The sequence below is a fragment of the Sus scrofa genome, chromosome 7, assembly GCF_000003025.6.
Source record: "Sus scrofa isolate TJ Tabasco breed Duroc chromosome 7, Sscrofa11.1, whole genome shotgun sequence".
Taxonomy (NCBI): Eukaryota; Metazoa; Chordata; class Mammalia; order Artiodactyla; family Suidae; genus Sus; species Sus scrofa.
In genome coordinates, this window is record NC_010449.5 from 21,140,155 (window position 1) to 21,201,102 (window position 60,948).

The 60,948-nt window shown below is 39.6% G+C and overlaps 2 protein-coding genes and 10 non-coding genes across 23 annotated transcripts in view; 4 read left to right on the forward strand and 8 right to left on the reverse strand.

Annotated features, from left to right (window-relative positions):
* ZNF322 (zinc finger protein 322) overlaps nucleotides 1-3,250 on the reverse strand; it is a 15,365-nt gene extending 12,115 nt beyond the window's left edge. Inside the window, exons 1-2 of one of the 3 annotated variants that reach the window (XM_021099812.1) lie at nucleotides 3,078-3,250; nucleotides 2,003-2,090 (exon numbers count right to left, since the gene is read on the reverse strand). The gene's annotated coding sequence lies outside the window, so the exon portion shown is untranslated. Of the gene's footprint in view, nucleotides 1-2,002; nucleotides 2,091-2,935 lie in introns of all 3 variants that reach the window. The other 2 variants (XM_021099813.1, XM_021099814.1) reach the window with 2 other exon arrangements.
* TRNAM-CAU lies at nucleotides 18,083-18,155 on the forward strand. Its single transcript has one exon. It is a non-coding gene; the product is annotated as a tRNA-Met (tRNA).
* Nucleotides 22,387-22,459, reverse strand: TRNAV-AAC. The gene has a single exon. It is a non-coding gene; the product is annotated as a tRNA-Val (tRNA).
* TRNAM-CAU lies at nucleotides 24,702-24,774 on the reverse strand. The gene has a single exon. It is a non-coding gene; the product is annotated as a tRNA-Met (tRNA).
* TRNAA-AGC lies at nucleotides 26,263-26,335 on the reverse strand. The gene has a single exon. It is a non-coding gene; the product is annotated as a tRNA-Ala (tRNA).
* TRNAM-CAU lies at nucleotides 29,150-29,222 on the reverse strand. Its single transcript has one exon. It is a non-coding gene; the product is annotated as a tRNA-Met (tRNA).
* TRNAA-AGC lies at nucleotides 30,674-30,746 on the reverse strand. Its single transcript has one exon. It is a non-coding gene; the product is annotated as a tRNA-Ala (tRNA).
* On the reverse strand, nucleotides 31,189-31,261 carry TRNAV-AAC. Its single transcript has one exon. It is a non-coding gene; the product is annotated as a tRNA-Val (tRNA).
* On the reverse strand, nucleotides 36,082-42,801 carry TMEM225B (transmembrane protein 225B). Of its 10 annotated transcripts, none has more exons than XR_002346121.1 (6): nucleotides 42,401-42,801; nucleotides 39,378-39,535; nucleotides 38,577-38,790; nucleotides 38,071-38,180; nucleotides 37,676-37,813; nucleotides 36,082-37,232 (listed from the first exon to the last, which is right to left on the reverse strand). XR_002346121.1 is itself a non-coding variant. In XM_005656221.2 (6 exons), the coding sequence occupies exons 2-6, from the start codon at nucleotides 39,420-39,422 to the stop codon at nucleotides 37,090-37,092; spliced, it is 684 nt and encodes a 227-aa protein (XP_005656278.2). In that variant the 5' UTR covers nucleotides 39,423-39,535; nucleotides 42,543-42,798; the 3' UTR covers nucleotides 36,082-37,089. The 10 variants fall into 10 exon arrangements, 7 of the variants coding, with proteins under 7 accessions (XP_005656278.2, XP_020955493.1, XP_020955491.1 ...); XR_002346120.1 differs by having other exon boundaries at nucleotides 38,071-38,153; nucleotides 42,401-42,800; XR_298748.3 differs by having other exon boundaries at nucleotides 38,071-38,153; nucleotides 42,543-42,799.
* Nucleotides 42,810-42,903, forward strand: TRNAI-UAU. Its single transcript has 2 exons — nucleotides 42,810-42,847; nucleotides 42,868-42,903. It is a non-coding gene; the product is annotated as a tRNA-Ile (tRNA).
* Nucleotides 50,295-50,376, forward strand: TRNAS-GCU. The gene has a single exon. It is a non-coding gene; the product is annotated as a tRNA-Ser (tRNA).
* Nucleotides 60,416-60,487, forward strand: TRNAP-CGG. Its single transcript has one exon. It is a non-coding gene; the product is annotated as a tRNA-Pro (tRNA).

The following is a 60,948-nucleotide window of genomic DNA, read 5'->3' on the forward strand; positions in this document are numbered from 1 at the left end:
GAGCTCTTTTGTAGCTGTGAGAACTTGGGTAAGTTACTTCCTTTAGCATCAACTTCCCTTTTAATAAAATAGGTAAGTTACTTGTCTTACAGAGTTGCTATGAGCGCTAAGACACTTCAATAAAGGACTTGGCTCAATGCCTGGGTCTCAAGAGACGCTCAATAAATGATAGGTTCTATTATTTTCTTAATTTCATCTTTACATTCACAAAAACTCTAATATTTGAGCCCATCCTCTGTGTCTGCCTCTTATGCAAAGCCTTGTTCAAAATCCGTTTAAAATAATTAACTAAATAATATAATAACTCAAACAGTTAATGATTAATAGGAAGATTATGCAAAAACTAGAAAAACATTTATGGAGAAATGTTAGGAGGAAAAGGAAGAATTCAGAATCACAACTAAGTAAAGATATGCAGCCATATAAACAAATACCCACTCTAAGATGGTAGGTTTATGGGAGTTTCATCTCTTAAAATATGTATTATTGCTAAGGTAAAAAGGAGAGCGGAATGGAAATAAAAGACTGAGCATGGTCAGAGCTTGGTAAATGAATTAGAATGTTCCCTAATTTTATCAGCCCAGGGTATCATATTTGTCCTAAATAGCCAATAAACTGTAGGGCACCAAGAAGAAAAACGAAAAATAAGGAAATCATTTTCTTATTCATATCTTGGTCTTTTAGATGTCAGTACCTAGAAAATAAAATACAGTCTGGTTGGCAAAACTTAAAGTAAATCATGACCCTTCCCTAGTTCAAAATACTGTAACTGATTCCTACCACACTAAGAATAAAATCTCACGTCTTCACTGCTCTACATAACATGGTACCTCCACCCAGCTTCAGCCTCAGAGAACACATCAGACCCTTTACACTTGCTCCTTCCGCCTAGATTGCGCTTCCCCCAAATAGCTTGTTCCTTGATTTGATTCAAGTCCTAACTGAAAACTATTTCCTAAAAAGATGTATACCCTGACTACTTTATCGAAAATAGCTATACCCCCCCCAGCCTGTTTTCCCTCCCGAGCACTTATCACCCCACTTTGTGGTATATATTTATATCTGTTAATTTGTTTCTTTCTCAGGGTTAGCACTTTGTCTTTTGTTCATTGCAATATTCCAAGGGTCTGGGATATATTTGTTGAGTGAAGGAAAAATATGAGTGAATATCAGAACGAAAAAGAGCCATCCTCATCCTCTGGGCCCCAGCAACAATATAACAGGCTAAACAAGTAGCCCTGACTGGTCTATCTGGCAAACTCAAATATATCCTTCAAAGATCCTTCTCTAAGAGGTTTTTCTTATGTCATCCTAGGAAAAGACTATTCCCCTCTTCCATGGCTAGGGTCAGAATGTACAGAATAGGCAGGCAGGCAGGCAATGTTAAGTCCAAGCAGACAGGCTGAGCATAGAACTTCAAAGTCCAAGGCTTTCCTTACAGTTAAGGGATGTCTGGGACAAGCAGATAAAGTCAATAAAGCATTAGCTAAAGAACAGATAATGCTTACTGTATCAGGCCCTAGGTTAGGAATTATCTCCTTTATCTTTCCTTGATTACATGGATAATCTCATTTAATCTTCCCAAGAACACTGTGAAATAGGTATTAATACCATGTTTGTACCTTACAGAAAACCTGAGGCTGAGGGCAGTTAAATAACCAAGCAAGAACTCAGCAGCAGGGCCAGTATTTAAATCTCTATCTTCTGACTCCAAGGCCTGCCTAAGTTAATTGAGCATACTGCCTTTTGGGGGCTGAAAATCAATCACAAATTAATTACTAAAAGCCTACTGTGAATGAGCATGCTGGAAAGCAGTAGAAAACACACTTAAATTGGCAGGAGAGAACTCAGTTTTATCACTCTGTTATCTCAAGAACTAAGAAAGGGTCATTCCCTTTTTCAGTGTATCTTTTCCCATTCCTTCTTGTCCTCTCCCAGCCTCCTCTCCCTCATTAAAAATCCACCATTTATATAGAAACATACAGCTTGATATACTACTTACCGTAACAACAGAGACTTAAGACTGTTTCCTTTTGGCTCCAAAAGGTCTCTAGACCATAACTAAGCCCAACACTCAAGTCTTCCCTCTCCTAGAGAAAAAAAAATCAATAACGTAGAAAATAATTTTTGTTATTTTCTAAAAACGAAATTTATCATTTTTCTGGAGCTAGACATCAAAAAATTGGTCCCATTTATACTCCCCGCTCTAATCAATATCCTTCGACCATAACTTACTTTTTTCTACCTTTGCTTACATTGTTTTTCTTGCAAGAAGTACCTGACACTAGCAGCCATCGATCCCTTCGCAAACAGCTCCCAACATCCAGAACCCTTCTGAGTAAGGACTAACTTTAATTTCATAGTAAAGCCCTGAGTCCTGTTCTACTTGTTCTAATTTTTCTTCTCCGTAAAGTGTATTACCGCAACTTCTGAGGTCAATGACCCTTGTTCTACCACTATAAACCTCAACATGCAGTTGATAAGTGCATAAGATACAAAATTATATATAACGCCGTTTCCAAAAATGGTCATTCGAGTAATCAAACCAGATTCCCTGCATACAGATTCGACTGCAACATGACCAATTTGCATTAAAGATGCGGGTGGGCGGTGGGTGGGGAACTCCATTCAACGTCCATAGGGGCTTTTTCCCCCAAAATAAAAGACACAGATCGCTTAGAAAACTGTCTGGCAGTGTTTACTATTATTATCTTCAGGAACGATAGTACTAAGCTTCTCTTCTTTCAACTTTTCATTGACCACCTTTCAGTCCGCCGTCAGGGGGTTCCCAGACCCCACAGGGTCGCGAGCAACGGGGGCTGCTCCTACGAGGCAGAGGCCTGGGGGGGGGGGGTGTCTCCGGTCCCGCTGGACTCCTGCCCCATCCCTGGCTCCGCAGGCCATGCCCCTCCCAGGCCCCGCGGGCCGCGCTTACCCCAGCAGCAGCGGCACCGCCCCTCCGCCTGGAACGGCACTTCCGGTTACTCTCCGGACACTCGGATTTGGGCTTCCCGGCGGCCGCAAACTGCGGGCAGTGAATCTAAGGGCCCACCTTCGGGAAAAGAAGGAAAGCAAACCTGTGAGGCCAACGAGAGCCAGAAGCAGCTCCCTTTGCGCGGCTCGGCGAGAGCAGTTGGGGCCAGGCCATCCAGTGGGCGCTTTCAGGGCCGACAAGGCGAGCTACCCTTGTCCTTTCAGCCTGGCCGGGAAGCTGCAGGCGCAGCCCCGCCCCCGCGAATCACATGATCATCCCTGGTTCAGCAACTAGGGCTCTCCACCCCCGGCCTCTGGGCCAATAGGGGCCGAGCCTCTGGAACAGGGGCGGGGCCCCGGGGCGCCTGCGCTCCCGGGCCCTTACTGTTTCCGGGCGGAGCGGGCCAGGACTTTACTTAGGGGTTCTTTCTGACGCGGCGAATGTCCGCGATTGACGAGAGGTCCTCGCTGCCAACTTGTCTAAGGAGAAGCAAAGCTGTTTAATATTAGTTGCCGACTTCTGTTTCCTCAAGGCTGCTGAATGAGGTTTCGAAGCAGGAGTAGCGTCAAAAGAGATGGATGTCGCCGACCCTGAGGAAAACACCCCGAAGGATCTGGAAGAAATAGAGGATCCCAAAGCACAGTGGAAGCGCACTGTCACCGAAGATGTGGCCAGAGAGATGGATGAAATGCTTTAAAAGGGGGGTGGTGTTGTCTTTGTGTGGGTGGAGAAAACTGCGGAGGAGGATAGGACTGCTCTGATAGTAAGAGGTTTCTCAGCCATTTCTGATTGTGTTTCTGGGCTAGAATCATCTTAAGTAATATCCTGAGTTTGGGTTGTAGCAGAAATGAGGTTTCCTTCAGAATGAAGTAAATATATAAACATATGTATGTATATATAAAAATACCTCCTACTGTTCAATCTTTCAATGAAAAAAGAAGTTTCCTAAAAGCCCTCAGACATCAAAAGGAAAGGATGAGTATGAGAAATGTAGAGGGCTGAAGCCTGGATAATGTGACCAAGGTCTTGGATTGGGAAGAAAAAACTTGAGGTTAGGGAATGGTGAGGGTCTTAACAGTTATATAGTTAATTCATATGGGTTAATGAGTTAAATCACGATTAACTAATCATGTTCCTAATTCTGGAATTCTTTCCCAGAGGATCTGCACCTTAGTTTTATGTTTGTTTTTAATGAAAATTTCCAAGTAGGCCCAAAATATTCTATCCAGAGCCATTTTAATACTTGGAATAATTTTAATACTTTAGAGTATATGTTCCAGACATTGTTCTCTGCATTTTCCATATATTATCTAACTTATAACAAATTCTATGAGATGTTTATTATTTTTATCTTAGGAGAAAACTGGTGCAGGAAGAGATTAACTTACTCAAAATCACACATTTATTAACTAGTGAATCTGAAATTTTGAACAGTCCCACCAGAGCTCATGCTTGCTATCATTGTACAAATATGGCTACATCAAGAGTGGTGACTGTATTGTAGAAATGTACTGAAACAAGAATTAAGTGAACTGAGTTCTGATCCCTGCACTGCATATAAGAAAGTATCAGTAAGTGTTGAACTGTTCAGCTTTTTCCTTAAAGATACACTGACCTGAGCAAAGTGTTCATTAGATTCATTGTGGTATTCACTCAACAAATGTTTATTGAGTGCTTCCAATTCACCTGACATCATGCTGAGTATTAGGAATTTAAGGCAGGAAAGACGCAATCCTATTCCTCTATTGGTTCACAACCTGCTGTGGAGACAGCAGGTATCATAAATGGTGTGGTAGAGGTGAAAGTTGCATTAGGTAGTGTGGAAGCAGAGAAAAGGAGCATTTGTTTGAGAGTGGGTCAGACATGACTCTGTAGAACATGGGGCATGAGGTGAAGCTTGAAGGAATAGAAGTAAGTAGTTGAAGATGGGACTGGAATAGAAGATTGGAACTAAGTCAGATATTTTAATGTGATTTCAACTAATGGACTTTATATTGTAGGAACTGAGAATTCATTCATGGAATAGCTCAATTACCCCCAAACTTAAAATCTTCAGAAGTACGATTTTTAGTTGTAGGTATAGAGAGAAGCAAAACAGGAAGCCTGGAGACTTATAATAAGGAGCAGTCAGGAGATCAAGAACATGAACAAAAATGGGTCATGGCAACCAAGGGAATAGAGCTAAAGGCTATTGAGAGCAATGTCAAATATTATGAAGAGATCAGAAGAGATGGTAAAGAATACTGGATAAGGTTTACGTGATATTCATTGTGTTCTAGGCACTGTTACAAGCACTTTATGGTATTAGCTCAATCATCCAACAACCCTGTGTGCTTTAATCCTCACAATAACACCATATTATAGATGAGGAAGATAAGTGATTAGGCAAGACGATGCAGCTGATAAGAGGCAGGATGGGGGTTGGAAGCCTGTAGTCTGGCTTCTGAATCTGTTCTTATTACCACTACCCTATCCTGCCTCTCTAAATAGAGGCTTTGTGGAGTTTAGGAATCAAGAGATTTTCATCTTTAGTAAGGGCAGCTACTGTGAAGTGGGTGGAAAGGTAAATAGGGGATGAAGACAGTGTCCTATATTCTTTAAGAAGCTTGGCTATGAAGATGAAGAAAGACAGACTATGTCTAACATAGAACACAGGACTTAAAATGAGCAGGGCCTTCAGGGTGGGGGAGATTTTAACATGTTGCCAAAGGGAAAAAAGTTAATAGGATGAGGAATCAGGAAAGGGATGTTTGATGTAGAGAGGCCACTTAGAAGATAGGAGAGGCTGGGGTCTGCAATACAGAGAGGAGTTAGCCTTGAATGGGAGAAGGAATCTGAAATTCGAGCAGGGAAATATATCTGCATGGCTTTGGTCTTGTTCAGAAAGCCTTACTTTTAGAATTTGAAGGGAAGAACCCCAATGAGCTGAATTCATCGGGCTCTCATCTGTTCTATTAGTCATTCACCAGAACCCTGCTTCAGAGGAGTTATCTTCTTCTCACAAGAAATATCTTCTGATTTTACCCAAATATTAAAGCCAGTAATATATTTTTAGAAAATAAATCACCATGTTAATTTCAACAATTCCAATAGAATAGCATTGCTGTTTTTCACCTTCTGATTTCCCAGGCTACCTCACATTTTCCCACAGAAGTATACCAAGCAATAGGAGAATGAACAAGTGCCTCAGAGTGGCTTGTCACAGTTGTAAAATTAATTTGGGCCCTTCATTTTGTCTTTAAAATTCATGCAATTTGCATTCTACCCTATGATCTAGTTGGGCACTGGAAACAGAACATTTTTTTAAATGGTCATAGTAAATCAGAGTTAAAAATGAGATAGATATTTGCCTGGTTCAGAGGTGGCAAATCTATAGGGCAAATTACTGGTTTCCTCCATATCCATGGCACTAACACCAATCAGATGTGACTTTCCTTTCCACTTTACAAAAACTTAATCTCAGGTACCTTCTCAATACAATATCCACTGTCAGTCATCCAGAATGGGTTTTGCTTTGCTATGTCTGTGTATCAGAAAAGTTTAATTCGATAGGATATGAGCTAGAGGAAGGATCTGTGCAAAGTGCCATAAGAACGTTAAAGGAAGTGAGTTATCCTGGCTGGAGGGATCAGAGGAGACTTTACAATAGGCAGTCTACAGCTATTATGATGGCTTTGTTCCACAAAATCTTCAGGGACCCAGGTTTCTTCCAGTTCATTGTCCAGTCTTCCTTGGGATGTTGCCTTTATCTGGTAGGTAGAATTCTACCCATCACATTCAAATTTTACATAGATGGAGGAAGAGACAAGAAAAGGCAAAGGACAGGTGCCAGCTCTTGGTAAAGGAAGGTTCTAAGAAGCTGCTACACAGTCATTCCACCTGGCATCTCATTGGTTAGACCTTAATCACATTGCCGCATGAAGTAAGCACGTCCTTATCCTATGGAAGAAGATAAATATGGATATTACCTGGAAATCTGGGATGGGAGAAAGGGAGAAGGGATATTCTTTTGTTAAATACCAGATGAAATCAAGTGGCCTGTTTCTTTATTTTCTGCATTAGTCTTGTAGCTATTATTCCCCCTCCTACAATAATATGCATGTTCATCTTCTTCCATAGGAATAGAACCCATTTTTTTTCTTTTTGGAAAGCATATGGACAGCAGAATAAAAATGAACTCCCTTTCAGCTATGGAGGATAATGAGGGAGCAATATCCACTGAATAAGGATAAGAGAGGTAAGAAAACCTGGAGAGACCCCAGTTTAAAAGAAGTAAAAAATAAAGTTGGTAGTATGGAGGGCCCGGTAGGTAGAGAGAGAAAGTGAATTATGTGAAGAAAGCAGAACTTCCTTTTGGAAATCTGATGAAGACCCACTGGAGATTTGGCCATCTCTGAAATTGCCTTTTAAAAGAGCTCCAATGGAGGGAGTTAGCTCAAGTCTGGAGGGGAGAAATAGCAGAGGGATATTCTGAGTATGTCTTATTTTATCCTACCATTCCTTCCTTGCCGGAATATGTTTCTCTCCCAAGGAGAACTCAAGGAACTGAGTTTCTGTCTTGGCCCTCAACCTAATGGCACCCTTTTGCTGAAATGGACTTATATCTCCCCTTACTGGGTAAAAATTATGTTCTTAGACAAACGCATTTAGCAGTATCTGTGTCATCTGTTTTGAGCATGATCTTTGACTTTTCCCTAGTATAAAGAGTAATAAGCAGGATCCTGTGACAGCTATAGAGAGAGTGGTTACTTTGTTGAAGGCTAGGTTTATTATTAAGTGGATATTACTGCCTCAAAGCTATGTACATAGATGCTTTGATTGCCCTAGTTTTCCAAAGAAATTCTCCACCCTTATTTTCTCCCCCTATACTTTAGGAGGCCTATCCTAAGTTTCAAATACAGTCTTCTGCCTCAAATGTCTTCAGATTGTTTTTCTGCCTTAAAATTTGTTCAAGGAATTGTCACGTTTTTTGCCCTGAGTTTTAAGTAAAACAAACAAACAACAGAGATGAGTACTTTACATCAGCCTTCAGGTAGCTCCCAGAAAGTAGACCTATATAATAATGTGAGAACACGGACTACTTTCTTTGGAACTGGGAACCAGGTTCCCACACTGGGGACACACACTTCTGTCTTTCAGACTGTGGCTGCGCCAGAGAGGGAGTGAGGCAAGAACATGTAAAACTGTCACAAAGATTCCTACCACTTTTCAGTTGACTTTTTCTTGATTCAGTTTTCATTGATTTCTGTAAACTTTTGGCTTCTAGTATCCCAACAAAGTTAGCTTTCACATTTTCTGCTTGTTTTAATTTGTTTTTGTTTTTTTTTGTTTTTTTTGTTTTTTTTTTTTTTTGTCGTCAAGGGATAGGAACTTAGATCTGGCTGCTCTGCTATCTAGCCTCGAATGTTTTTTATAGAACATCTCGAACTCTTGAAAGAAATTTTGCAATATTATTAATTCAGCAAACATATGATTATATTTGAAGAATCCTTCCCTATTGGTGGGCTGAGAAACAATATCTTTAAGTTAATGACAAGAATTTTAATGCTTTTATTGATGTTGATATGGTTTGTTGATGTGTTCAAGACAATGAAAACTTCACAACAAACTTAGAAGAAACTTTGGAATTTGGGGGAGAAAAGGAGAAAGAAAAATCAGGGAAAACATAGTAGAGAAATAACTTGTGGCTCAATAGATTGTTTTATAAACTAATAAATGGCTCTTCTTTTTGGGGAACAAGTATATATTTTCAATATCAGCCTAACCAATAACCTAAGTAAGTACATAGCCTGAACATAATTGGAGCAAACAGTTTTAATTTACTCATTCAGTTAATATTTATCAGACACTAACTGAGGAGCTATGCATGTGAGGAACATCATGCCCCAAAGTTGCTTTGTACAAAAGAAGCTACAGTTCTCAAGGCAGATATGATTGTAGACCCTATGTATTCCCTGATGGTGGCCTCACAGAATGAGCTTGGAAGTGTTCCTTCCTCTCAACACCCTTCCAAACTTGGAAGAGTTTCAGAAGAATAGGTTTTTGTTAACTCTTCTCTGAATGTTTGATAGACTTTGTCTGTGAAGTTATCAAGGCTCTGGACTTTTGTTTGCTGGAAATTTTTTAATCATAATTTCATTTTCAGTATTTGTGATTGGCCCATTCATATTCTCTATTTCTTCCTGGTTCAGTCATGGTAGGTTGTACCTTGGTAAGAATCTGTCCATTTCTTCTAGTTTTTCCATTCTATTGACGTATCATTGCTTATGGTGGTCTTTTACGATCCTTTGTATTTCTGTGGTGCCAGTAGTAACTTCTTTTTTATTTTTAATTTTATTAATTTGAACCCTCTCCCTTTTTTTCCTGATGAGTCTGGCAAAGGGATTATAAATTTTGTTGATCTTTTCAAAGAACCAACTTTTGATTTCATTAATCTTCTCTGTTGTTTTCTTTGTATTTCATTTATTTCTGCTCTGATATTTTTTATTTATTTCCATATATTGATTTTGGACTTTGTCTGCTCTTCTCTAGATGTTTTAGGTATAAGGTTTGTTTGTTTATTTGGTATTTTTTCTTTTTCCTGAGATTAGGTTTTATCGCTATAAACGTCCCTTTCAGAACTTTTTCATTGACTTCTATTTGCATGTAATACCTTCTTCCATCTTTTCACTTTCAGTTTGTATGTGTCCTTAGGTCTGAAGTATATTTCTCGTAAACAGCATATGTATAGGTCTTATCTGTGTATCCACTCAGCCAGCCTGTGTCTTTTGGATGGATCATTCAATCCATTTACATTCAGTGTAATTATGGATAAGTATGTACTTATTTCCATTTTCTTAAATGTTTTGGATTTTTTTTCTTCCCTTTCTCTTTTGTTCTCTTCTCTTGTAATTTGCTTAAATCTTTAGTGTTGTATTTGGTTTGCTTTTTCCTTTTTATGTTTGTGTACAAGGTGGTTTTTGTTCTGTGGTTCTCATTCAATTCTCATACAATCATCTCTATATTTACAAAATTGTTTTTAGTTCCTGGTCTCTTAGTTTCAAATGTATTTCAGTGTTCTCCATTTGTCCTTTCCTCTTCTCATGCTTGCTACTTTTGATATATTTGTCAATGGGTGATTTCCTTCTTTTATATTATCTTCACTTTTACCAGTGATCGTTTTCATTTGTAATAGTCTTGTTTCTAATTGTGGTATTTCCTTTTTTGCTTAGAGAAGATTCTTTAGTAGTTGTTGTAGAGCTAGTTTGGAGGTGCTGAATTCTCTTAGCTGTTACTTGTCTGAAAAGCTTTTGATCTCTCCATCAAATCTGAATGAGAGACTTGCTGGGTAGAGTATTCTTGGTTCTAGGTTCCTCCCCTTCATCATCTTAATATATCTTTCCACTCCCTTCTACCTTGCAGAGTTTCTTCTGAAAAATCAGCTGTTATCCTTATGGGGTTTCCCTTGGATGTTATTTGTTGCTTTTTCCTTGTGGCTTTTAATATATTTTCTTTATATTTTATTTTTGTCAGTTTGTTTGGTATGTGTCTCTCTGTGTTTCTCCTTGGTTTTATCTTGTATAGGATTCTCTGTGCTTCTTCAACTTGAGTGAAGTTTTTGGCTATAACCTCTTCAAATATTCTCTCTGGTCCTTTCTCTCACTCTGCTCCTTCTGGAAACCCTATGGTGAGAATGTTGGTATGTTTAATGATATCCCAGAGGCCTCTTAGACTCCCCTCAGTTTTTTTTTTCATTCTTTTTTCTTTATTCTTTTATGTGGCAGTGATTTCCACCACTTTACAATAAGCTGCTCACTTATTCATTCTTCTGCCTCTATTATCCTGCTATTGATTCCTTCTAATGTGTTTTTCATTTCAGATATTACGTTATTCATCTTAGTTTGCTTGTTCTTTAAGTGTTCCAGCTCTTTGTTAAACATTTCTTCTAACTTCTCAATCTGCATCTTCATTCTATTTCCAATATCTTGTGTTTTTGTCTTTTTTCTTTGTCTGAAAGCTATTTCTTTGTCATCTCAGTTATCCAACTTCTATGTTTATGGTCCCCTTTACAGCAGATGTGTAGATGAAGTAGCAGGTGCTTAGTCTTGGAGTTCTCAGGGTTGGTGGCAGCTCATATGAACCCAGAGTATGCAATGGGAGCAGTTGTCTCTTGGGGTCTGTGAGGGAGGTGGCAATAGTTCACAGTTCACAGGATTGCTCTTGTAGTAAGGAGGGCAGCAGCAGCTTTTACAGCTTCTCCCACTACCAGGCAGTTCTTAGGGATGTTTCCTGTAGCTGGCAATGTCAGCAGCTGCTCCTGCAGTCCCTCCTTATGCCAGGGAGCTCTTGGGACTATTCTCTGTAGTTGTAGGGACAGGCACTGTTCCTTTGATTGGCCTCTCTAGGGAGTGCTCTCTGTAGCCCCAAGGGCAGGGTCAGCTCCCTAGTTGTTGCTAAAAAGCAGTCTCTATTGCCACAGAAGCTTGGACTGTGATCACTCCCCCCTACCCCCGTTGGTGGCTCCTATGTGCTGCTCCTGTTTTCTCTCTGCCCACCTTCTGTGCCTCTTGCATCTCCTGCAGCCAGTCATGGAATATGTGCTGCTTGTGCTTTTCCTAAAGCTAGGCACAGAATGTGCTATGCTCCCAAGATACCCTGCAGGACCACTGGCAGGAGTACTTTCAGTAGATTAAGAACTTGTGCTGTTCCCACATCATTCCACCACCCCCACCTCCCTGCCAGGCCTCTCACTTCTCTTGTGGCAGCCATGGAACATGTGCTGCTTGTGCTGTTCTCACAATCACTTGGCCTGCCCACCCACTAACTCTTCAAGCTCTTGTGGTCAGCTGCAGAATGTGTACTGCTCATGCCAGGAAAATGAGCTGCTCCCATGGTTCCCTGCTGGGCTACTGATAGGGGTGTTCTCTGTAGCTCTGCAGTTCCTGTTGTCACTCCATCCACTCAGTGTTCTCTGTAGCCCTAAGGGTGGGGGCTGCTCCCCAGCTGTTGCTAAGCAGCAGCTGCTCCTGGATGGCTCCTGAACCTGGAGCAGTCTGTGTTCTACATCCTGAGAGCATGCACAAGGAACACGGCTGTAGGGGTGGATCCCACCCCTTCCCTCCAGCACCCCCAAACAATGGTACCTGATCTTCAAGGGCATCTGGGTTTCCTCAGCTTTCACCCTCAAATGTGATCACCCTAGACTCTAATCACTTCAGACTATTTCCACCTGGCCAGCCCCATTTTTTCCCAGCTTTCTCTCTGAATCTGATCTCCAGTGCTTGAGTTTCACTTCCAGTTCTCTCCTCATACCAGTGTACAGTTGGGAAGTGCAGGGAGGTAGCTCTGCCAATTTGTGGAAGACTGTTTCCATTTCAACTGCTTCTCTTTTTTTAAGTTTTATTGAAATATAGTTAATTTGCAAGGCCATGATAATTTCTGCTATACAGCAAGTGACCCAGTCATACATATACACATATACATATCCATTCTCTCTCAGATTCTTTTCCCACATAGATTATCACAGAATACTGGGTAGGGTTCTCTGTGCTATACAGCAGGTCCTCATTGGCCAATCATTCAATATTCCTCAGTGTGCATATTCCAAACCTCCAGTCCCTCCCTTCCACTCCCCCACCTGTCCCCTTTGATAACCATAAGTTTTCAAAGTCTGTGAGTGTGTTTCTGTTCTGCAAATAACTTCATTTGTATCTTTTTTTTTTAGATTCCACATATAGGTGATATCATATGATGTTTGTATTACACTGTCTACTTCACTCAATATGATAGTTTCTAGGTCCATCCATGTTGCTCCAAATGCAATTATTTTATTCTTTTTTATAGCTGAGTAATATTCCATTGCATATATGTACCACATCTTCTTTATCCACTCCTTTGTTGATGGACATTTAGGTTGTTTCCATGTCTTGACTATTGTAAATAGTGATGCAGTGAACATTGGGGTGCATGTTATCTTTTCAAATTATGGCTTTCTCTGGATAGATGCCCAAGAGTGAAATTGCCAGATTGTATGGTAGTTCTATTTTAGTTTTTTGTGGAATCTCCATACTGTTTTACATAGTGGTTGCACCAATGTGCTTTCCCACCAACAGTGTAAGAAGGATCCCTTTTCTCCATACCCTCTCCAACATCTATTATTTGTAGGCTCTTTAATGCTGGTTGGTGTAAGGTGGTACGTCATAGTAGTTTTGATTTGCATTACTCTAATAAATAATAATGATGAGCATTTTTTTCATGTACCTACTGGCCATCTGTATATCTTCTTTGGAGAAATGTCTATTTAGAGCTTCTGCCTACTTTTTGTTTGGGTTGTTAATTTTTTTGATATTGAGTTGCAGGAGGTATTTGTATGTTTTGGAGATTAATCCCTTAACATTTGCTTGATCTGCAAATATTTTCTCCCAAGCTGTGAGTTGTATTTTTGTTTTGTTTATGGTTTCCTTTGATGTGCAAAAACTTTTAAGTTTAATTGGGTCCCATTTGTTTATTTTTGTTTTTATTGTCATTACTCTGTGAGGTGGATCTGAGAGGATATTGCTGTGGTTTGTCAGAGAGTGTTCAGCCTATGTTTTCCTCTAGGAGTTTTATGGTATCCAGTCTTACATTTAGGTCTTTAATCCATTTTGAGTTTATTTTTTGAGTATGGTGTTAGAGAATGCTCTGATTTCATTCTTTTGCGTGTAGCTGCCCAGTTTTCCCAGTACCACTTATTGAGAGACTGTCTTTTCTCCATTCTTGACTCCTTTGAAATAGATAATTGACCATAGGTCCTTGGGTTTATTTCTGGGCTTTCTATCCTGTTCCGTTGATCTATATTTCTGCTTTTATTGGAACAAGATGGCATAGTAGAAGGACATAAGCTCACCCTCTCTCATGAAAACACCAAAATTACAACTGACCACTGAACAGCCATCAGTATAATATAGTGGAAACTACGCAAAAAAAAAAAATCCTACATCCCAAGACAAAGAAGAAGCCATATCAAGAGGGTAAGAGGGGTACTTTTGTGATATAAACAATCCCCTACTCACTGAGTGGGCAAGTTGCTGACTGAAAAATAAGTATATCACAGAGGCTCTCACACAGATGCAAGACTTCTGAACCCCACATCAGATTTCCCCATCCAGGGGGTTGGGCATTTGGAGGAGGAGCCTCCAGAACATTTGGTGTTGAAGGGCAGCAGGGTATGTGCACAGGATCTCCACAGGACTGGGCAAAACAGAGACTCCACTCTTGGAGGGTACACATAGGATTCCATGTGCACTGTATCCCAGAGTAAAGCAGGGACACCATGAGAAACTGGGTCAGATCTACCTGCTGGTCTTGGAGGGTATCATGGGAAAGAAAGGGGTGGCTATGACTTGTTGTAGGGGCAAGGAATTGGAGGATTATTCATCAGCGTGAACTCCCCTGGAGGCTGCCATTTTTGGAAAAGCTGGCACCATCCATCAGGGCTGAGAAGCTCCAGGCCAAATAACAAATAGTGTAGGAACACAGCCCCACCCATCAGCAAACATACTGCCTAAAGTCCTCCTGGGCACACAGCTGTCCCTAATCATACCCTGAGACAAAGCCCCATGCACCAGTGGGACAAGACCCAGCTACACCTATCAGTGGATAGGCACCAGTCCATCCCATCAGAAATCCTGTAACAAGGCCCTGTATCAATGTCCCCCACAATTGGGCAAACACCAGAAGCAAGAGAGGCTATGACCCTCTAGCTTACAAAAAGGAGACCAGTCAAAAAACTATACAAAATGAAAAGGCAGAGGAATATAAGCCAGATGAGGGAACTAGACAAAACCCCAGAAAAAGAGCTAAGTGAACTGGAGATTAGCAGCCTCCATGAAAAAGATTTAAAATTATGATAGTGAAGATGATTCAAGGTCTTGGAAAAAAAAAACTGGAGGCAAGGATTGATAAATTAGAAGAAAAGTTGAACAAAGAAATAGAAGATTTAGATATTAAACGAGTAGAGATCCAAATTTTAATAACTAAAATTTAAAAATGTACTAGAAGGAACCAATAGCAGATTATAGGAGCCAGAAGACTGAATAAGCAAGGCAGAAGACAGACTGGTAGAAATCACTGATGTGGAAAAGAGCAAAGAAAAAAAAAAGAAAAGAAATTAGGAGAGTCTAAGAGAACTCTGGGAAAACCTTAAACACAACAACATTTGCATTATAGGGATGCCAGAAAAAGACAAAAATGCCAGATAAAATATTTGAAGAGATAGTAGCTGAAAACTTCCCTAACATGCAGAAGGAATCACTCACCCAAATACAGGAAGCACAATGGGTACCATATAAAATAAATCCAAGGAGAAACACTCCAAAACACATATTAATAAAATTGACCAAAATTAAAGACAGAAGGAAAATATTGAAAGCAGCTAGGGGAAAGCAAAAATAACATACAAGGGAACCCCAATAAGGTTGCCAGCTGATTTTTTTCAGCAGAAACTCTGTAGGCCAGAAGGGAGTGGCATGATATACTTAAAATGATGAAAGAAAAAACCTCCAACCAAGATTACTCTACCCAGCAAGGCTCTCAATCAGATTTGCAGCAGAAATCAAAAGATTTACAGACAAGCAAAAGCTAAGAGAATTCAGCACCACTAAACCAGCTTTACGACCAATACTAAGAGAACTTCTCTAGATGGAAGAGAAAAGGCCACAGTAAGAAGCAAGAAATTACAAATGAGAAGGCTCACTAGTAAAGGCAAACATATAGTAAAGTTAGGAAATCATCCATACACAAATATGATATCCTAAAATCAGCAATCATTAGAAGAGGTGGGTACAAATGCTTGATACTGGAGATGCATTTGCAATTAAGAGACCAGCAACTTAAAACAACATGAGTATGTATAATAGATTCCTATATCAAAACCTCATGGTAACCACAAACCAAAAATCTGCACTAGATACACACAAATAAGAAAAAACAATCTCTTTTTCTTCTCTCTTCTTTCTTTTGTCCTACCCTGTTCTGTGAAGTTTTTCTTGCTCTCTCAGAATCCTGGGGTCTTTTGCCAGGGTTCAGCAAATTTTCTGAGCAAATAGTTCCACATGTAGATGCATTCTTAGTGTGTTTTGGAGAGTAAGTGATTCTCATGTCTTACTACTCCACCATCTTCTCTCAAGATACTAGAACAAAATATTTTAAAATTTGTATGAAACACAAAAGTCTCCAAAAGCCAAACAGTCTTGGGAAGGAAGAACAGCTGGAATAATCATGCTCCCTGACTTTAGACCATCCTACTAATTTCTAGGAATTACTGGCAAAAATACAGAAATATAGATCAGTGGAACCAGATAGAAATCCAAGAAATAAGGCCACATACCTATGGTCAATTAATCTACAACAAAATGGGCACAAATATATAATAGAGAAAAGACAGTCTCTTTAATAAGCGGTGCTGGAAAAATTGGACAGCTACATGTAAACGAATAAAATTAGAAAATTCTCTAACACCATACACAAAAATAAATTCAAATTTAGTTATCTAAAATTAGGATGGAGTACTATAAAACTAGAAGAAAACATAGGCAGAACACTCTTTGACATAGGTCACAGCAATATTTTTTTGATCAGTCTCCTGGACTAAAAGAAACAATAGCAAAAATGAATAAATGGAATCTCAAAAACTTAAAGGTTTTCAAACAGCAAAGAAAAGCATCAACAAAACAAAAAAGACAATACTTTCTGAATGAGAGAAATGATTTTCTAATGATGTGACCTGACCAACAAGAGATTAATTTCCAAAATATACAAACAGCTTATACAACACTACATCAAAAAAAAAAAAAAAATGGGCAGAAAACCTAAATACTAAATAGGCATTTCTCCAAAGAAGACATCCAAATAACCATAGGCTCATGAAAAGATGCTCAACATCACTAATTATTAGGGAAATGAAAATCAACACTAAAAAATACTTTTTTTTTTGAGTGTGTGGCAGATGGACCGACACAATGGCTGCTAGTACTACTTAATATCACTTTCTTGATCCATAGGGGGCACCAGCAGTCTTACATGCTGTTGTTTTTGCACTATCAAAATTTTTTCATAGCCAAATGAAGCCTTGATATTACTGTGAACATATTGTTGCCCTCACGGATACCCTGAAAGTGTCTCAGAATCCCTGTGGATCTGGATACCACTGAAAATCTAGGGTATTTGTGGGGAATTGAGGGACAAAAGGTCAAGGTTGCCTTGGAAGTTTCCAACCCAGGCTCCAGGCACATGGCAGACTGTGAATTAGTATCTGTTGAACGGACTAAAGAATTCATAATTCTATAAATACTTGTGTAATGGGTAAATGTGATGGTGTGGGGAAGAATGGAAGAAAGAACACAATCTGGAGTGAAAAAAAGCACACTTTTGTGTTTGTTTGTTTCTTTTTTTGGACTTCCCATATGGCTCACAAAAAAAAAGCACACTTTGTGGAGTCAGCAAAATCCGCCTTCAGCATCTGGCTTTGCCATTTAGCAGCTGTGAATTTAATTCTACTGAGCCTCAGTTTCATCAGTAAAATGGGGGTAATGATATATAGATTTGCGGCAAAAAAATTAAATTGGACTTGAAATGGAGTGAATAGAATCATTAATAGAATTTTTGTACATAGACATGAAGAAAATGTGGAGACTTATAAAAGCAGTTTGTGAGATTTTGAGGGGAATATCTCAGTCAACATACATGGAAATGTAGATTTAAATTAAGACAGGTATGTGCAGACTGTAGACATGTTTAGAAATTATGCATTCATTCAGTTCCTATCTGGTGAGAGTCTGCTATTCCAATAGAGGACACTATGGACAGTTTAAAAAAAAAAAAAAAAGTTGATATCTCGGAGTGAATGACAATGTAGATGAATAGAAAATAAGGACAGCATCAGCCAGAGGTCAGGTGTAATTTTTCAGCGGGTAAATTAGTTTCTAGGAATGAAGCGCTTTTGAGTATCGGGATAAAAAGAAATCCAGACATTTGGAAATATCTTGGATAACCACTAACTCCGGATCAGGAAAACTGAAAAGTCCAGAAGTCTGTTTCAGGGAAAGAAATTAGATAATTCCTCTACAATCTAGCTAAAGATTAATCTTCAGTGCCTTCTTAGCGCAGTGGGCAGCGCGTCAGTCTCATAATCTGAAGGTCCTGAGTTCGAGCCTCAGAGAGGGCAGACTTGTTTTGTCCTGTTTTTCCGCCCTGTTCTTTTTCTTTGTATTTGCTGCTGCACTGACATACCTCAGGGACGTAGTTTCTTCTGCTCTGAAGTATCAAGAAGTGAGATTGTGTCAGAGCTAGAGTTTTTCTACAGTAACCGTCCCGGATACCCATCATCCATGCGCTCCCAGCTCCGCGCAATGGCTGTTTCCGGAGAAGTTTTGGGGACGCTCCGCTTTGAAGGCGGCGAAGCTTGGGAGTCCAGAGTAGTCCTGAAAAACTGGGGGGTGGGGGGGAATAAAGCTTCTAGAGCCAATATTGTTCTTCTCTACCTTCGCTGGCTGGAGGGTCCAGGCCGGATTCTCCAGCTGTGCATCTCCTCGCCCTCTTGGACCGTAACCGCAGCTTCCCAGTTGACTACAGATCAATATAGATGTAAAAAAAGTTGACTTTTTTTTTTTTTAACCTTAAATTTTTTCTTCTCGAGTCTGTGGAAGACAGGGAAATATTGGACGTTGAAATACTGAAAGTACTGTAAGTAGAATCTTGCTGATTTTCCCTCCCAGATGGTTGCACACATTTGCAGGGCTTGCGATGTCTTAACGGACACTCCAAGTATGTAGCGGGTGGAAGAAAACAATAGAAAAGAGATGAGGTATGTCGGAGCAGGCAGGGATGCTCAAAGAGGACGGAAGTCTGTGTGAAACTGGGCTGGTCATTACGGTCTCAGCGATGCGCGGTGCTTTAGGTCGGGTGGGTCTCAGTCCCCTATTATAGAAGCTGAGAGCTGTTCATTTTAATGGTGATAAGACCTCTTCGCTAATTGGATCTGGGATTTACTTGGGGATTTAACCTGGGAAATAAGAAAGACTAATGACTGGGTTCCAGAGAAGCTTTATTGCAAGGGAATATGCTGGTCTAAATTTTCCGAGTAGATTCGGACTTGGGGAGGGAATTACAAAGCACCAAAGAGTTGGGCAAAGGAATTTAGTGGAATTTATAGAAAAATGATTGCACGCAGGAAGAGGGGGAAGAAAGAGCGTGTTGGAAAGTCTGTCCCTAACCAGTTTACTCAGTTACCTGAAACCCCATCATTGCGGTCCCTGCCTCTCTATTTCAACTGTAATGCTAATCCTCAGCGGTAACGTTGGTAACCCTTCAAAATCATAAAAAGGAAACAAAGAAGCCATTCTCATTTGCCACACACACCATCTGGATAGTTCTTCCTCTTTTGTTTTAGAGGTTCCTGGAGATAGACACAGATATGCAAAAATTCACAGCAGAAAAATGCTGAGAAACAATACCGTCAGCATATATTTTTAAAATATATTTTGACAAACTCTGATTTTTTTTTTAAAGGCCACACGTGCGGCATGTGGAACTTCCCAGACCAGGAGTGGAATTGGAACTGCAGCTGCCCGCATACACCACAGCCACAGCAAGGCAGAATTCCAGTCGCATCTGCAGCCTATACCACACTCAATGGCAACGCTGAATCCTTAACCCACCGAGCAAGGTCAGGGATCGAACCCTTGTCCTCATGGTTTCTAGTAGGGTTGATTACCGCAGAGCGACTATGGAACTCCCCAAACTCTGATTTGTTTGTTTGTTTGTTTCAATTGATGTGTCCTGATCATTAGAATGTATTAAAAATAACTATACTGACTATAAGAAACTCATGTATTAAGTTTGCATGCATATTTGCTATTTAATAACTTATTAATGGTTTATTACATTTGTTGTTCCTTCTTCTTTGTTCCTCTCCCTTCCTATCTTCACTTGGCTTATTTAAACAATGTTGGTAGGTGGTCTAGTGATTACCCTATACCACCTTAACATTTCACAATATACTTAGAATCAATAAATTATTCAAGTTGAGTATAGAAACCTAACCATCACTAGGTACATTTGCTGTAACCCTTTTATGTTATGTGCATAGTACATGTAAATATAATGAAAACCCCCTGAGACAATGTAATTATTTTCACTTTCAGTCATCAAGCATACTTTAAAGAACTCAAGAGAATAACAGTCTATCATATTTACCCAGATATTTCCTAACTCTGCTGTTGTTCATTCATTCATGCTCTTCTAAGTTTCCTTCTGGAATCGCTTTTCTCGTCTCATAACTTTACTTTTTTTTCTAGCACTTCTGCTAGCAACAGATTCTCTTAGTTTACCTTCAAATTAAAGTGTATTTTTCACCTGTTTGTCTGACGTGTAATTTTACTGTATTAGTATTCTGGTCTTTCCTTTCAGCATTTAAAAAAAGTCATGCCATTTCTTTATGGTCTCTATGGTTTCTGATGAGAAATCTGAAACCTTTCTGATAGTTTCACTCTCATTTTCTTCTAGCCGCTTTCAAGAAGGTTTTTTTTTTTTTCTTTTGTTTCCAGCAGTTTAATAAAAATATGTCTGGGTGTGAATTTATTGTATTTTATCCTGTTTGAAGTTTACTGGATGTTTTGAATATTGTTTAGGTCTTTTGCCAAATCTGGAAAAGTTTCAGTCATTAATAACAACAACAACAAATGCCCTTTTCAAAGTCCTCTTGCTCCTCTTGTTTTCTGTCTCCAGTGGTGTGAATACAACCTCTTTGTTATTTTCCAGTTTGCCTCTGAGGGACCAGCCATCTCTTAAAATATGCTTTTCACTCTGTCATTTAGATTCCATAGTTACTATTGTCTCTCTCCATAGTCACTGACTTTTTCTCAGTCATTGCTATTAGGAGAATCCATTGAGGTGTTGCTTTTTATAATTTTGGTTAATGCATTTTAAGTTCTGAAATTTCAATTTGGATTTATGTATCATATTTTTTGCTAAGACTCTCTAACTTTCCATTCATCTCAGAGTTCTCACCCATAATTCTTAGAGCATTGAACAATCGATGCTTCAAAGTATTCCTCAGAGGATTCCAACATCTCTGTCATCTCAGTATTGATATCTGTTGATTTTCTTTTCCAAGTGAATTAAGATTTTTCTTCCTTCTTCATACGCTGAGTAATGCTGGATTATAACTTGGCCATTTTTTGCATCAGACTTTGCATCTTGTTAAAATCTTATCAAATCTTATGGTGAATATTGCCATTTTTGTTTTGCAGGCAATTGACTGCCTTCTGTTCAAGTTCCAAGTACTGACCAGCCTTCTGTGTTGTGGTTTTAAAGTCCCATCCATTTCCAAAGCCTTTCCATACTCTTTGCGATCTCTGGAGAGCGTGCCATCCACTGGACAGTGTGGACTTAGGCACCTAAGTTCTCAAGATCTATGTGATATTGTTTAGGATCAGAACCACTTATACACAGTCTGTGAGTGCACCCAGGAGTTCACTGGTAACTTCGCGTGTTTACTGTTCATAATGTCTTTCCTGCTATTTTCTGGTCTTGAGGCACTCGGTTTCAGTCCCTGACAAGAAAGCTGGGGGTTTTTTGACCCCGCTCTGCCACCCCCCGCTTCTCAGGATTGTGCTGATTTTGGCCAAGTTGCAGGAAGAAAAAGGAATAAAAAGAACGGGACATATCCTTTGAGGGGTCCGGTTGTTCTGAAGAAACAGAAAACAAATTACAGATTGATGGTAGCTATACATGCTGAAAGCCGGTAAAACCAGCGAAGTCCTGTCTTGTTCTTGCCCAGAGAAGGGTCCAAAGTGTCTAATTTTCTTATTTCTTTCCATAGGTTGGAAGACTTGCGCAGCTTCTCGACTGAAGGGTTAAAAGGCTGGAGAATGTGGGAATCGATCCCGCTATCGCTCACATGCTAAGCGAGCGCTCTACCACTTGAGCTAATTCCCAACCACCGACTGTCTTCACCCTCCCCCAACTTGATCAGAGTACCATCTCCACTTCGTTTGCTTTTGGTGGCTCCCCAAACTTCAGGAAATGTCAAGGCCATTAACGCAAAATCAGAATTTGGACTAAGGGCACATCCTCTCAAAGATGCTCTGAGGCAAGAGTGCGCTTGGTACCTATTCCTCCGCTAAAAGAAAGGAGGGGGAAGTTGCCGCGAATAAAGTTCGGCAGCCCAAAATTCACGTTTCAGACTTTCCGGGACAGAAGAGAGCGCTTCCTGGTTGGGAGACTCGCCCAGAACAGTTGGCTAATGCAGCAAGTGTATCTCAGGATGATTATCTGTTTTTTAAAAACAAAACAAAACTGCCAAACCATCAGAACTGGGATTATCTTTTGCTCCTTTTTAAGGGGATGTGGTGGATTGATTTTTTCCTGATGATAGGAGGCAGAAAAAGGCAAGTTGTTTCCGCCCGGTTTCGAACCGGGGACCTCTCGCGTGTTAGGCGAGCGTGATAACCACTACACTACGGAAACTCACGTTCTACCCTTTTTCCGAAATATTTATTCCATTCTTGTTGAGTCATTAAATGTTTCATATTTATGCTGTGTAAAAGAATAGCAAAAATACAAAATATTACAAGCAAGAACCATCGCAAATAAAATCCAGATCATATCAGGGAGAGGAAATGAAATAGTCATTAAGGGATGAAGATGAAGAGTAATCAGGGTGGAAGGAAAAGGTATGAAGGTAGAATTACTGTGTTCAGAAATATACTTGTTTAGTTAGAGTGGAGTGTGTGTGTGTGTGCGCGAGCGCGCACGTGTGTAAAATAGATATGGAGGGAAACAGTGATTCAAAAGCCTAGACACATGAAGATACACTGGGGAGAAAGCTGTTGTGGCTTTAAGGAAGTTTTTTTAAAAAATCCAGGCACATGGCTTTAAAATCAAAACATTTTATGAAACTTTTAAATTTTGAATGCCAAATAGGTGGGAAATGAGGCAACTAGAATTAAAAGGAAAGAAAAAGAACTTATAATATATTAAAGGATTGAGATTTGTTCTTTTAGCTCCTGAGAGGAGCAGCAGCATGAGTCTTTCTGCACCTGCAGCCCAGTGCACTGTTTGGCACAGAATACATCCTCCATAAACATCATAGAATGGATAAAGTCATAGATGGATGAGAAGGAGAATGATCTGGGAGAGGCTGTACAGGAAGGAGCTACACTTTTTGAGTTTTTGTCAAAACACTGGATGTAGAGACTCGAGGGCGAAATCTCGACGAAGACATGTAGAATATCTGAACCTGGGTGGTAGACGCAAATGATTTTGAATTAATATCTGATACATGAAAGATTAAATCTACTCATTTATATGTATTTGTTTTAATAATGAATTAATGAATGAACTGATCTGGAGAAAAAGAAATGGTGAGGCTATGCACAGGGTTAAAAGGAAAGCCTATATTTTTAATATCGGGGGAAAAAATCAGCTTTCCAATTCTGGTTTTGCACCATATAGCAATATGAACTGAGAAAAAAAATGGCCCAACTCCTATGAGCTTCAATTTTATCTGTAAATTGGGAATGCTGTTATTTGGATTAACTGCAAAACTAGATGAAACAACTTGAGTAAAATTAATAATCATTTAGTACAATTTCTAGCACATGGTGCTGAAAGAGGATTTTCATCCCTTTTCATTCTTTCCTAGCCTGAATTCCAAGTCCCCAGTGGTTGTCTTCCTTGTCTCAAAGGTTCAGAGAGGCAGCAAATGGAAAGAGGCAATCCCCTTGAAACCACCATGGAGCTTTCTCTAGCCTGCAGATGCCTCTTCCTTGAGCTCTTAAGGGGAAGCAACAGCAGTCTGATCTTCAGGAAGCAAAGTCTGAACAAGCTAACCATCAGAAATCCATTTCTGGGGTTAACTTTGGTTACAGGTATATAAGAAGTAAAACAAAACATAACTTCCCTTTCATATTTTAAAAGAAAATCAGTTGGGCAAAGCTGGAATCCTACAAATCGTAATCACGTATGTCACTGTATTGTCACTGGTCTTCCAAAGACTAAAGTATTTTCAAGATATCTAATTATCTTGAAAAGGCTCCTGCACAGTCTGAACTGTCAGCAGCACTTCAGATGTGACCTCTCTTTCCTGTCCCCAGCCCCTTCCAAGCTCACAGAATGTCAAATCTACTGAGGGTAAGAACCCTCACAAACCTCATTAGTCAAATTTTCCAGCTCCCTGTATCCTGCCGCCCTAGAAGAGGAAGAAGATGGAGGGGTGTAGCTCCATGAGGAAAGGAATTTGGGGGTTTTATTCACTCTTGAATCACTGTACCCAGAAGAGTCCACTAACAAGAATTATTCATTGCATGATTAAAAGAATAAATGATTTTACACCTCCCCTTCCTTAACTGCCATCAGGTGACTTTTAGAGGAAAAGCTTAGAAGAAACATTTCCACTGCTTCATCCATCAGATAGAGATGAAACACAAAACTCTGATTTAGCTTGTATTTTCTACTGTGATCTAAATTACCTTACCAAGGATTTTACATAAGTTACTGGAAAGTACAACAAACTTAAATCTGATTTCACCTTTCTGGGCAAATATTTGTTCATTTATCAAACGCTTATCTGGCGGCATTTAAAATTTTTACTATTTTTGGGTGTGGGAGGGGGAGGGGTTTGGTTTGTTTTTGTTTTTTAGTGCAACCTAAATGCATTTTCTTTTTAGCCACAGAGCATTAGCCTTGACCGATTGTGAGAAAATAAACCTGCCCTCTCTGAGGCTCGAACTCAGGACCTTCAGATTATGAGACTGACGCGCTGCCAACTGCGCTAAGAAGGCAGACTGGCTTTGTTTTCTGCATTTAAATTAAAATATGAAAAGTTATTTTCCAGGTATATCTATCACTTTCCAATTTTTAAAGAATATAATCAATGTTCCTTGAAGATCATTCCGTAAAAACCAGTGCTGCCTCTGATGGATTCTACATTCTGAAATGGTGGAGTCCACACCTTTCTGCTACACACCCAGCAACTGGACACTCTTGCCAGCAAAATCAGGAACAGTCATACCAGTATTTTGCTGCTCTTTTTCCCTCTTGTGTTCCAACAATCTGCCTCTTCCTTCTCTCAGAAATCTCAGTCACTCTCACACTTTCCTTTGTATCTTATGTTCAAAAGAAACATAGGGGGTGCCCAGTTAATAGTTCACTCACTGAATGAGTGAATCAGTATCCCTCAAATTTGTCTATCATCCATACTTCTGTCTTACTCTGCATTCCACTTGTATCACATGACTGCATGACTACATTCTGCCCTACAAAAACATAAATTGAATTTTTAAAAAACTCTCCCTGTCCCCCCCCCTTACAGGCATTTGTGCCATTGATTAGATTAAGAGATTTATGGAGATTATTTCATATAGTCCAATCGATTTTTGACAGCTATGTATCATAATTTGCATTTTCCAGATATGTTGGAGGCTCAGAGAAGTTAGCTAATGTTTCCAAGATCCCAGAGCTGCTAAGCAGCAAACCAGAATGGAGAAACAGATTGTTAGATTACAAACTGTGGTCTTTTTTCTCATCCAACTCAGGAGCGCTCTCTCTCTCTGTTCTCCACAGTAGCCCATTCATACACACACCAGCCCTCTAATTCCCTCCTCCTCCACCCCCCTACCCCCAGCCCCGGGTCCTGGCCTTTTGGCCACAGACCTCCAAGTCAACCCTGGCTCATCTCCTCCTTCAAACCCCGCATCCACTGAACATTATTGCCAAATAATGAACGTTACTCTCGTGAAGCTCTCTGGAATCGATCACTTCCTTTCCATCCCACTCAGTACGTATTTATTGGGGAGCTGCTCTGTGCCACACACTGAGGTTGGCTCAGTTGATTTGGAAGGAATCTGACCACTCCGATCTCTGGAGCGGAAAGGATAAATATGGACAAGGGATGATCCACTTCCGGGTCCAACCCTTTCAATCTTGCTGGTATTCACAGCTAAATCACCGTAAAACACCAGTTTTCTGCTGCACTCTGAGACTTCTTGGTTTCTTGACTTTGATGTTATCTTGCTTTTCTCCCAACTCTCTGACCCTTCTTTCTACCTCACTATGATTTAGCTTTATAAAGTCAATTTCCAATGGCGAATGGTGTTTTTTAAAATTTTTTTAACTTATTCATTTATCACTAATGAGAAATGTACGCAGTGAAGATCAGAGTTGCCCTGACTTGTTTCTTGCCCAGAGAAGGATCCAAAGTGTCTAATTTTCTTATTTCTTTCTACCTGTTGGAAGAGTTGCAGAGCTCCCCAGCTGAAAGGGTAAAAAGCTGGAGAATGTGGGTGTCGATCCCACTACCTCTCGCATGCTAAGCGAGCGCTCTACCACTTGAGCTAATTCCCCACCGCTGCTGTGGCTCTCCCCCCCCCCCCTCCAGTTTTTCAGAGGCTCGTTTCTGCTTCATGATTTGCTTTTCAAGGCAACTGGCGCTGGAGAAAATTTCAAGGTCCTTAATGTGAAACCAGGACTGGATTAAGGGCAGGTCTTCTCAAAGATGCTCTGAGACAAGAACGAGGTTGGTACCTATTCCTCTGCTAAGGAAAGAAGGAGAAAGTCGCCAAGAGAAAAAAGAAGAGACAGAGGGAACATCTGGGGAATTCGCTGTTGAAGAAGAGAAATAAACTGGAAATTAGGTACTTCTGTAGAAGAAAATGGTTGGAAGAAAACACATGTAAGAGGAAATGGGCTTTTAATTCTATTCTAGTTTTTACTCAACCTTAAACTTATCAGTTGTGACTGTTTTATAGTGGGAGTCCTAAACATCTGTGGTCCTTACATCTTTGTTATTCACTAATTAAAGAAGAGTATTCTGTCTGGGGAAAATTAAAATTACACATTATAAATAAATTGCCATTCATCAATAAATTAAAAACGTTGAATAATGCACAAATCGAGAGCAAAATTAATTGACTGATGCAGAGATTAACATTTTGGAAATGTAACGAAATGATTTTTTAATTATTAATTTGTATTTGATCTGCCTATTCCCTATCCTTACCTAACTCTCCCATCTCAAGATAGAAGTCATATTTATGCCTCAACTCCAGGCATTGAGGACTCAGTGATTTGAGCCTAAAGATCCTTATATTCTAGAGGAGAAACAGAAAATTTAAAAATAAAAACTTCATAAGACACTTTTTAAAAATAGAGTGTTGATAGGAAGGTGGCATAAGTTCATGTAATAGATTGAAGTCATGATAAGAGGCTTAGCCAGTGAGATGGTCTCAGTAGCAAACTGACACTTGATCTAGGGACTGCCGAGAAGTAGACACCTTACGAAGTCGGATTCAAAATGAGAAGATATGGTAGTCAGGAGCTGAGAGATGAAGAAAGGCCCTCTGTGGACAACTGGGAAACTTATAGCCCAGTACCAATCACCCAGAAGAGAGTCAAAATGTAAGGCATTTTCTGTCTCATTTCAAGGCTGTGTGCCTTTGACCTAATCAAATGTTGGCTTTGCTGGAGGACCACTCACTCACGGAGGCTCCAAGAATATCATCTATAGGATTCTTTGGGTCCGAAGAAGCTTAAGACCAAGTTGAAGGAGAGGGAAGTGTTTCAGGGTAAACAAGGGCTGTTCACAACTGAGCTGGGCAGAATTATGAGCCTATTTATCTTTCCTTCTCGTTTTTGTACCTCATCGGGTTTGGATCACTAATGCTGGTATATTTTCTGCAGTACCTGGTCCCTTCCCTCCCGAACCCCCACAATTTAAATCATATTTCAGGAATTCCCTTTGTGGCTCAGCAGGTTACGAACCTGACTAGTATCCACTAGGTTGTGGATTCGCTCTCTGGCCTCTCTCAGTGGGTTAAGGATCTGGCGTTGCTATGTGGCTGTGGTTTAGGTCGGCAGCTGCAGCTCCAATTCGACCCCTAGCCTGAGAACTTCCAGATGCCGCAGGTGTGGCCCTAAAAAGCAAAAGGAATTGTATAAATACATAAAATCATATTTCAGCTGCCTGTGCTAAGAGGAAAAATTCTATTTTGGATTCCACGTGTGGGAAGTAAGTACCCACCACCTGATTGTTTTGTAATTTGGGAGCTACATCTGAAGGCATTGATTTGGACTGCCAGTACAGTTATTGTGATGGATGGGATGGGACAGGTGGGTAAGGATCCGCCTTAGGAAGAACTACCCAAAGATCTTACTCCTATTCTTCTTTATGAGTTTTCTCAGAATTCTCTTGATTTTTTTTTCTTTCTTTCTTTCTTTCTTTCCTTCTTTCTTTCCTTCCTTCCTTCCTTCCTTCCTTCCTTCTTCCTTCCTTCCTTCCTTCCTTCCTTCCTTCCTTCCTTCCTTCTTTCTTTCTTTCTTTCTTTCTTTCTTTCTTTCTTTCTTTCTTTCTTTCTTTCTTTCTTTCTTCCCTTCCTTCCTTTCTTCTTTCTTCCCTCCCTTCCTTTCTTCCTTCCTTCCTTCTTTGTGACAGTCTAAGCCTTTCTGGTTCCCTCCCCAACCCAGACTACTTAGACCTCAGATCCATACAATCTTTCGCATATCGTGTCTCCATAGGTGTGCCTCAACAGCCTTCCTTGTTTCCCCAGGTCAATAGACCCCATAAATCTCAACTGCAAAATAGTGGAGAGGCTTTCTTTTCACCAAGATCTCTCTGTTCACTAAAGGGGTGAGAGGTCCAACCTTCCACTAGCTCAAAGCCATGAATGTTGAGAAGGAAAAGCCAGCACAGTCCAGACCAGATATTGTTCGAACACTCCTTCACGGCTTTTCTTTTCTTGTTTCCTTCCTTCCTTCCTTTTTTCTTTTACGTTTTCTTTCCTTGTCTATAAACCAATGACAGGAAGTATTCCTCGAAAACTGAAACTGAGCTGTGTTAGAAAAACTTTGGCACAAGGATTTCAACAATCCTGAAAGGAGAGACTAAAATGTGTCTTCAAAGTGATAACTTTGACTCGTGGAAAGATGAACATGCCGCCTCCACACTCCCTAACCCCTTTACTGCCTAACAGCACACATTTCCCTCATCTAATTATTATACATTTTTTTCATTTGTTTCTTGTCTGTTTCTTCCACTCCTCCCGACAGAGATGGGGCCCCATGAGGAAGGGAATTTGGGGGCTTTGCTAACTTTGCACCCAGAGGGGTCCACTTGTAACAACCACTGGGTAGTCATTACACGGTTAGAAAAAAAGACAAGTCTGCCCTCTCTGAGGTTCGAACTCAGGACCTTCAGATTATGAGACTGACGCGCTGCCTGCTGCGCTAAGAGGGCAGGTGGCCACATGGGTTTGCATTGAACATAAAATAGGAAACTGCATTTGCCAGGCACATCTTTTTCCAGCTTTTAAAGAATGCAATCGTTGCTACTTGAAAATCATTCCATTTAAATCATTGCTATACCTGGATGGATTCCACATTAAGAAATAGTGGAGTCCACACCTTTCCAGGATACACCCAGCAATTGGACACTCTGGCCTGCAGTAACCAAGACTTGTATTGATTTTTGCTGCTCTTTTCCCTTTTGTGTTCCAAAGATCTGCCTCTTCCCTCCCTCAGAGATCTCAGTCACTCTTACACTTTCCTTGGACTCTCCTTATGTTCAAGAGAAACTTAGGAGGTGCCCACTTAATGTTAGTTCACTGACTGAGTAAATGAAAACTCCTCAAATTTGTCTACAGTTCATACTTCTCTGTCTCACTGTACATTTCCACTTGGATCAACCTGACTGGAGACATTTCTATCTGCAAAACTGAACTTAATAATAATAAGCCACCTTGTTTGTTTCAGCATTATAATTACAGTGCTATTTATAGAGATGATTTCATATCCAATTGAATTTCAGGAACAAATGTAGATATCATAATTTGCATTTTCCAGATATGTTGGAGGCTCAGAGAAGTTAGCTAATGTTTCCAAGTCCCAGAGCTACTAAACAGCAAACCAGAATGGAGAAACAGATTGTTAGATTACAAACTGTGGTCTTTTTTCTCATCCAACTCAGGAGCGCTCTCTCTCTCTGTTCTCCACAGTAGCCCATTCATACACACACCAGCCCTCTAATTCCCTCCTCCTCCACCCCCCTACCCCCAGCCCCGGGTGCTGGCCTTTTGGCCACAGACCTCCAAGTCAACCCTGGCTCATCTCCTCCTTCAAACCCCGCATCCACTGAACATTATTGCCAAATAATGAACGTTACTCTCGTGAAGCTCTCTGGAATCGATCACTTCCTTTCCATCCCACTCAGTACGTATTTATTGGGGAGCTGCTCTGTGCCACACACTGAGGTTGGCTCAGTTGATTTGGAAGGAATCTGACCACTCCGATCTCTGGAGCGGAAAGGATAAATATGGACAAGGGATGATCCACTTCCGGGTCCAACCCTTTCAATCTTGCTGGCATTCACAGCTAAATCACCGTAAAACACCAGTTTTCTGCTGCACTCTGAGACTTCTTGGTTTCTTGACTTTGATGTTATCTTGCTTTTCTCCCAACTCTCTGACCCTTCTTTCTACCTCACTATGATTTAACTTTATGAAGTCAGTTAGAGCCAACGGTGGATGGCGTTGTTGCTTTTTTATTATTATTTTTTTAAGTTTTAGATCTATCACTAATGAGAAATGTACATAGCGAACGTCAACTCTGCTCTGTCTTAGGGTCCAAAGTGTCTAATTTTCTTATTTCTTTCTACAGATTGGAAGGTTTGCAGAGAAATGGTAAAAGCGCTGGAGAATGTGGGTGTCGATCCCACTACCTCTCGCATGCTAAGCGAGCGCTCTACCACTTGAGCTAATTCCCCTCCCATTCTCCACTTTTTTTTCCCTTCTATTTTCTAGAGGGCCATCTCTATTTCTTTATCCATTCTTTCGGGAGCCCAAACTTCAGAAAATGTCAAGACCATCAGTAGGAAATCAAGGCTAGACTAAGGCACATCCCCTCAAAAATGCTCCGAGGCAAGGGTGTAGTCGGTACCTATTCCTCATCTAAGGAAAGAAGAAAGTCGTCATGGGAAATGTCTGCCCGCAGAAGTACAGGTTTCAGATTTTCTGGAACATGTTCCAGTTGAAAGGACCCATCCGGAAGTCAGGTAATGCGGCAGGAGTATCTTAGGTTTATCACCTCTTTCTTAAACACAAAATTAAAAGAGCGAAGCAACATACGTGCGATGATTACTGCCTCCTTTTAGGGGAGGCAGTGCTCTACATTTTCCTGAATGGTAGAAGGCAAGCAAAATGGATGGTTGTTTCCGCTCGGTTTCGAACCGAGGACCTCTCGCGTGTTAGGCGAGCGTGATAACCACTACACTACGGAAACCCACACTTCAGCTCATTTCTGAGATATTTATTGGATTATTGCTGAAGTGGATCTTAAAGTTATATGTCTATGCTATATGGGAGAACAAAAAAATACAAACTAGTACGGACATTGAGGGTGTCGATGAAGAGTGAAAATAGAATGAAGGAACAGGAACGGAGGCAGGAATTCCTGTGTTCAGAAATATACCTCCTTAACTGCAATGGTTGAATGTGCCTGCGTTTGTGTATATACGTGTGCGTGTAAAATAGACATGGAAGAAAACAGTAATTGAAAAGCCGGACACATGAAGATACATTGGGGAGAAAATTGTGGAGGGTTGTGAATCTTTGAAAAAAATCCTGGCAGATGGCTTACAGAATCAAAGTAACATTTTATGACACGTCTTCAATTTTCGATGCCAAATAGGCGGGAAACAGGGAAACTTGAAGAGAAATAAATAGAAATTATAGGATATTAAGGGATTGAGGTTTATTCTTTTAGCGCCTGAGATTAAGCAGTAGCATGAGTCCTTTCACATCTTCGGCCCAGTGCACTGTCTGGTAAAGAATATCTCCTCCATAAACATCATAGAATGGATGAAGGCATAGATGAATGAGAAGAAAGAGTTGTGCAGGTATGATTTACAGTATTTACATATGCATGAAGATATTGAATGTAGAAATTTGAGGGAGAAGGATTTAAGGACACTCAGAAGTCTTGAACCTTAGGCAGAAGTGATTTTGAGTTAATGCCTGATGAATGGAAAAATGAATCCACTCATTTAAAAATATTTGTTCTATGCATGTGAAAGAAGGAAGGAACTGGTATGGAAAAAAACTGCTGATTAGACTATACTTTAGATTAAAAGAGAAGGTCACATCTTTTAAAACTAAAAAAAAATTTTCATGTCTGGTTTTGCTTCTTAGAACCATTAGATCTGAGAAAAATGATTCAACTCCTCTGAAATACAATTTCATCTTTAAAATAGGAATGATGATATTTGGATTAGCTGCTTCTGTGCTTCTCCTCACTCGTGACCAGTGATTCCCACGCATTCTACCCTCCCTACTTACGCTTTTTCCTTTGTGGTGCATGACATTGCTGTCGTTTTTGTCGGTATAGACTGGAACAACTGAACACTGAAGAAACCAAGCAGGATTCGCTGAGAATTCCGTTAATTCTCCAGAGAGCATTGACAAAAGGCAAATATTCCCAAACGGAGAAAATAGAAGAGTAATTCATGCAAAAATGGGCTAGTGTAAAAGGTATTATTAGTCAACTTGTGTCAGATTCATGTCTTCCTATCCTCCCTTATCTTCCCTCTATTCTTCTCAGACATGTGGTGATCCTCATAATACAACAGTCTCAGGTAGACTGCAAGGAGCACAGCACATTTTCCCATCCCGCAGAGATGAAAAGGAAGATACAGTCCCAAGCCAGCCCGGAGTCAAACCTGGAGTCTCCTGATCCCTTGTCAGACTCCTTATCCATTGTGCCTCTGGCCCCATTACCAGTAGCACCCTTTAAACCATTATGAATTAGTCTTTATGAGTTTTTTGCATTTTCCTACGGTCGAATTTCTGGAGGTGGCTGATGTGCTTTTCTGATGCGTCTGTTCTCTGCTTTCCCAGATGAGAGAATATAAAGATTCGCTCTCTACTTTAAAGCCTTATTATAGCAATAACCTGCCAGCCTCAGGTCCTTGACCTTGTGGTGAGAGACCTGGAAGCAGTAAATGATGGAGTTTTAGGGCTTCACTGTTGAGAACGGAAGGAAATCGGGAAACAGGGACCAGAGTAACAAACAGAATAATGGAAATACTCGCAAACATAATCAAGGTATTCATTCTTCCCCAATTTGTAATGTGTTCTTTCCTGTACTCCCGGGGTGCAGAGCATTTATCACACTGTGTTGCAAAGAGCTGTTTGCTCAGCGGTCTTCCTCACTCAATGACATATCCCTTGAGGGCCACACCCTTGTATCTGCAATGACTAATTTTACATTAAAAGTCTGCACACATGAATAGAATAAAGAGTTGAGGGAGGGGAAAAAAAATGCCTGTAAGCGTCAGGAAAACAGTTTAACTTATTGTTACAGGCAGGCATCACAAGTTTGTGATTCCATGCTATCCCAATCCAGGTATTTAAATGGAAGGGCAGTGGCGTGCCGGATACAGCATTGGTATTCTCCTTTCCGGGAATATACCTTTAAGGCTGTTGATGTGCTCAGGGGCTGAGGCTGGGTGTGTGTCTTTAAATCTAAAGCCAGGGATAGTTAGACAGTAAGGCTGGGCTGGAGCTAGTGGCTAAGAAGCAGGCCTTCTAAGTGAAGAGAATGTTGTGTGTGCTGATATAAAAGAAAAAGCTTAGTGATCCATGCAAACACCAGACTGATATTTTTAGTACCATTTCTGTGGCTGGTTTTAAATTTTCCTTAATGCCAGTGATCAGGAGGGCTTAGAATACAATGCTCACAAAATGTAACATATCTAGCCCAAAAATCCCTCCCCAGGAACAGGAAGTGTTCAGTATTAGCTCTATGACAATTCAATCAACAACACTCAACTGGCTTAAACAAAGTGGATTTATTATTGCACATAACAAATGCAGGAGGTAGAGAGGCTATAGACCTTGTTAGTTCAGCAGCTCCATGATGTCATCAGGATCCAGATTTTTTGAATCTTTATGTCTGTCATTCTCAATATATGGAGCTCATACTCTAGCTGCTTTCCCTCCAACTCTCACAATCTCAAAATAAAGCCCAGGGGAAAAAAAAATCCAAAACCAGACTTCTTTCTTCGTCTCTTATTGAGAACAACTTTCTCCTAAATGCTCTGCACTACAGTTCCTCTCACATTGGCTAGATTTGTATCATAAATTCTCACCTAAGCCAATTACTGCCAAGAATATGACCACCATGATCAATCAGATCAATCATAATTCTGCCTCTGGGGCTGCAAATGGGGTCCATCTCCTGCAAAGCCAAGACAGTAGAGAGACGCTTATGTGAATAAAATCATATTTCTGTTGGAAAGGAAGAATGGGGGCACTGGTGTTGGTGATCAGCAGTAGAATAGGCAAGCAGTATTAGCTGCTATACCCTCACCATCACTGTATTTGCGATAGAATGAAATAACTATTTTTTAGCAGTTTTGAGAGCTGAAAGCACCACTCCTTACATTATTAACTAGAGAGAGATAGATTTCCAGATCTAACCATCAGAGAAGTAATTTGACCTATAGCTTATAGTCAGTATTTGTCTTCCAAACAAGGATATTAATTTGTTCATGATTATTCACTTATACATCAGAATCGTGTGAGTTTGGCTATTAATAATGCTATACATCACAGGGTTTTCATGATTGCACAGTAAAATGACACTACAGTTTCTTAATCTGAAGTGTCAGAGACTAACATGTGTATCACAGTGTAGAACTCCGAAGTTCAAGTGGAAATAGCTTCCTCCATCAGGAATATAAGGGCAGGAGTCTTATATTCCTGACTCCAGAAATCAGTAATTCATGCTACCTAAATCTGTCTATAAAATACATAACTCTCATTGGTTCCCAGGCTTATTTTTCCAGCTTCTTTAACAAGAGTTGGTATTGTAAATTTGTTTTATCATCATAATCTCTTCATCTCCAGCAAAACAGTTTCCGTCTTAACGTTTACTCTCTATTCTTATTGTTGTTCACGTAGAAGAAATTTGATGTAGGAGAAAAAGAGCAGACGTAGAGAGACTCTGTTACTAGAATATACGAATTTGGAAACCTATTAACTTTTTAGTCATCCCATTTATCTGCAAAATGGGGATGATACTTATTTTGCAGGTTGGTGGTGAGATTAAATTACACAAAGCAGGTAAAGTCCTGATAAGGATTTCATCTGTCAGTAAAAGGTAGCCTTCATTGATAGAATGTCCAAATGCTTCCCAACTTTTTTTTTTTTTTTTTTTTTTTTTTTGTCTTTTTGACTTTTCTATGGTCACATCTGCGGCATATGGAGGTTCCCAGGCTAGGGGTTTAATTGGAGCTGCAGCTGCCAAGCCTACGCCAGAGCCACAGCAACACGGGATCCGAGCTGTGTCTGCACCACAGTTCACAGCAATGCCGGATCCTTTACCCAATGAGCAAGGCCAGGGATCAAACCCACATCCTCATGGTTGCTAGTGGATTCATTAACAACTGAGCCACGATGGGAACTCCATGCTTCCCAACTTTTTGAGGCTTAATCTTAATAACTCAAAAGGCATTTACTGAATATTCATCTACCAAGGAAAACGTGAAACTCTAAAGAGTCAAAGGTAAAGCTTAGTCCACATTCTTCAAAGAACTAACAGCATGCCAGAGACAAATCTAAATTCATAATTACAATATAACAGTGCTACTCCAGAAATAAAGAAGAAAATGTGCTGGCAGCCTTTGAGTAGAGCAATTAACTCTGGAGGGGAAGTCAGAGAAGCTCTTCAGACATCATATTTGAACTTAATCTTAAAGCAGAACAAATGTGACCTTGTGAAGAAGGAAATAAAGGGCCAGAGGGTTCAGTACTTGTATGACTAGAATTTCAAGAATGCCTGGTATATTCGAGGAAAGCAGTTTCATGTAGTAGAACTACACTTTTAATCAGCATGGAGAAGAGGAACTAGAGTAAGAAAAGTGGCTGGAAAGGCGAGTTGATGGGGCATGACTAGAGCATTCTAATATGGCAGTACTATTTTTTTCTGGACATGGTGGTTCATTTCTTATCCTTCCAGTTGGATGTATGCATTTTAATACTTTTTGTATGTAGGATGTGTGTGACATACATCACAATAAAAAATTGAAACATTTCAAAAGATAGGTTGATGCCAACTTGTAAATAACTTTATTTATCAAGATAAGGAATTTATCCTGAAGGCCAGAAGAAGGCAAAATAGGCTTTTAAGGAGCACATTCTCATCTCTGTATTTTAGGAAGCTCGAGCTGGGCAGCTTCGCAGAGGTAGGCCACAGTGGGGGACAAGCCACATTCAGAGACGACACAGTCTGGGCAGGGATGACAAAGACCTGGTCACGATGACCAGTGAGGAGGGCTCAGGGAGGGGAACGGAAGTCTTGTTGAGGTGGAAAGGACAAGCTTTGGTGATTCATTGAAAGTGATGAGCAAGAGGAATTTAGGATAGTGCTTCCATTTTAAGGATTGAGAAATTCCATTAACCTTCAGTGGATAGTTTAAAAAAATAGTATCCTGAGGAAATGATCTCAAGATTCCAGCTCCCCAACTCTCTCATGTAGCCCTGATTCTACCAGAACTTTTTTGAGTCTATGAGGTAACCCCTGCATCCAATAAATTCAATTTTTGTTGAAGGTAGTTTGGATAAGGTTTGTTACATGCAAAAAAAAAAAAAAAAAAAGAGTCCCGAATAACACAGTAGTGAAAAGATTCCACTCATGAAATTCCCAGAGAGCAGAAAAAAAATTTGTTTTTATCAAACTCAGGCTTTATAGTGGAGAGAGAGTTTTGTTACTGCTAAAAAAAACCACTGCCAGGAGACCAGGCATACCAGCAAGAGGGTTGGGAAATGGGTGCCAAGAGAAGAATCTTCAAGGTGAAGAGAAGTTTTTTTCATTTCAAGTCCCCAAGAGCCAAACACTCAACTTCCCCACACCCCAACTGTGTTTTCTCTCTTATGAATATCTAAGTCCCCGGAATCCTAAGCCATATCTTGAACAATGATTAGTAACCAGCCAACTCTTTCCAGTCTTATGCAGTAATTAAATGAGTGTGTGTATAGCTGTGAAATCTTGAATTACAGGTGAGACATGTTTCTTCTAAAATCAGCTTTCTCACCACCACTGAGGTTAGGCTAGCCATCTCTACCCGGTGTCCTTTCTGTGACCATTGCTGAGTTCCCACTGACCACTGACATTTGCATAGGTTTCACTTGGATTGGTTGCTGTAAGACGCACTGAAGCCAACAATGATGGGAGCTGAATAAGCAGAGGATTCCTGAGGAAAGAATGATGATGTTGAAGATGAAAATGACTACAACACTTGATATTTATTAAGAAATTTACAGTATGTAAACAGGCTTAACAAATGAGAGTATGATCTAGGAATCTAAAGAGCAGATTACTCTGTGGATCCCATTCTTTACCTCACCCACCTCTCACCCTGCTACAACCCATTTACAATTTCTCTCTCCATCTCCAAGATATGGTTCTTACAGTATGTACAGGAGAAATGGACTCTATGTCTTCTATAAAGGCAAAATTTTAACATTGTAGAGTAGGAGCAGCTGCAATGAGCAAATGAGACATCATTGCCCAAATCTATATTCCAAAACTAAACAGTACTCAAAGCAAATATTTGGAACCCACAATTAAGTGTTGAATTAATTGTTCTGAATTCAGAACCAACCCTCAAACTCACAAATCCCTAAGAATACTCACCAGATAAGAAAAATAGTATGGCGCTGAATGAAAGGATGAAAGTAGGGTAGAGAAAGGTGATTTTCGCATCCTTGCATAAGTTGGTTACTTTCAAAACATGCAGAGAGTGCAGCAGTAATGCAAGGAACACACAGATACCTGTTACTCAGAAAAAAAAGTGGGGGTGGGGGCAACAACACATCTGGTTATTAGTCTCTGGCCTCAGGGCTAATTCTCAAGATCTTAGGTGGTCATTTTAATTCCCCATACTCTATTTCTTTCCTTTTGTTGTCATTCTTTTTATTACCTTTTCCCTTAGCAGTCCATGAACAACGTCCAAGAGGCTATGCCCAATGGATTACCACCCAGCCCAGAACCAGAATAATGGAAGGAACCCTCTTTCTTTCATCCCTTACCTATGACGAAGAAGACGATTGTGAAGACAAAGTACTGTTTCCGGGTATCAGGAAGGGAATGAGGTAAGACCAGGAGTATAAAGCTCAGGAAGAAGGAGAGAAGAAGGGCGCTGATCATGAAAATTCGACCAAAGATGTAGTCGTCTGAATTAGGGAGGGAGAGGGGAGAAAGGCCAGCAGCTCCCTCTAGGGCCCCCCTTCCTTGTGAGTCTGAATCCCCAGAATACTAAAGAAATTGTACAGAGACTTTAAGGCAGGAACCATTGGCAAGTGGTGGGAAGCTTAGGGATGGAGGGAGATGTCAACCACACGAAAGATTTAGCTGATTCTCCCTGGGCTGGTATCCCTAGGGAAGCCTGGTCCCCACACTCATTCTGAAATGAGCCAATGTTACTGATGGAAGTATAACTGCTTCCTTCAGGTGTACTGGGGCAGAAAACGAGACTGAAAATTCCCAGCAAGGACAGGGTTGGAGAAGGACCCTCCCTTTCAAGGCTAGGACTTACTTGATTTTGATAGTGGAATCCAACACTTGATCTCACCACTGCATATTGCAAAAAGAGCGCTGAAAAGGACTTGGGAGCCACTTGGGATTTCTATCCTCACCCAGGTGGAGAGGCTGAAGGCCCACCACAGAAGGGCAGAACCACTGAAAGTGCAGACGAGGATAAGAATGCGATATGGTTTAACTATCCCACATTTCACACAAAAGGGTGTTGACTGAAAAAAAAAGAAAAGAAAAAAGAGGAGGAGGAGGTAAATGAGTTAGATTTCCTTAGTTCCTTTGGGATTTCTCCTCATTCTGAAACACTCCTACAAGTCCAACCACCTTGTCTTTGCTCATCCTCAGCTCGTGAATTTCTCCCTCCCCATCTCCCAACCAAATCCTCTCCAAGTCACAGATTGACCCTGTATCCCCCTCCAGCTAGAACTGAGATCTTTCTCCTTGTTCTATACAACTTGTCTGAACCACTTGTATACAACCATCCACAACTCTGTGTTGTCACTATGCTTTTCCTGGGTGTCTGTGTATCTTGACGTCCCCGGACAACCATAGGCCCAACTTCTTAATCTCGCACCACATTTAGCATGGTGCTTTACAGGTAAGGGGATCTCTGTGATTATCTGTTAACAGAAAGGAAAAAAAAAAAAAAAAAAAAAAAGCATAGACCAAATACATTCCCTAGGGCTGTCAAGAGAAGTAATATTTTTTCTGATTCTCTCTAGCCTCAACATTCGTGCTCATCATCACTCCCCTCATCACAGCCCCCTTTTCCCTTTCTCTTTCTGTTAATGGTCCAGTTTACCTTTTCTTTTATTTCTTCTTTTAATTTTTCTGTTTCAGCTTTCATCTTTTGATTACACTTTGTTTTCCACGGCACCTTTTATCACTGAGGCCCATCCTAGCCTTCTCTTCAAGAGCAGAACTTGTGGTCGCTTCCTGACTCCTCATTGGCAGAAACATCTAGTGACATCATAAACATGTGAACTCTACTTCCCAACAAAAATGAACCATCCTATCCTACTGGTCCTGTGTTTTAAAAACATTTCATCTCTCAACCTCCTCCACTCAGGAACGCCTTTGTTTTCTTTGGCACATGTGTGCCTCAAAATTTATGGTTTTTGCCCTTAGTTCTAATTTAGTTCTAACTTCTAATACTGAATAGGCAGGAGGACTTTATTCCTGTATAACACTGAAACATTTGAGAGAGAATATGGGATAATCAGGGAAATAACCAGGAAAATATTAAGTGGAAACCAGTTTTGTGTTAAGGGTATATAATGATTCATATTACACCCTTCAATTCCTTCACCAGAATGATATTAAAATAGGTAATGACTTCTGATCTCAACCTTATTTGGCAATGATAGACACTCTGTGTGTTTGTTGATGAGGGAATTAACACATAAATTAATAAATGAAAATGAGATGAAAAAGCATAGGGTTGCTAAGAAACTTTGTTTAAAAGTTTCTTAAATGTAAGCTCTGAGAAGGCAGGATTCTATTTGTCTATTCTATTCACATATGTGTTCCAGCACAAGACAGGTGCTAAATAAATATTTGTGGAATGAATGACTAATCCAGGATCAAAAGGATCATCCTTAGGACAGAGGGTTGGCACATCTGTCAGTTTCCCTCAACTGACTGTTTTTGTTGGATGTGCATGAAAGCAATATATTGCTAGGAAAAAGTAGGATGCTAGAATGTACAATAGTAAAGTACATTTCCAGCTTAGCATTATAGGTTTACATGTCAGTCAGTTAAACCATTAAAAGAGGACACATGAGAATGCTATTGGCTGGGAAAAGAAGGGGTATTTATGAAATCAGAGGTAACTTGACAAGGTAAAGATTGCTTTTGCTAATCATGCGCACATGGAACTTAGGAAAAGTAGATATTGCAAAGACAATATCTTAAGTCTCAAGGTTAGTGGGGGCCCAAATGAGAAGAGCACCATATTCTCTCCTGAGCTTTGAACTGACCCTGGAAAACAAAGCAGATATGCAAATACATTTCTGCTGATGTCAAAAAAAAAAAAAAGGAATAAAGGGAAACTATAAATATATTTAGCAATCAAATTGTTCACTGTAAACAGTGGTCACTTCCTCTCTCCTTTATATACAGCCTCTCAGTCTACACATTACAAACATAATTAATTACTCCACGTTTGCTTTGAGGCACCCATTCCCTTAAAAAAAGACAACTGTTCCTTGTTTTAAAAGGCTTGAAAAAGGAATCGTGTAGGAGCCAGAGAACCCGAATTCAAATCCTAGTTACGCAGCTTACATTTTGGCCAAGCCACTTCTGATAGTAAAGGATTCCTGCTAAATTTGCTGAATGTAATAATGATATTGCATTCATATAAAGAAAAGAAAGTGGTATAAAATAAAAAGAGTTCTTATCTCTAAGACATACAAGCTGAAGAAGTTAGGGTGAAATGATATGTCTAGGTTTTACTTTAAAACACTCCCACTCCCATCTTCAACCCCCTCCTCCTCCCACCTATATACACAAAAACAGTATTAGAAGGATAGAAGAAACAAGATTGGTTAAATGATGATTGTAAAACCAATTACATGGGAGTTCATTATCTAATTACATCAACTTATATACGTTTGAAAATGTCCGTAATAATGTTTAATAATAAGTTTGACATCTCAGTCACCTAAAGGGCTAGAAGCTAATTTCTTTTTCTTTTGTAAACACTCTGTTCACATGACTGAAAATCCAGCCTGTTCTCGCTTATATTCAGTTGTGTTCACTGGTACATTTCTTTTTAATTTTTATGACTTTTCTGGGTCTCTCAGATATAAACTCCACAAGAGATTGACTGTTTTGTTTATTTATACTTATTAATCACAGTGAGTGATCAGAGATTATTGTTTACATATTATAGCAATGAAAATAACTACCCCTGTAGGATTGCTTAGAACTAAATTAAGAAAATAAATGTAAAAGTACTCAAAGAAGCCCTATGTAAAATTTACTTCAAATCAGCATCATAGTAATTACTGAAAATTTGAATCATTTACCACACTTTATCACACCAAAATTTGATTTTAAGCATTGCTCCATGGAGATCCCTATTGTCTTATTAAGAAAACTAAGTAACTTAAAGAATGAAATTGTTTTAAAGAATCTCTTAGGGCAGCATAAAAATGTATATGTAGTTTGTATTTTTTGCCCAAATTAAAATCTAGCAGCACACATGTTAAAATGAGTTATTAATGCATATATTCGAAACTATATTTGAAAAATGTTTGGATTCAGAATATTTAAAAGGTCAATTGAGCCATAAATGGCCAATGATACAAATGAGTTTTAGATTCAAATACAGTTTTCTGATGTTACCCAAATATTACATTTAAAATGATTCATGGAATTCCCGTTTTGGCTTGGTGGGAAACCTGACTAGTATCCATGGGAAAGCGGTTCGATCCTGGCTTCGGTCAGTGGGTTAAGGATTCACACACAAACACCCCCCCCCCCGTCCCCTCCCGCTCCCCCCACCCCCACCCCGCGTTGCCTTGAGCTGCGGTGTAGGTCGCAGAAGCGCTCAGATCCCCTTTGGCTGTGGCGTAGGCAGGCAGCTGCCGCTCGATTTGACCCCTAGCCTGGAAACGTCCATCAGCCTCCGGTGGTGCCCTAAAAAGATAAAATAATAATAACAACGAATAAAATAAAATGCTTCAAAGACATTCAATAAGAGGAATACTTGCTTTGAAGGTAGGTTGTCTTCTAACTCGTTAAAGATCACCACCTAACTAACCAAACTAGGAGCTCTAAGCAAATGTGCCCTAGAAGCCCACAGGAATTCTGGATGCTCACACACTCAGACATAACCTTCAACAGCGTGGTGGTCCTCCCACCTTCACCCCTTCCGCAAGCGCAAACAGGAGGAGAAGCATCCGGGAGAGAGGCAAACGGAAGGGCTCCGCGACCTTCAGCAGCAGAAGCCTCGCCCACCTACTCTGCCCACTGAAGGTCCTCTTTGGAATGTTCGAGGCAGTCGGTCTCCCAGTGTTTGCACTAAATATCCATCTTCGTTGCCGCTAGCAGAGCACCTTCCGCGCCATCGGGATCGGTGTGCTCTGGTGGGGTTCGCTGCTGAACCCAGTCCGCCTTTGTGCGCAAGATGCAGTTACGGGACTCCGGAGACGGAAGGAGGCACTTTGGCAAAGACGTTAGATATTCCTGCATAGGCCCTGTAATGAGTGACCGGAAGCAAGACACAAGTGCTCCAGTGGCGCAATCGGTTAGCGCGCGGTACTTATATGGCAGTATGTGTGCGAGTAATGCCGAGGTTGTGAGTTCGATCCTCACCTGGAGCATCGTTTTATAATCGCTATGTTAGAATTTGTCCTGTAGCTTTCATTCTTACCCAGCTACGTAGATCGATCTCCGACAAGCCATTACGGACAGAATGAATGTGTTGTGCCGCAGTGAGTTAACTTCTTTGATTCTTTGCCATTACGGACAGAATGAATGTGTTGTGCCGCAGTGAGTTAACTTCTTTGATTCTTTTATCTTTACCTATCTTGCAAACTGATCTCAAATAAAGAACATCTCCTGATGGCCTCTTCTCACTTTGCTCTTATGATCATCATTCCTCAGAGATTCCCTGGCACACACTTAGAGATCGCTATGAAACTTCCCAGAGTCGATAAGCATTGAACTCCATTAGAGAGAATCAAAAGTGGGAACTTGGTTGGGGTTCCTGTTTGATGAAAGCTCTAGTTTGGGGGGGAAAAAACCCAAAATACTGATTTCTGAAAACAGCATCACCTGTAGTATCCCTTCCCCTTCATTTTTCCCCTGATGAGCCAACAACTATGCAGCTTTTATCAACTGAGACACAAATCCTGACATCCTCAGGTGTTCCAACCATCTGGGCCTGGAAAAGGAGGAGTGATAATTCCCCAGAGACCAGAGCTCTGTAGAACAATGTAATAGGAAAAAAACCATATTGTTGTGAGTGAGGTAGGTTGGAAGTAGGTAGTGATTTTGATTTAAAAATATGCTTCCCCACCCAGCTCCACAATGATGCAAGAAGTCTGCCTGGTCAAAGATCTTATCACATGCCTCCCTACTCACCCCAAGAGGGTGAATTGAACTAAGTAATTTGGAGTACTTTTCCTAGCAGTAAATATTATCCCAAACTTGAGAGCACATATGTCCCAACCAGGACAGGTCACAGAAGGTGCATGGAATAAAGCTGGGTCCAGAGAACTCTCTCTTGTGGTTTGGATTTCTTGAAGTCCTGCATGTATCTGTACATTGTCCAGTCAGAGTTGTCTCCCGGGGAAGGGTAGGGAGGTCCCATCCAGGAAAGCACCAGGTAATAATAAAAGTGAACACTTTATCATGTCATAGCTCATGCTATCTTGGAAGATGTCAAAGTATATATTTAGGTTATTTGCAGTATTTTGAATCATACTGATATCTTATTTAATATGATTTTAATTCCTTAGATTTAAAAACTAAATCATTGGACTAACTGAGGTAAACTGAGGCACATAAAATTTACCAGAGTTTATTTGAGCAAGTATCCATTCAAATCAGGGAGTGCCAAACAAAAAGTGCTTAGGAGGCTCTGCAGGCAAAAGCTGGTGGGAAGGCTTTTATAGAGATGTCAGAAGCAAAGCAAAGAGAGGATTTGATTGGCTATACCTTAAGATTGCTTTATGTGAGAAAACCTGGTTGGTTCCTTGTGATCATTTTTCTTTCTTTCTTTCTTTCTCTCTCTTTCTTTCTTTTTCTTTTTCTTTTTCTTCCTTTCTTTCTTTCTTCCTTCCTTTCTTCTTTCTTTCTTTCTTTTTTTGTCTTTTTAGGGCCTCACCTGCGGCATATGGAAGTTCCCAGGCTGGGAGTTGAATCATAGCTATAGCTGCCAGGCCTACACCACAGTCACAGCAACACAGGATTCCAGCCACATCTGTGACCTACACCACAGTTCACACAAGGCTGGATCCTTAACCCACTGAGCGAGGCCACGGATGGAACCCGCTTCCTCATGGATACTAGTCGGGTTGGGGGTGTGTGTGTGTGTGTGTGTGTGTGTGTGTGTATGAGAGAGAGAGAAATTGATCTTAAATTTCATTTTCTCAGATTCCAGTGCACTGCTTCTGGTTTAGGTTTTGGTTTGCTTACCTAGGCTACCAAGGGCATTTAGAGCCAACTTAGTTTAATGGTCTCCTTGTTTAATTACTTTAACAAGTCCCTAACAAAGTGTGCTTTCCTTTCATGGAATAGTATAAAAACATATAGTAAACTCATCCATTGTCAACTTAGTAAAATAAAATTGAACTTTATAAAATTAGAAACTTATATGAAAAGAATAAATATGGTGTCTTGATTTGGGCCACTATCACAAATATCATAGACTAGGTAGCATTTATGTTTTGCAGTCCTGGAGGCTGCCAAGTCCAAGATCAAGTCACCAGTTGATCAGAAGTCTGGTGAAAGTCTTCTTCCAGCCACAGACTGTGCTGACTTCCTACATGGTGGAAAGGGCAAGCCAGCTAACTGGTGCCTCTTACGAAGGCACTAATCCCATTCACGAAGGCTCTGCCTTCATTAGGTAACCATCTACCAAAGACCTCACCTCCAAATACCATCACCCTGGCCATTAGATTTCAACATGCAAATTTTAGGGGAGCACAAATATTCAGACCAGAAAACAAAGTACATCTATTAATATATATTTTCAAATGCATTTTTTGAGGAAAAAATATCATCAGAATATTCAGAAAATAAGATAACACAAAGTTTACATGATTCTTTCAAGGCTCTATTCAAGTTTCAGTTCTAATCTTGAAATGCCTTTATAAATACAGAGAATAAAAAAATGTATGTGTAACAGCCGTCTTTTTTTCTCATAAAGTATCATTTCTTGCTCTGGATTTGCTCCCCACTGCTGTGATCTTGTCTTGGGTGCTAAGCAATCTAATAGAAAAAATATGAAAGTTTTAACTACATCTCTTGAAGATTATGTAATTTTATTCCTGGCTTTGAATCTGCCTTTAACTGGAGAACTTCTCCAGGTCATAAGGATGGCAAGCAAAAGTCTGAAACTGGAGAATGTGGGTATCAATCTCACCACCCTTAGCATGCAAGGCAAGTGCTCTACATTTGATCTAACTTCTCCTTGCCTGAGAAGAAGTGCCATCAATATCATCTCTATATCCTTGTTTTTTCCAGGCCTTCCTGCATCCATTGGTAACCTTATGCCCACCCAGGCCAAACTGCACAGAATGGAGATGAGACCATTTATAAACAGCCTCAGGCAGAAACCCTGACAGCCCAGCAAAGGAAAGTAAAAAAACAGCCAGACCTGGAAAATCATGATAGGAAAGCCCTAGCTTCACCCTAATTTGACTTCCTGGACTTCGCCTCAGAGGAAGAGGAGGCCCTACGCCCGACCTCCAGCTCATTACATAGATGTCTCCAAATGCTCTTCTCTTTTGTAGTAAGAGCTGGGTCATCACTGAATAGAGCAGTTCAGAGACTTCTGCTGGTGTAAAGAAGAGCAAAACTCAAGCATAGCTTCAAAGTCCAGGCTCTTCCACATGTGGTTTCTGAAATTATACAAGCTATTCTCATGCATTTTTCCCAAAGGCATTTTTATTTTTCCCCAATATGTTGCTACCAAATATGGGATGCAACCAGAGTGTGACTGCACCCTGTTGCCAGGGCGAGGACTCTACACTACACAGTTGTTAAAAGGGTTTTAATCGGATTTATAGTATGCTCAGGCACCCAGTTTTCAATCCTTGATGTCTGGGTAGACAGTGGGCTGGAGCTGGTATTCTGGTTACTTAAGCAGGAGACCTCTAACATCCCTGGAGTCTGGCCAGGAGTGAGACAACCCAATCTGAAGTATTTGGGAGTTAAATCACCACGAGAAGCCTTGGACTGGATGCCAAAAGAGGGAAAAACAGAGGAAAGCCATGAGGAACTGAAGGTTGAGTCTTGAGTTATAAAGCAGGAAGTGGAGAGGAGAACAGGGTAAACTATTAGGAAGATAGTAGTATTAAACTGCAAGCTTAGGTTACTCAAGCCTTGCACTTTTGTAGAAATTCACCGAGAATAATCTTGCCTCCTGTTTTACACATAGATCATTTCATTTTAAACATCTAGAACCGTTCCTGCTTTTTAATAGCAAGAGAAAACAAATAGAAGCATAGGTAATAAGTAATAGCACCATAAACATTAAAAAAAAAGTTGTTCTCTCCCCAGCCGTTCCTGAAAGTAGTGGCAGAATTGGCTGAAGAAAACTATTTATTCTATGAATTATACTTAGAACTTCTATAGCTTCAAAGATGAATGAATACCCACTTTATTGATTAAAGATTCTTACTGAACAGATGAAAGAATACATAATATAATTTAATGCCTGAGATTAACCATACAATAATATGGAAAACCAGTTTGGCAAAATGTTGATAATTGTTGAAGTATGTGTGATGTACTTGGATGTATTTATACTCTACTCTCTACTTTTGTTTATGTGTGACAATTTGCCAAAACAAAACAAAACAAACTTAAAGGAAAAGAATGGGCAGCAGAATTAAAGGAAAGACAAGAAGAACAAATGGAGACAGCCAGCAAAGAGCATCATGGGGTTCCAAGAACTTCTCTGGAGCTCCCGGCCCAGAGAAACTCACAGGTTACACCTCCTCATCCCGTCTTGGTGGCAAATTAAATCTTATCTCCATTTTGTGATCTTTCAGGCTAATGTGCTTGGTACATTTCATTCCACCCCAACTAAGACTCCGAGAACTGAATAGGCATTGCTACAGTTCAATAGTCAAACATACAGAGGAACAGAATGACTAGAATAGCCTTGCCTTCTAGACCTTCTGTAAAAGGATTCACTTGTATGAATCAAGCCCATCCACACTCAGGGGTAAGAGATCATAAAAGGAGTGTATGTCGGGGTTAGAATCTTGGGAGCCATTTAGATTTTTTTTTTTAATCACTAAGAACAAGAACACTGAATGTAACTTAAAATTTAAAGATACATTTACAGCACCTCTGTCTCTGGAATGGATCCCGTTAGAACCATATTTTCCAAACATTGTGATTTTAAGTCACTTAAAATAGTTCTCTGTATGTTTATGCAAACAATCTGATATACAGTTAGGTCATGTGTTTCAAAGTTTAAAGAAAGCTTTATGATTTCTAAAAATAAGTAAAATATTTACATGATTCTGAAGTTAAAACTTTAATATCAGGTTTGTTCACAGAGGTCTTATTTTGATTAGCATTCTCTCTTCACTCTTCTTTCTTCTACTGTACAGGTGACATTTTTAAAAGTAGGATATTTGGCCTTAAAATTTCATTGTTTTCTTTGAAAATTTAAGCAAATAAATGAAAATATTCATTTTTCCTCTCAAACAAAAAGTAATGCATTTCTACTAGTTTGCTTTTTTCACTTAACCATATAGTTTGCTTGGAGTGTCAAACCCATTTATGTTTAACATTATGACTAAATATTTGGATTTATAACTACCAATTTTCTATTTGTTCCATTTGTTCATTGTACCTTTGATCATTCATGTGATTTTTGTGTTTTTAAATGATTTTTAAAATGATTTTTAGGAGGACCATTCATCTTCCTAAAAGTATCTTTTCTTTTCCTTTTTTTTTTTTAAGGCCAAACCCATGACATATGGAAGTTCCCAGGCTAGGGTCTAATCGGAGCTATAGCTGTGCCACAGCCACAGCATCACTGGATCCAAGCCATATCTGCAACCTCCACGATAGCTCACAGCAACGTTGGATCCTTAACCCACTGAGCAAGGCCAGGGATCAAGCCTGCGTCCTTATGGATACATTTGGGTTCATTACTGCTGAACGACACTGAGAACTCTTATTCTAAACTTTTTTAAACCATCTAGAAGTGAAAGTCCTGATATATATTGCTTTAATTAATATTCAGAGAAAACCATTTCCTAATTTCCATTATGGTATTATATGTATGATATGTTTCATAGTAGGGTATTCCTCATTTCTCCTGCTAGATTTTATGAGATACCATTGACTTTTGTGTTCTGGAATTCCATTATTGTGTGTACAGTTGTACATTATTTTTAATATATTTTACTTGCATAGCTGTAAATACTTTAAATTTATTTTACAAAAAAAAATTAAAAAATAAATTTATTCCACAAGCATATCTTGGCTCTTCCCTATTCTCTCAATAATTACTTTTGGGACTTTGATTAGATGACAGAACTCTCCTAACCTTCACTTTTCTTATTCCTCTTTCCTAATTTCCAACTATTTTTATTGGTGGATAGTATTTTACATAGTTCCCTCAAATCTAGCTTCCAGCTTCCTAATTCTTCCTTCTACTCTATCTAATAAATCTATTTAAGTATATTTTCAGTGTTTTAATTTTCAGATTTCTTTTTAATAATTTCAAATACATTAGAGTTAGTGTATTATTTTCGCAGTGATTCACCATCACTTCCTGTGAAAGGACTATATATTTTTGTCAATTTTCATGTTAATTATACTGTCCTTTCTTGCAAAAGGAATGTAATTCCTCTACCCTTTGCTATCAGAATTGACAACAGGATGAGTCATATGATCGCTTTGCATGCCTCCCTACCTTTGCTCAGGTCCATTCCTCATTCTGGGACAACTTCATTTTTCTCCACCCCTAGAAAACTTGCTTGGCAAGACATCTTCCATATTATCTTTTTTCCCCCCAGGCTTTTATGATTACTCTGATTTGTCAGACTTAGTTTCTATTCTTGTTTGTTCACCTGTTCATTACGTTCATTCCTTTTCTTATTTTTTTGAGTCAGTACCTTTTTTTTTTTGCATTTTTAAAAGTATATTTAAGTGTAATTGATTTAGAATGCTGTGATAACTGCTGCTGTGTTGTGTTCGTTCTTATGAAACAAAGAGATGGAGCTGAACACTTTTTCTCTTTGAATTGTTTTCTCACTAGTGTTGAGTTTCTTGACGTTTTCAGCATCAGACAGCTTGGAAGACCTAGTGAAAGTTAGATAAACTCTCCCCTAGAAAACACACAGGTATCTGGCCGGAGGGGGTGGATGGGTGGGATCAGAATTCATGGTTCTTTGGATGCAATAACCTGGGAGGAGAGCCCCAAGAGTTTAAGGATTCTTTTCTAAGCAATTTCATCTTAAAGTACTGAAGAAGTGACAGTAACCCTGAATGGAAATTGAACCCATTGGTCGTTTAATTTTCCAGGCTATTTTATTAACCGCGAATTAAGAGTCAGATTCTCCAGCTCCCCAGAAGTCGACTCCAGTGGGACCGGCTCAGGGAACCTCTGCTCCTGCGGCCTGGCAGCCTCTCTCTGGAGCGCAGGGACCAGGCTCCGCTGACGCAGTAACAGCAAACTCTGGTTCAGCCCAGGTTGGCCGAGTCACGCCCACTGCCTGCCCGGACCTGACGCTGAGGCGCCCCCTGCTGGGACCAGGCAGCAGAGAAAGAGAGTGAAAACCTAGGCAAGTGTGTTCCTACCACTTCTCAACCATTTTTATGACTCCTGTGAAGTTAAGCTCTTTTTTCCCCCGTCGCAGCTTTCGTCTTCAGTTCTTTGTCCATTCGTGTGGAAGCTAACTACCTCCAGGTCTCTAGATGTCTCCAAGCCATATTTCAATGGCCTTTCCACCCAGGATAGCCAGTAATTCCTGGTATAAACTCCGAAATAAAACACCCCAGGACGGCGAAACGTGGGGACGAGGTGGCCGAGTGGTTAAGGCGATGGACTGCTAATCCATTGTGCTCTGCACGCGTGGGTTCGAATCCCACCCTCGTCGAGTCTGTACACTTTTAGTGTGAAGGACACGGGAGTATTTTCAGGTTTCCTAGCATTGCCAGTTGGGTCACTCTCGCGAAAGCTAACTTCCTCTCCATTTTCTATGACTTGTCATATCTCCCTGCCATATAGAATCATGAGTGTTCCTGAATTTAAATGCTGACTTCTTAGAGCAGGTTTTGCAGATTATTCCTCAACTTTACCCTAACATATTGTTCTCTTGGTATCTAGCAGACTCCTCCAAAGGACTTTTGTTTTCAACCAATTCATAATTAGGGAGGGCTTTGAACTCCGTGGATTTGTTTAACAATTAACTAATTTTGTTTCAAATTTGTTGTTTCCTTTTACATTAATACTCGAGTAAGCCAGATCCTCCAGTATAAACGACGATCAGTTTTGCAGTGATTTTAGTATTTTGTATTTATGTAACAATAGAGTATAAGTTATGCACGTATAAATGTTTGAGGTCTATCCACTTAGGAAAATGATTTTTTTCCCCTCCTCAAATTTCAAATAAATTTTCAAATTGCATTATCTCCTTTTTTAAATTATTATTTTTAGGATGATTTGGTAAAAATATTTTTCCAAACTCTTCCTTAAAAAAAGTAAACACATTTTATTAAGCAGATTTTAAAACACACTGAAAATTAGACATAATATTTAAAAACCTGTAAACTCATCTCAGAGCCTTCTGTTGCCTGGCCTTATCCATAGGCCTCCTCCTGGTGTGCTTTTTCCAGTTCTTCTCTTTGGCAAGTTATTAGTTATCATGAGAACAATGGATTGTATCTCTGGTTGAATATATAAAATGGAAGTTGATGTATACATTCAAGAAATGATCGCAACATGGGTTTAGTGTAAGAAAAAAAAACCCTTCTTTCCTAGTTTTAAGACAGAACAGAGTGATTTACACAGATGGCCCACATCTGCATTTCTTGAGAATGAAACTTAAAATTTCTAGCTCATTCTAGAGCAGGTCTGGCTCATCATACCTGGGTGGGTTTCACTGTACAACGGATAAATCTGTGAGCTCATTGCACTTCTGTGACATTAATCAGTTCTACAAATAATGAACAAGTCTAATGTCCCCAATTTACAGCTTCATTTTCTGTGATTAAAGCATATTCAATAAGGGTTGTGATTTGAACCATTTTCTCTGTTGCTTGTTTCCTAGTTGCAAGTTTAAGCCAAACAAATCATTATTTTAAAAAATCAAGGTATGTCCTAAAAAATCTATCTGAGGCATTTTAAGAGTTATGATGAGGAAGTTTGTGTCAAACTCTTTCTCCCCCACTCCACACTCCTTGGATGTGGGGATCTCAGGGCAGGGACAGTCTGCTGTGTCCTTGTATATTTCTGGGAAGGAGGAGGAGATTTGGGTCTTCCTAGAACTAAAGTTGTACCTTTCAGGATCCTCTGAAAGGTTTATCTGTAGGTTTATCTGTGATACGTTCTGATTAGGCATCACTTGTTGGTGATGCTCCGTATAAATCTCTTCTTCATTCTTCCTATCATCTTTTCTCTTTATTGGCATGAATTTGTATTTATAGTTGGGTCCAGTAACTGCTCCCAAATCTCTGCGTTAATGTAAGCAGCTTTCAGTTCCCAAATTTGAAGCCTGAGATTCCTTTATTAATATGGCAGTTGAGCAGTTAGATGGGTGATTAGATCTTTTCTGGAATTTTCAAAATTATTCTAAAAGTCAAATGTAACTTATCTGCAAATTTTTCTTTCTTTTTTTTTTTTTTTTTTTTTTAATGTGGAAAAGGTTTCTTTAAATGGAACACTGGAACACAGCTGAAGAACATCATCAGTCAGCTGTCCTAAGCTTTATGTAACCATGGGTCAATTTCCCAACAAATCAAAATCTTTAAAGTAAATGAACAGTGTTAAAAGACAGTTTTGAATCCTTCTCTGAGGTTTTGAAAGCAAAAAGACAATCAATAATTGCCCTAAGTAGGGAAATGGACCATGAATACTGGTATTGAGAAGATCTTTTCAAATCCTAGTGGGCGATTAGTCGATTCTCCATTATCGTTTGGAATTCTTTGATCCTGGGCGAGTCTTACTGGGATGGGAAGTGTGCATGTATCAGAAGCTATTTTTTGTTCTTATTTCTACTTTAGATCATTCTCCTCAAGTGGATCCTAGTGTGTCAGAGAAGAAAACCCAAAGGCTGATTATTTTCCAAAATCCAAAGGAACAGAAAACACTGTAGGCCATAAAGTCCAAAAAAAATTTCAAAAGTGTAATTAAAACTATATTATCTGAAAAATGCAGTTAATTTAGATCAGCTCTCAAAAGAGTAAAATTAATGTCTTTCTCTTTTAATTTATAATGTATGTGTATATCCCCCCAAAATATATATTTTAGTTTTGCTTGTTTGAAACTCTATTAAAATTGTACCATAACTTATACAACTTTCTGCTACTTGATCCACCCATATTGTGACTGCTGATGCATTTCATTATTTTTTAGTTCTATAAAATAGTCAGTTGTATGACTGCTATACAATGTCTTTATTCATTCCCTAATCAATTTAAAATTGTTATTTCTAGTTCTTTTTTGTTGTGCTTTTGCTCTGGAATCAACTCCATTAACTGTCTCTTCTCCTGCACAGACTTAAAGTTGCGTGTGTCTCAGAATTACCTGGAGGGCCTTTTAAAATACAAATTGCTGGGACATACCCACAGACTTTCTAGGTCTAGGATGGACTGTAGAATTTCCATTTCTAACAAATTCCCAAGTGATTCTAATGATTCTGGACCCAGAACCACACTTGGAAAATTAATGTTCTAAGGTCTATATTAAAAGTTTAGTAAGGTATTTAGTAATAGTAGGGAATGGGAGTGGTAATTTAATTGTTGAGTCATAGACTAATTTATTCAAATACTTGTAAATAATTCCAAACCATTTCCACAGACATTACACTTAACACTCTTAAATCAGTCTTAAATCCCCAAGGTTTCATAAGCTCTCCAACACTCAGTATTCTATCTCTTTAAATTTTATAAAAATACTGCTTTTACTGTGCTTTTAATTTACATTTTCCATAAAACTACTGAGATTGTCTCTGCATCTTTTTATATTCCATTCAGTTTTTTTTCACCATTCTGTGAAATAGCTAGTCCTTTTTCCTCCCATCAAAACACCTTTTCCCTGTTTATTTTTGGGAGGGTTTTTGTTTTTGTTTTGCCACGCTCAAGATGTGTGGAATTTCCCAGGCCAGGGTTCAATCCCGTCAAACCAGGGATCAATCCTAGCTGCTGTTGTGACAACTGCCAGATCCTTAACCAACTGTACCACAGGAGAATTCCTAGGAGGTCTTTATATATATTCTGAATACTAATTTGGAATACTTAGTTGTAAATATGGTGTACCAGTTTGGGGCTTGTTGTGTCACTTATTTAGGAGGGTTTTTGATGAACCTAAGTCAAGAGATCTGGGTTGGAATCCTATTCGTATACCTTCAAGGACGTCACTTAATCTGGCCTTAGCATCTAACTTACTTCTCTGATTTTCATGAAGGTCAAATAATTTAGATGAAATACTCTAGATGTGCAATTCATTATTGTTTCATTTTCTCACATGCACTGAGCAGAAACTGTAGCAATCTGTTGTTTTCATGGAATTCATACGCCTACATCTTCTCTATGCCTATATAAGGGCTCGGCAAACAGTAGACACAGCTGTTGTGACTATACTCATACACTCATACACACTTTAGTTTGTGGGGAGCACAAATGTTATACTGAGGGACTCTGAGAATTGAATAAAAATCATCCAAGTGAGGGAGATGTGTCTCCTGACAGCTCCCAGTTAGAATGGTGTTGAGAGTGAGTCTATGATGAGACCCAGTAGCAAGTGCAGAGGAGACTGGTGCTACGTCATTCAGGAGTGGATGAGAACACCCCACAGGCTCTTTTAGGTCAGGTCCTGTGAGCATGACCAGGAGCCCTCCTTTCTTCACTCCTCCTTCCATTAACCCTTATCTAACTCAACTGACAGATGCACGGCTGCTTTTGTGGCTAGAAAAGGAACGCTCCTTGAACTCTAGGTCTCAGGCACCACACACTTCGGTGCATTCCTTCATGTCAGGGACTAGACTGGCTACTCAGAAGGGAAGAGTATGGATAGAGATCAAACCTGTGTCATTTAAGCAGATCAGCATTGCTGGGTAGTGGTGCATACCGAAATCAGCGTCCTTCCTCTACTTGAACCCTCTATTGTTTAATGGACAAGAGAGAAAGGAATCATTTCTATAAATGGTATTAGGGACTCAGAATAACTCTCACAGTCAGGGCTACACACATGCCACTAAGAGCTAGATCTGTGCCATGACTATAGGACATGAGCTTCCAGAGCCAGTGGCATGATTTGGCAGCAAACTTTTAATAGAAATAAATACACGAGGAAGTACATAAATCACAAGTGAACACCTCAGTGAGTTGTATGAACTGATGCATAAGCATATAACTAGCACCCAGATCAAGAAACCAGCACTCCAGAAGGTTCCCTTTCTATTGTCTTCTAGACACTGCCTACCATAGGTAACTAATAGCCTTCTTCTAACACTGAATGATGTCTTTTTATTATCAGTGTAGATGGTAGTTTCAAAATATGAAAAGATGGCCACTTCTGATTCTCAGATGTTTCTTCCAAATTATTCCTGAGCTTTAGTGGTGAATGGAGGGGGTGGCAAGAGGCTGTAATGAAGTCTAGGAAACCTGGATCACTTAGGGAACTGTGCTGTGGTAACTGCTCATCCTCACAGTGCCTCCTACTCACTACTGTACACTTAACGATAATTGGTTTAAGAATGTTTCTGGGCTCAGCAAATTAGAGTATTAAGGGGAGGAGAGAGAGTTAGGCATGAGTCCTGGGTCTTGAGGAAATAGAAACCAGGCCAGGCTGGTGCTGCTCTGCCAGAACACCACTTAGTGCTACACGGAGCTACCAAGATGAGCATACCTAATGACCATGGATCGGGACTGCTTCTGGCTTTGGAAGGGAGGCTCTTTGGGACAGGGTTGGTAAGGGACAGGCTGTAAGAAAGGAGATGCTTGTCCTTGTCATTTATGGAAAGGAAGGTGCCAGGACCTATGGTAAAAACAGCTGATCATTTCCCAGCCACCTTCCAAAAACATCTCCTGTTTCTAATCCATGAGGGAGCTAGTTCATTAGGTTCTTCAGGACAGTATCTGAGTCTAAACCATTTTGAAAGTCTCAAGTCAGAAAAATACTTACTAGTAACATATAAAGATATAGATACATAGATGGTGATAAATAAAGACTTTAGGTCTTTCAGTCTGCACCGCCCATCTCCTCGGCCCGGAGAAAGCTCATGGAGAAAGCTCAAACCACAGACTCTATGGCAAGTTCTTTCCTATCTCCTCCTCTCCTGGATCTTTAACTTCCCGATAAGCTCTGACTCACTCTACTACATCACCACAGTCAGTAGTGTGAACAAATCTGGAATTAAATCCTATGTTGGCCCTTGTTATACGCTGCCATCTAGACAAACAGTTAGGTAGCTTTTCCTCACTCTAATGTCTTTGTGGGATATCTTCTTCCGGGGTCTTAGGGGCTGAAGCAGTGGGTACATGGCTTTTTGTCTATATAAGCATCATAAGTGTATCCTTTACTTTCAGAGCTCCAGGTTTCCAAAAACCTCCAGCCCAGAAATCAGAGCTACTCAAAGTATTCTCATTCTCATGATCCGTTTCCTTTTCTTTATTGGACAGATTTCATTTTCTCCTTCTATATAGGTTCCTTCTTGATAAATAATGACATAATATCAAACGTTAAATATTTCTAACATTTGGTTATGCCAGTCTCAGCTCCTTTGTGCTGATCAGCAGGGGTGTCTACCAGGCTAATCGCTGGCACTCTCACTGAGAAACTGGGAAAACTGCTTTCTATATTGATTCTTCTAGTAACACTATCTGAGCACTTTTTTTTTCCCAGCAAAAATTCTCTCCAGCATAAAGAATTAATTAAGTTAAAAGACACAGATTTAAGTAATTAAGTTAAAAGACACAGATTTGTGATACTAAGTTCATTATTAGGCTGACTCAGTTCATCAATTTAAAATATTTAAGTTCTAGAAAATTCTTAAAAATATGCCTTTGGGGAGTTTGAATTTTTCCCTTTTTATTTCTCACTTTCTATTACCCAGTTTTGGAAGCAATGACAGAACACAGCGGGCTGGAGACAAGCAAAAATGGGGTGCATTTCTTAAGGAATAACCAAAATAAAAATCAGGAAATACAGAGTGAGAGTGGGGATGGAAAGCAAACCACTTCCTTGCGCTTTCATCCTGTTGTAGTCACTACTTGTCCCAAAGAATTCGTGGAAACTGCAGTGGTGGAAAAAATATCAGAGTCATAATCATAGCGCTTACAAGCTAGGACTCAAAGCCTATTTCCTCAGTTTAAAATGCTGATGCACTTTTGACTGAACTATGCAAACTGTAAAGTGTCTTGGAATGAAAAGATAAAAGAATATATAACTGCCATTTGAGTTATTTTATGTCCTTTTAAGGATTATTTCAGGCACTCTCTGATTACACAAAAAACACCAGCCTTTAATGTATAGTTTGTATGACATCCCAATTTTTATTTTATTCAAATACATATTCCATACTTGCTGATCCAAAGTTTTCTCTGCCATGGTGTTATGAGAAAAACAGAAAAGCAGTGGTAAGGAACTTTATTTAGAAATTGAGTTGATGAACAATCTTTCAAAGAAGCTGGCATTTCAAATTCCCCTCTCCCAATCCCTACTGAAAAGCCAAAACCTTCACTAAAGCTAATAATAAACACAAGAGGGAGCCAAACTGAGCATTCATCTGCCTGCATTGCCTTTTTTTCAGAGAAGCCTCCTGAGAAACTCAGAGACCAGGAATGCCAATTGATACAGAATTTGGAGACATCTTCTTGTGCTGAAGAAATCTTTGGAAGCCATTTTGTACAGTGTTAAATCTTTGAAGGATTCTGTACTTAGTTCTAGCAGAATATAGAGATTTCAAAGTCATAAAAACATGCAATAATAATGACCTGTGCTTGGGGTACAATCCTGGTTTAGGGGACCACATATCAAAATAAATATCTTGACAAAAATGCTGACTTACAAAAAAGCAAGTTTTTAGGGGCCTTGTCAAAGAAAATGTCACACAATTTCTTCTATGAAAGTAAATGTAGAAAACTAATATGAATGTCGCTCAAATTATTTGTCACTCCATGAAGTATATAGAGAAATTTGGAATACGTACTTCTTTATATTAAGTATGGATTAAACCTGAAATAAATGTAATATTTTATGCCACCTATATTTCAATTTTTAAAATATGGATCAGAGTTTTCTTGTGGTGCAGTGGATAAAGGATCTGGCATTTCACTGAAGCAGTTTGGGTTGCTCTTGTGGCACAGCTTCAATCACTGGCCTAGGAAATTTCACATGCTGCAAATGCAGCCAAAAAATTTAAAATATGGATCAAAAATAGAGTTCTGTCCTAATGTAACCTTTATCATGTAATCTTGTCAATTAAATCACAGATTAGTCTACAGATAGAACTCAGTGAGGAGAGGAAGGATGAAAAATTTAGTAACTTGAGCCTAAGTTAAGAGGTCATCATAAGGTTGCAAAATGTATATTAGTTGTCATTGAAATATAGTTATATTGATTAAATGATCAAGAAAATTGGGGCACATTCTTTTGACTCTGAAAGTATGGAAAAACAAAAATCCCACTGTTTTATTTACTTTGTGCCATGATTGCTTCTTTTCCCCACCTATAAATGACAAGCCTATTAACTCAGTAAAATTTCCAAATATAATATTATTAAGTGATGAATATCAAAATTATAATGAGTTACCATTAGGAAAAATGAAAAAGCATCCATCAGCTATCCCTGAGGAAGTTCTCAGATAGTTGAATCCAAATCTTGCTGCCTTAAATAGTCCAAAAAGAACAGATAAAGCCATGTTAGGAAGTTGGCTTTTTGACAAGAAACATGAGAGAACACAGAATGAAATCTCAGCTAAGAACATTTAGAAAAATAACAGCAATAGTTACCCAGATAGTCCGTTAGAATGAGTCTCTCCAAGGACAGAAATTCCTATTTGTCTTTGATAATCCAAGCCCTAACATAGATCTAACATTGAGAAATTATTAAATAGAAATTTGATGAATGAGTCTTGTTTTCATTTGTTGGGAATTTTATACCTGTTGTTCTAAGTTGTCTATTATAACTATATTTTTATGCCGTGCCTTCTGCTTTCCAAGAAATTTGAGTTTAATTATGGATCTAATCATGTTTGTCCATATATCTAAGCATCTTATTACACGTGATCCAAATGGCTCAGACAAGGGCAGGAGACATCTCAGCAAAATAACTAGACTATAAGTTACATGTGGGCTCCCTATTGTGTGAAATGATGCTGCTTTTTAGTAATCTTTACATAATGACCTTTGCTTAGAGGTTGGGTTCCCATGGTATAAAAGTAAATGAATTATTTATTACCCCCAGGAAATTTGGATTGAGAAAGGGAAAAGTATATTTACACTATGTGAAGAGAGAACAAAAGTTTGGGGTTAAGAGTAGAGGTTGCTCAGTGAAATCTCTGGCCCCAAGATCATTGTGTTGAGTTCAGAGATTAGTAATCTATTTGGTGATTCAAGAGGAAGGGACATGCCATAAATTGTGTATCAAGGAAGTGATTCTTTGGGAAATTTCTAGGTTCAGGTTGAACAATTCTTTTTTGTGATGAAGCATTCAATCTTTGACTTAACCTCTCAATACAGTCCTCTGTCAGAGGACTCATCTGCACATGAACCTAAGATGCTATTTCTTCAAGAGGAGACCATGTTTTCATGGAAGCGAAGTGCTGAATCTGAACAATAGGCACATGGTTTGAGTTTGAGGGCAGTTAGGAATTATTAATATTCCTGGGCGGATGTTTCACCTGACTGGCAAAAAATAGTCAGGATTTTTTTTAAACTTTCAAGGTACAAAGCAAGGAGTTGGATTGTTACAAAAACCTCTCTATTCTAACATAAAGTGGGTGGGAATAGAAAAAAGGAAAGCCCGATAATCTCATAAATTATTGGATCCATGAAGCCAATCCATGTCACAGCTTAAATTGAGTGGTAATTTAAATTCACTCTCCCTCTCACAAAGATTGATTTCCCTTCTCACATGTATAAGAAAATAATTATTTTCACTTGTCTTTGTAAAAGAATTTCATTTTTGGTAAAAAAAAAAAATAAAAATAAACAGGCACTCCATAAATAATTATAGAATAATTAAAAGAATGAACTGAACGAGGGGAACTTTTTAATTTTGAAGGCATCAGATACGGTACAGCAAAATGTAACTGAAAATATGTTTTGATGTAATGCTTACATGTTTACATGGATTTAAAATGTAGTTTGGATATATCAGCTAATTGCCCATTGGGAAAATTATTTGACTTTAACCAGAAGTTTTGGTAAATTAGTGAACTCAGCAAATACTAATCTCTTGGTGCCCTGGAAAAATTAGCGTTAAGAAATCCAACTCAAATCAATGGAACTTTGCAGAGATTAGGAATATTTATTCTAAGGAAATTCTGGTATCCAAAAGTATTCCTTGTTAGAGCAAGTGGTCTAGGAACTCCTCAGTAATAGGAACATCCAACTTTCAAAAAGTAGAAGAGAAGAAAACTCTAGAACATATATTTTGCTAACAACTGAATTAAAAGCTAAATGAAAATAAGTTAAATTACTTAGATTAGTTTAGCAAAGTAGAACAAAGGAGAAATAAGATGTCAAACTTTCCTACAGGTGGCCAGTCTTACAACTAAGTGATATCATGGTTATTTAAGCTTCCAACAGGTCACGCACAGGAACAGCTCTATCTATTGTTTTATTTATGTAAGTGATTCACGAGGAATCAAGTCTTATCAGGGAACAAATTATTCGTACACTAAGCAAAAAAACTTGAGAGGATAAATGAATCCAACTCTTATACTAAATATGGACCCCACCTGCGTGTAGGTGGCTCGTTGGTCTAGGGGTATGATTCTCGCTTCGGGTGCGAGAGGTCCCGGGTTCAAATCCCGGACGAGCCCACTTACTTTTAGACATCGATCAGAATAAAACATCGGCGGGGGGGCGGGGAGTGTTTTCTCTAATATTCTTGCCCCATAATGGGTTTTCATTACATTGACAACGAGACCGTCTTCGGAGCGGCGGGGTAATTTCAGGTCTCCCTGTTTGGAAAGTATCCGCAGCGCTGATGCGAGTTGACCGTCTTCCGCTCAACTTTAGTTCTCCTGTGAATCCCTTCCCAAAAGTCAAGAGAGAAGCCCTTGGGCATCTAGTCTGTGCGTACGTGTGTACGTGCGTACGTGCGTGCGTGTGCGTCCTTGACAGAGAGGGGCGGGGCGAAAAAGCGTGAATTATCGTCTAATTATACCTTATTTCATCTCGCAGAAAAGTGAATTTTCACTCCCCCTGCTACCTCCAACTTGAGTAGTCGCTTTCTGACTGTCAGCATTTAAGAAAGTCACCCCATTTGCTGCTGCCGCCG

Bases quoted from the DNA above. Each gene is read 5' to 3' on its own strand.
- TMEM225B (XM_005656221.2), bottom strand. From the start codon at position 39,422: ATGAAAGCTGAAACAGAAAAATTAAAAGAAGAAATAAAAGAAAAG. The intron at 38,791-39,377 runs GTAAACTGGACC...TTTTTTTTTCAG, and splicing joins AAGAAGAAATAAAAGAAAAG to TCAACACCCTTTTGTGTGAA. The intron at 38,215-38,576 runs GTAAGTCCTAGC...TCCCTAATTCAG, and splicing joins GATTCCACTATCAAAATCAA to ACGACTACATCTTTGGTCGA.